General features: G+C 49.2%; 1 protein-coding gene across 1 annotated transcript; it reads left to right on the forward strand.

Moving 5' to 3' along the window:
• The first annotated feature begins 37118 nt into the window (after positions 1-37118).
• ARC (activity regulated cytoskeleton associated protein) lies at positions 37119-41500 on the forward strand. The gene is made up of 3 exons (XM_038760425.1): positions 37119-39213; positions 39453-39606; positions 40468-41500. Exon 1 carries the CDS (start codon positions 37372-37374, stop codon positions 38575-38577), a length of 1206 nt encoding a protein of 401 aa, XP_038616353.1. The 5' UTR covers positions 37119-37371; the 3' UTR covers positions 38578-39213; positions 39453-39606; positions 40468-41500.
• Positions 41501-60948: the final 19448 nt, after the last annotated feature.

Here is a 60948-nt window from a genome sequence, read left to right on the forward strand (position 1 = left end):
GGCCCAAGTTGTGACAAAAATTAATTAGTTTCAAATCTTCCTGTTGTTGGCTGAACAATGTGTGAGAGACTCTCAAGAGTCTTAAAAGGCACCTGAAATCGGTGGAATAGTTTCTCCCTAACAGACAGTCCCCAAGTGGGCAAGACTTCATCCTCGTACTTTCCTCAAGATTGAAAAGGGGAAGAAGATTTGGGGGGATCTGAGGCTCCTCTCTGGGTTTCTACCTGTTTCTCTAGATTGTCCAGTCATCCACAAGGCCCTGCTAACAGGTTTCTTAGGAGGAACCATTCATTTTAGGTTTGGAACTAACCTCTTGGAACTAACCTATCAGATCTCATCATCAGTGAAAAGCGATAGAAATGTGAGTTAGGTGGTTTCAGATTCCAGGCTTGGTATCCCCTCAGTTCCTTGGTTCAGCTGTGATGGATGGAGGAAGAAGATGCCTGGAGAGTCCAGTTCTGAGCTTTGCTTTATTATTTTTCTGAGGCCATATGGAAGATGTTCCTCTTGAACTTTCCCTGTTGCTTCCTGACCTCCTGGCCTTCAGATGGAACCACACTGCTGTGGTCTGCCAGTTATCTTTCATGAAGTTAACAAATGGGTGAGTGAGTGTGTCCAAAAACATTTCCTAGCCCCTATTTTAGCCACCAGGATAAAGGCTGAGTTTTGCATTGATTCCTTTTTTTCCTAAACATTGACATTTTTCCAAATTTTCTTCTGAAACTTGGGTACAGGATTGACCACTTATTCTGATTTGGGGATCATTTTCCCAATCAATCAATCAATCAATAGTATTGACAAATCAAAATTCTTGGAAGACTTCAGTAGAGTAAGTAGATCACAGCCCTCTAGATTGTAAGCTCTTTGTGGGCAGGAAACATGTCTACCGACTTTCTTATATTGTATTCTCCCAAGCGCTTAGTACAGTAAGCGCTCAATAAATATGATTGATTAATTTATTGATCCCTATCCTTAAGGAGCTAGCAGTTAGTGGGAGAAACAGTTTGAAATAATTTAGAATGGAGGAAGAAGAAGGGGCTAATGATTAATAACAGTAACTATGGTATTTGTTAATACCAAGCACTATGCTAAGCACTGGGGTCAGGTTAATCAGTCTGGAAACAGTCTCTGTCCTACATGATGCTTACAGCTGAAGGGAAGGAGAATAGGAATTCAATCCTCGTATTACAGAGGAGGAATACAAGGCAGAGAGAAGTTAAACAGTGTGGCTTAGTGGAAAGAGCATAAGCTTGGGAGTCAGAGGTCATGGGTTCTAATCTCAGCTCTGCCACTTGTCAGCTGTGTGACTTTGGGCAAGTCACTTAACTTCTTTGTGCCTCAGTTACCTCATCTGTGAAATGGGGATAAAGACGGTAAGCCCCATGTGGGACAACCTCATTACCTTCTATCTACCCCAGTGCTTAGACCAGTGCTTGGCATATAGTAAGCACTTAACAAATATTATTATTATTATTGTTATTATCATTATTATTATTATTGTTTCACATGCCTGAGGTCACACAGCAGACAAGTGGAGGAGCTGAGATTTAGAACTCAGGCCTTGTGACTCTCAATCCCGTATTCTTCTCACTAGTCCATGCAGTTCCCATAAAGGCTGAAAAAGCAACTTCCTCCCTAAGATATCACAGACAGCATTTTTGTCTTAGTAACTTTATAAAGTCCTCCTCTTACTCACTTTGCACATCCGAGGGGGGACACATTGCATCTGTGCTGCCTTTTTCCCCTTTCCTAAGGAGGTGGAGATGCTGACTGGAAAGGGAACTGACTTCAATCACGGCATGTTCAGAACAAAGTAATGCGAGCTTCCAGTGTGACCGGATTGGCCACGGAAGGAGGTGCATTTGTTTTCTGACAGCACAGGGCTCCTTGGGTGTGCGACGACGGAATTACACAGGCTGCGTGAGTCACACTTTGACGTCACCCCACCCACCCCCTTCTCAGGAGAGAGAGATGCTGTGGAGGTTTGCTTCCAAACCCTCAGAGCTCACTAGCTCTTGAATCTTCACGTCCTCAGAGGTGGACCCAGCAGGAGGCTCATTTGGTCCATCCCCCTGTCTCGGTGCAGAATGTCCAATTCCTTCCTTCCTCAGTGTCCCAGGTTGGAAGAAAGCAGCATTCTTCAGTATCTTCCTCTAGCACTCCAGCTATTAACCCATATCCCATCCCCCGCATCTTACCTCCTTCCCTTCCCCACAGCACCTGTATATATGTATATATGTTTGTACATATTTATTACTCTATTTATTTTATTTGTACATATCTATTCTATTTATTTTATTTTGTTAGTATGTTTGGTTTTGTTCTCTATCTCCCCCTTTTAGACTGTGAGCCCACTGTTGTGTAGGGACTGTCTCTATATGTTGCCAATTTGTACTTCCCAAGCGCTTAGTACAGTGCTCTGCACATAGTAAGCACTCAATAAATACGATTGATGATGATGATGATGATGATGATATCCCAGAGTCTCACCGCCTGGATTCAGGCAGCAAGAAAAACCATGGCTTTGGTTTGAGTTCTAGCCCTTTGTTTCCAGGCTCTGGTTTGGCTTCCAGCTGGTATAACAACAATTGCACTAAGAATAAAACTAATTACAAGAATAATAATTCATTCATTCGGTCAATCATATTTTTTGAGCGCTTACTGTGTGCACAGCACTGTACTAAGAGCTTGGGAAGTACCTATTGGCAACATATAGAGACAGTCCCTACCCAACAACGGGCTCACAGTCTAGAAGGGGGAGACAGACAACAAAACAAAACAAAACAAGTAGATTAGTGTCAGTACCATCAGAATAAATGGAATTATAGCTATATACACATCATTAATAAATAGAGTAATAAATCTAGACTGTGCCTCCCCTTTCTAGACTGTGAGCCCATTGTTGGGTAGGGACCGTCTCTATAGGTTGCTGATTTGCACTTCCCAAGTGCTTAGTACAGTGCTGTGCACACAGTATGTGCTCAATAAATACCATTGAAAGAATGAATGAATAATAAATATTTACAAATATACACAAGTGCTGTGGGAAGGGGAAGGGCAGAGGGATGGAGGGGGAGAGATGGGGAGGAGAGGAGGAGGAGGAGAGGAAAAAGGGGGGCTCAGTCTGGGAAGGCCTCCTGGAAGCGGTGAGCTCTCAGTAGGGCTTTGAAGGGAGGAAGAGAGCTAGTTTGGTGGATGTGAGGAGGGAGGGCATTCCAGGCCAGAGGTAGGACTTGGGCCAGGGTTCGATGGCAGGACAGGCAAGAATGAGGCACAGTGAGGAGGGTAGCGACCGAAGAGTGGAGGGTGCGGGCTGGGCTGGAGAAGGAGAGAAGGGAGGTGAGGTAGGAGGGGGACGAGGGGATGGAGAGCTTTGAAGCTGAGGGTGAGGAGGTTTTGCTTGAATCGAAGGTTGACAGGCAACCACTGGAGATTTTTGAGGAGAGGATTGACATGCCCAGAGCATATATGTACAGAGATAATCCGGGCAGCAGAATGAAGTATAGACTAAAGCAGGGAGAGAAAGGACGATGGGAGATCAGAAAGGAGGCTGACACAGTAATCCAGTCAGGATAGGATGAGAGATTCAGCCAGGAAGGTAGCAGTTTGGTTGGAGAGGGAAGGGCAGATCATGGTGATGTTGTGGAGGTGAGACGGGCAGGTTTTGGTGATGGATTGGATGTGTGCGGTGTGTACATATATATATACTACATAGTACATATATACTACATCTACTGATATAGTAGATATGATATAATTATCTCTGATAGCTAATTATGATGATAGTAAAATAATAATAAATGTAGCATTATTTGTTAAGCACTTACTATGCACCAAGCACTATGCTTTTAGCCTTGGGGTAGGCACAATACAATCAGATCAGATATAGTCTCTGTCTTACATGGGGTTCACAGTCTAGCGGGGAGGGAGAACAGCTATGACTCCTCATTTTACAGATGAGATGGGCTCTAATGGGAGAACAGACTACCAGGGTGAACTTCTGAGAAGGTTTTCAGAGCCAGGGAAAGCACGACGTAGTGGATAGAGCGTGGATCTGGGAGTCCGAACATCATGGATTCTAATCCCAGCTCCACCACTTTGCCTGCTGTGTGGCCTTGGACAAGTCATTTAACTCCCTGCACCTCAGTTTCCTCATCTGTAAAATGGGGATTAAGACTGTGAGCCCCATGCGGGACAGGGACTGTGTCCAACCTGATTTGCTTGTATCCACCCCAGCGCTTAGTACAGTGTCTGGTGCAGAGGAAGTGCTTAACAAATACCATAATTATTATTGTTATTATTAATAGAGTCTCGATCTTTGTAGCAGAGGCCCCTTGTAGGTCATCACTTGCTGAATTTTCCCATTTATTATTTCTCCCTCTGTACCCTGGACAGCTTCAGGACAGCCCCTGACTCTGCTTCTGCTCCAACCATTAAAAAGCCTGCCGCTCCAGATTGGACTTCCTCGGCTGGGAGTCACTGGGCCCCATGTTCATTATAGGGAGAGTCTTTCCCTAAAGTGGTGTCCAATACACCTGTAATATAAGTTCACAACTAGGGGCAATCTGCGTGATGGGGCTGCCTTGCTTGATGTGTTCATGGAAAGACTCCTGAGGGCATGGGTGGATTTGATAAAGCTCCGATGGTTCAGGAGAAGTCGTAGTAGTAGCAGAAGCAGTTGCAGTAGCAGTAGTAGAGAAGCAGCATGGCTCAGTGGAAAGAGCACGGGCTTTGGAGTCAGGGGTAATATGTTCGAATCCCGGCTCCACCACATGTCTTCTGTGTGACCTTGGGCAAGTCACTTAACTTCTCTGAGCCTCAGTTACCTCATCTTTAAAATGGGGATTTAGACTGTGAGCCCCACATGGGACAACCTGATCACCTTGTATCCCCCCAGCGCTTAGAACAGTGCTTTGCACATAGTAAGCGCTTAACAAATGCCATCATTATTATTATTAGTAGTAGTAGCAAGTAGCAGGAGTAGTAGTAGTATTAGCAGTAACAGTAGCAGAAGAAGTACTAGCAGTAAGCTTGCTGTGGACATGAAATGTGTCTGTTTATTGTTATTTTGTACTCTCCCAATTGCTTAGTACAGTGCTTTGCACGCAGTATACACTCAATAAATACAATTAAATGAATGAACGAATAATAGTAACAGTATATATTGAGCAGGACTAAGTGCAAGCGCAATGGGAAGTTCACAGAAGCAAAAGACATGCTCCCTGCTCACAAGGAGCTCCCACTCTAATGAGGTAGACAGACATGGAAATACTAAGAGAATATTTCCAGCCCCATCAGACCGCGTTTTGGCCACGTCCACCTCATGGTTCAGCCACGTGATGGGGCTTTGGGGAGGGGTTGGGTGGGCCTCCCTGTCCCACCTGTATCCAGAGGCCCCGAAAGTGGTGGTGCCCAGCCAGGTGGGCAGAACCCACCTCTTGGGTTTGCAGCTCTCCACCTAAGTTGGTTAGGAGCCTGCCAATGGACAGTGGGGTCTCCTGAGCTTCAGATATTGCCCATCCGGCAATTTGGACCTTCCTCTGGCTTTGTTGTCATTAATACAAGCGGGAATGAGACGTTCATTCCCGGGATGTTTCATTCTCTCAAGCCTGTGCTTAGTACAGTGCTCAGCACACAGCAAGTGCTCAGCACACAATATGTGCTCGATAAATATGATTGAAGCCATTTTCGAACGTATTTTAACTCCTGTGAATAGGCTGCCTTTGCATCCCGAGGCTGTTTTGGCTAAAGAGTGTGATTGAAGAGGGGAGGGGGTGGAAAGTCAAGCAGATAAATCGGCTGGATGGGTTTCCGATCCCCTGAACCACTTTGCAGTGTTTGCAGGAAGCAGCAGGGGGCAGCAAAGCCTAAATCCAGGCGATCTGGAAACCTTCCCCGAGGCTCCGGGAAATGCAGGCTTTAAGGGCAATAGTAATAATAATAATAATAATAATAATAATAATAATAATGGCATTTGTTAAGCGCTTATTATGTGCCAAGCGCTGTTCTAAGCGCTGGGGTAGATGGAAGATAATCAGGTTGTCCCACATAAGGCTCACAGTCTTAATCCCCATTTTACAGGTGAGTTAATTGAGGCACAGAGAAGTTAAGTGGCAAGGTCACACCGCAAAGTGGTGGAAGCAGAATTAGAACCCACGTCCTCTGACTCCCAAGCCACTAAGCCACGCTGCTTCTCTGGCAGTATGGATGCCAAAGGATGGCACTTTGGACCCCCTGGAGACCTCCCACCCCAACGCCCTGCTTCTTATTTTGCGCCTGAGGAGCTGAGGCATCCCGTAGCAGAGCCATGAAAATAAATCCTGGCCCTCAGCTGGCTGGAGGAAATCCAGCAGCGGACCCGAAAGAAATCTGAATAAATCATCTGTCCTATTCTCTGAGCTTTTTGGGGAGCAGAAGAAAGAAGCAACGTGGCTCAGGGGAAAGAGCACGGGTTTTGGAGTCAGAGGTCATGGGTTCAAATCTCTGCTCTGTCAACTGTCACCTGTGTGACTTTGGGCAAGTCACTTAACTTCTCTGTGCCTCAGTGACCTCATCTGGAAAATGGGGATTAAGACTCTGAGCCCCCCATGGGACAACCTGATCACCTTGAACCTCACCAGCACATAGAGCTGTGCTTTGCACATAGTAAGCGCTTAATAAATGCCATCATTATTATTATTATTATTATTATGGGTAGGGGGAGAGCTGACATGGGTAGGGGGAGAGCTGACACGGGTAGGGGGAGAGCTGACACTGGAAAATGTGGGCAGAGGAAGCCCGCATTTCATGGGCTGAGGTACAGACGCCCATTCTGAGGGCAAAGGGGGAAGGGATGGCCTCCACAGCTGCGAGCCAGACTCCAGCCTTGCTCACCCCAGGGCTCTGACAAAACCTGAGATTTTCCAGTCAGGGTTGGAAACAGTCCTCAGCAATGGTTGTCTGGCCTGTCAGCTCTCAGATGCCGGTCCCTTCCCGGGTCTCTCCACCCCTAAAATCACTGTCCCCTTCTAGCTCCCTCACTCATAATGAAAAGTTGGTTGAGGGGAGAGTTGGACTCCCAGAATCCTTAGCTGGGTTTGCCAACTCACCTGCCTGTCTGCTGCTATCAGTTGGGATGTCTTTCCATCTATCTGCTAATCCGTCGATCCTTTAATATTTCAATACCATCATGCTCATCATGTACATGAGCATGTGTCTACAGGATATCAATCAATCAATCAATCAATCAATCATATTTATTGAGCGCTTACTATGTGCAGAGCACTGTACTAAGCGCTTGGGAAGTAAAAATTGGCAACATATAGAGACAGTCCCTACCCAACATTGGGCTCACAGTCTAAAAGGGGGAGAGATATAAAGCATCATCTAGAGTAGCCCCACTCCACTGTGGATTATTATGTTCTTAAGAGAACTTTTTGTTTGAGAAATGGGCATTCGGGATTGTAGTTTCAATGGGAAATAGGTAGATGTGCCTAAACTCCTCCTTCAAGCTCCCTATTGCCTCACTGGGTAGATTCATGAAAAGAGACATACATAAAAGTCAGGACACTAGGGGCAATGATTTATTTTAATGCGCTAAGCCTATGAAAAAGTAAATTTGAATTCAGTAATATTGTCCAACAATAGTATTTGGGAAACACCCCTATACACACATAATCCAAACACCCCTGGGTGGGTTTAATGGTGACTTCACATTTCAGTCAGTCTGTGGTATTTACTGAACACTTATTGCAAATGGAACACTGCACTGAACACTTAGCAGAGTACAATAGAGTTGTTGGACGCAATCCTTGTCCTGGAGGAGCTTACAGTCTACTGATTTCCCTCATTCTTGCTTTGCCACCAAAGGTACCGGTGTCTGTATAGCAGCAATGTCATATTTTATGATTTTTTTGTTTAATTTTCACGTTTTCAATTTATCTTTTTTTTCTCATTGGTCAGGTGTGATTCCTTCCAAGAAAGTGGAGGAAAATCATTCAGGAGCTAAACCAGACCCCAAGGGACTGGATTTAATGGGTAATTTTGTTCCACTAAAATGAGATTTACGCAAGGGAGGGGGGCCTGTTATCTATGACTTTACATGAGCCCTCAGGCCATAGTGGGATGGGAGGGACTGAGCTGGGCCTAGAGACTTTTTTCCAAATGTTTGGCCTTAACCCAAGTACCAGGGTGGGGGCACTCAAGGTAGGGATGTTGAGTTGGGGCTGGGGGCAGTATGAGTCACTGATGAGGTAACTCACCCATTTTACCAGCCAGAAGAAAAATGGGGGCACTCATATCGCTTTAACTGTGGCTCTTCGAAGCCCATTTGAACTCATTGTATGACAAAGTCAGATTTAAGATGGAGAGGTAATCTCAGTCATGGCAGGATTTGCAATTCGGTGCTGAAGAACTAGTCAGACAGGAGGGTGGAAGCCAGAGTGAGGAAGGCTTTGAGTTCTGAGGGGAAGTGCCCAGATCATTCTCCAGGGCAGATAAAGCTCTGAGGTCCAGGCCCCAGGAGGAGAGTCAGATTAGACCCTATTTTCCTGCCTCACTTCTTCTTTCCCTCCTCTGGGGCCAGAGCTGGGAGGGATGAAGGCAGGGTGGGGTAAGACTGGGGGGAAACCCTGACAGAGGGATGGGGAATGCTGGCCACCCTGGCCCAACCCTACCCTCTGCCCCCCATTTGCCCTTCCATAACTTAGCCCAAACCCAGTTTCTGAGCCCCCACGGAGTTGACCACTAGGAATAGAAAATGTTCTTTTCATTTTGTACATACAGTCTATCGTGCCCCGTACTGTTTATTCATTTAGTGCAACTTTCTTCCCCTGTGAACTTAGTACATTCTACCCCCTTGTCCCTGAGTTTAATTCAGCAGTAGCATTAGTACATTCCACCCCCACCACTGAGTGACTATATTTTGCACCCATCACTGAGCTTAATAAAATCCTCCTTCCCAATTGCCCCTGAGCTTAGTACAGTCCTCACCCCCAACTCCCCCTGAGCTTAGTACAGTCCTCTCCCCGGCCACTGACCCTGAGCTCAGTACAGTCCTATTCTCCCACTGCCCCTGAGCTCAGCGTAGTCCTCTTCCCTGCCCCACTACCAGCCCCTGACTTTGTACAGTCCAGCACAGCGGGAGGGCACTCATTCTCGGTGATTAGTGAGGTGATCCAAGTTGAGTCTGGCTCACGAGGCGGGGGACTCCGCTGGAAGGTCAAGCCATTGCTCAGTGTGAGTGGGAGAACCTTCAGCCAGTACCTGGAGGATTTTCAGCCTCTGTGACTCACTCCGGCTGATCCGGCTGGCCTACATTTTCCACGTGCCCTCCTCTCTCATGGGCTGCCCACACACAGGCCAGACAGCACTCTGGGGGAGAAGTCCAGGCTGCCTGCTCGGGAAGAAACAGCAACAACTTCCTTAGCAGCAACAGTAGCAGCAATTCAGACTCTGAGCTTGGACAGCCCAAGGCCCCAGGGGACAGGGAAAGGTTGGTTCATGGCGGTCTCTGGTCATGGCCAATGGGCAGAGCTGAGAGAGTCCAGGGGACTCCCCTTCCCTCCCTCTGCAATTCCTGGGGACAGGGGAGGGCGGAGGGGTGAGGGCAGTTCCAGGAGCAATGCAGCTGGAAGGATGAAATCCTTGGGGAGCGACAAGGGGTGTATCAGAGAAAGAACTGTGGGTCAGAGGGGACCACCAAAGGTCAGCGACACCACCATCCTTCTGCTCTGTGGCTGACCCCCGTGAAACAGTCTTCCCTTGGAGAGGGGCAGGAGGGAGGATACAGGGAGGGTGTGACCCTGGGCTGGGTACAGGTGGTTGCTTTGTCTTCAAGGGGCCCTGAACTAAGGTCCTTTATAGGAAATAACTGTTGTCCAGCTGTTTCCCAGAGTGCACTCTGGTCAATTCTACCTTGCAAGATAACCTTCCCCTGCACAATGGCCTTCCTTTCTGGCCTCTGAGCTATGACCCAAACCTGGACCAGCCTCACAGCTTCTGCCGTCCCTCCCCCATCCTTCCTCTTAATATACCTAAAGACCATCCCCTCCAGGAAGCCTTCCTTCATTTACCCACCTTCTCTCAAATTGATCATCTCCATCCTCTGACTCTCTTGTTTCCTCAACTTCCTCTTATCATGAGTGGTTTTGCCCCCACAGTTGTGGAGTGTCTCCCGGGGTCAGACTGGGAACTCCCTGAGGGTAAGGACCACATGTGGCCTCATACAGAGCTCTGTTGAGATTCCTTGCAGCTCACTCTCTAGCTAGGGAGTGTGGAAAACACAAAACAAAACCAAAATAGATCTACACAGCTCCCTCCTATTGCCATAAGGCCCTTTCTCTCTGACCTGAAAGTCCTTCCTGGACATTCTCTTGATCATTTTTATGACAGTCTTGAAAAATCCAGGTCAAACGTTTGGAGAAACTGAGGCCCAGAGAGAAGACATGAGTTGCTAAGATCACATTGCTGACTGGTGAGGAGACCTGAACATGAAGCCAACTCTTTTCTCCTTCAAGTTTTATTTTCTTTTAACATCTTTCTTAGAGAGCTCTGTCCTTAGTACAGAAAGGAAGAGGCTTCCCAGCCTCAGCCTGGATCCTTGAATCCCAGATTCATGCATGTGGATGAGTGTGTGTGAGTGTGTATCTCCACCTCCCCCAGAACGAAGAATCACTCACTGACACCCACCTTTGCTGAGACAGCCGAAGAGGAGACTCATTGACACCCACTGTTGCTGAGACAGCCGGAGAGGAGACTCACCAAGGTCTGGGCCCTAGATCCATGCTGAGTTTAGCATCTTGTGGGATGGGCCGTGGGATGGGGCATGGGATGGGTCTGCAGAATTGGTTGTGTGGGATCTCAAGGCTTTGGAAACCTGTATGCACACCCCCCTCTCCACTTCCACCACCCCTGAGGATCTAGCAGCTATTGTGTTCCTCCGAGACTGCTCTGATCACATCGCTCTGTGTGCTCTCTTCCTGGGACCAGGATGCACAGGGCAGGGCTGGGGCACTGGGGAAACAGTGTGGCATAATGAATAGAGCACTGGTTTGGAACTCAAGGTCATGGGTTCTAATCCTAGCTCTGTCACTTGTCTGCTGTGTGATCTTGGGCAAGTCACCTCACTTCCCTGAGCCACAGTTCCCTCATCCGTAAAATGGGGATTGAGCCCCATGTGGGACAGGGACTGTGTCCAACCCGATATGCTTGTATCCACCCCAGTGCTTAGTACAGTGCCGGCTCATAGTAAGTACTTGAAAAATACCACAGTTGTTATTATCATTGTGGTGTCCAGGTTTCAGGTTGACTCTGGCAGTCCCCATAATAGACCCAAGCCCTTGGGCCAGCACTGGCCCCACTCAGACATCCAGGGATGCCCCAGGCCAACCGTGAGCTGATTTGGGTGGGCCAAGGAGGGCAGGATTGGGGAAAGGGAGAAGAGACACGCTAATTTCTTTGTCCAACTCTCAGCCTCTTCCAGGCCCCTCTTCTTTGCTCCAGGTGGAAAGGTAGGGTGGAGTCAGTAGTCTGCATGAATACATAGTGACCATACTAACCACATGGCTCAGCTCTATCCTTGCTCCCTGGGCCTCGGTGAGAGGGGGAATCCACAGAATCCTGGAGCTGGCAGGACCTTAAGAAGCCATCCTGCCCAGCCCCTTGCTTCTGGACAGGTGAGTGACTAAACCATCCAGGCAGGTGGCTCGTTCTTTATGAAGAAGTTCAGGGGCAGAAACTCCACACTCTTCCTTGGGTGCTGTTTCAATATGTTATCCCCAAGATAGTCAGGAAGTTTATTTTATGTCTATTCCAACTCTCTCTTGATGAAATTTAATCCTGTTTTCTCCTGACTGGCCTAAGGAACACATGCAAAAAAAAAAAAATCCCCTCATAAACCTGAAAACTCTTCAGGCCTTCTCAACCTTCTCTTTTCCAGACTTCCAAGGCATATCTGCGCATATCTTACCCACCCCATTACTTAAACCCTACCTCTTGTACCTATCCCCTTTTTCTTCCTCCTCCTACTGTAAACTATTTAATGTCTGTCTCTCCCACTTCACTGTAAGATTCTTCAAGGCCAGGACAATGTGCTTTAACCCTATTGCTTTCTTCCAAGCATTCAGCACAATGCTCCGCAATCAGCATATGCAGACTAAACACTATTGACTGACTGATCCAAACCAAACCCCCCAAGGGTCTCTAACCTTTTCTCCTAGGATATACTTTCTCTCCCTCACCATTTCCTTTTCCCAAAAAGTTTTCTGCCTCTCCTCTCCCTCGAGTGCAGGCTGGAACCTCCAGTAGGCCTGGATTCATCTCCACTTTGCCAGGGAGTCTGAAGAACCATGGCAGAACAGCAATGAAGTGTGTTTTTCTCCCCATGCAAAGGCACTGCAATTTCACTTTCTGTCGACTAGAACCTCCAAACTGCCAAGACCTCTAAGCTCTGGAGAAATCACAGCTACTTGGAATTCTAGGGTGGTACTTCCCGACTTAATAAAACTGTCTCGGGGACTAATGAATTATTTAAAGACTGCATAAAGAAATGTAACCTATGCATTTAAAGCAGAAAAATCCACTTGAACTCATCGTTCTGCCGTCTTTATCAATCTTGCCAGATTTTTTATTCATCTGTTGGTATTTTGTTTGTCCAAAGCTGAATGGATCCAAAATGGGGGCGGGGGTGGGGACATTGTGGTTACATTTCAGCTGGCTTTTTAGTCTGTATACATTTATACTGGTCTGAAACTCTTTCTGTTGCGCCATTAACAGACTTTAAACAGGTTCTCTCCTCTTTCCCCTTTTTTGGCAGCCTCAGTTAGGGACCAGGGAAAGCAGGATGGGCTATGGATCAAACACGTGGCCCTGTTGTGGATGAGGGGATTTAGGAGTGGGATGTAGGAGCATGGAAGGAAAGCTTTCAGTCTCATCAGTTTCCTATGTTTCAAAATTCAAAATGAGCCCACTAATAGCACACCAGAAAGAGGATTGTACCTGCAAACTCTGTTCTATTGACCCCTCCCAAGTACTTAATATAATGCTCTCATACAGTAAGCACTCAATGAATATTACTGATCAATTAATAGGAGAAATTTTCTGAGGCCTTAGTAGCCATGATTCCCAACAGGCTCTTCCCAGCTAGGAGCTTGTCAGTGGACAGCAGAAGATGTTGTGGGGAAAGACTGGCTGGAGGCAAGATGCTAGAGGAAGGAGGAAGGGAGTTTTGCCTCAGAGCCAATCTTTATGGTTGTTGTGCAGGCCAGTGTTTTCCTCTTGCTTGCTAGGCCTGCCCCCAAGTTTCTTTCCCAGTCCCTGTACACCACACTCCACCTCCTCCTCTCCCTTCCCTTGCCCCTTCACATCAAACAAAAACTCCAGGTTAATACACTCCATCAACTCACCCATCTTACGTAGTTATTTTCTTCGCTCACCGTTCATCAATTCATTTTCTTCATTCCCCCAAGCCAATCTTCTAACTGTACTTTATTTCAACTCCCCCTCCACCATCCTGTCACTCCCATACATCCCCTATCAGATCTGACAGACCAGACCTCTCCCCATCTTGAAAGCGTTATCCACAACCCGTTTCCTTCCTTCGACTCTCTCCAGTCATTGTGGTGTCTGTTTGCCAACATATGGGTCACCGAATACCTGGATCGTTTTCCCGACTCCCCTGTCAGACTGGAAACTCCCTGAGGGCAGGGATCCTGTCTCTTCTCTGACAGGGATCCCAAGCATCTGGTGGTACAAGGCTCTTCCTCACCTGAAATCCTCAATCTAGATGTGTTCCTACCAAGGGAATTGTTTGTGACATTGCATCTGATACGGAACCCTCTCCCATCCCATCAGTTGCCTTTGTTCCTGGAGTGCCAGGTCCAATGATGTCACCTGGGCACAAGCTCTGTAATGGTGGTCATGAGAAAACCTGCTCTATTTGGCCTTGTCCCATTCCACCTCACCCTGGTTCAATTCCCAGCCTGCCTCAATTGGCCCTGACTTTTCTGTTCTCAGCATGGTATATTGTTATTATTGTTTTATTTTGCTGCAGGAGGCCCCAGCTGAGACCTCTTTCTATTTCTATTCTGCCCTCTCAAGATCAGGGAAGTTCAAAGACTCAGGGCAAACCCCTATGCTCAGAACAGTCAATCAGTGGTATTTACTGAGCACTTACAGAGTGCAGAGCACTATAATAAGCCCAAGGGAAAGTACACTATAACAGAGTTGGTAGACAGATCCCTACCCACGAAAAGCAGCGTGGCTCAGTGGAAAGAGCACAGGCTTTGGAGTCAGAGGTTATGGGTTCGAATCCTGACTCTCCCACATGTCGGTTGTGTGACCTTGGGCAAGTCACTTAACTTCTCTGAGCCTCAGTTACCTCATCTGTAAAATGGGGATTAAGACTGTGAACTCCACATGGGACAACCTGATCACTTTGTATCCCCCCCCCCGCGCTTAGAACAGTGCTTTGCACATAGTAAGCGCTTAACAAATGCCAACATTATTATTATTATTATTATTATTACCCACCAGGAGCTCACAGCCTTCAGGTGGAGACAGACATTAGAATAGATTAGGCATAGAGGACATAATAGAGATGGGGAGGAGGGAGGTTTCCAGAGAGAGCGATTCTTCATCTTCCTCATCTTGGTATGTTAGAAGGGTATGGAAGCCCAGAGAGAGTTGAGCCTGTTCAACGCACCCAGCAAGCCAGTGGATCTGCTGCCAGGCCAACCAACTCCCAGCCTAGCATCTACCCCACGCAAGACCCAACGGCCCAGCTAATACCCACAACAGTAATGGCAGAAGCCATTGTGTTCATGTAACCTGCCTCAGGGGAAACTTACATGAATGAATCCTGCAGTGGAAAGTGTCACAAAGAAATGATAGCTATTCATTTTTCAAACCGAACCCTTGCCTTTTGATGTCTGCACCTCAAGCATCTTGATCCCAGCTGGTTTCCCTCCTACCCCTAGGTCGGCCAGCCTATTGGGGCTGATTACTGACTTGCAAACAATGCAGGTTTTCTTTCCCTCCAGGCTCATACATAATTCTGCCTTCCTTCCCCAGCCAGAACAGCCTTTATGTACTACTGAAATTACAGTCATTTCTATATCCAGAGGCGAGTGCCAGCACAGTAAAGAGAGCCTGACCTCTGGTGTATTGTCAAAGCAAACTTGGAACGTCAGGGGCCATCGAGGACTTTGTTTCTTGTTAAGGGAATGTTTCTCTTTTTCCTTTCTCTCTCTCTCTCTCTCTCTCTCTCTCTCTCTCTCTCTCTCTCTCTTTCTCTCTCTTTCCCTCTCTCTCTCTAAGAGGAAAATTAAAAATGGATGTCAGATCAAATCCAGACAACTTCAATATCTGGCTCCTATCCCCCCACATGGCTATAGGAACAGAGCACTGTAGGGTGCCTTCAGCCTCTTCACCACTGCTCGGCTGTGTGATCTTAGACAATTTACTTAACCTCTCTGGGCCTCAGTCCCTCTTGTGCCCTGGATAATAAGGAGAATTCCAGGAGATTTTTTGTTGGGGGGTGGGGTGGGGGTGGGGATAGGGGGTTTCCAGTGTATTGCACAACTCCAACTGAAGGACACTGATGGAATTCGGAGTCCAAACAAGCTCTAAATTTGTGAACTGCCTCTTCCCTTCTGTTTTAGTGATGCTGGCAGGGGGCTAATATCACCTGGATCCTTTGGAATTACATCTAGGGGAGGGAGCTGAATTAGACTCCCACCAAAGGAACAGATACTGAGAAAGCAGCAAGCTTAGCTTGAAAAGTTTCCATAGCAACACCACTCCCTGTAGGCCCTGTGGGGAGGTGCTTGGAGACAGGTGAAGAGGCAGGAACTTCGTTCTACAACATCCCCAAGGCAACAGTAATGGAGGAAGCACAGTCTGACCTCTGACACCAGCAGGGACAAAGGTAGGATCTTTCTGCAGGACACATCCAGGAGAGTGTGGAGAATAATATCTAGACGTTCTTCCCATGTCCACAAACCTTCTGGATCTCTTGGCCACATTGGCAGACCTGGGCAGTCCTGAGCAATTCACCAAGATCCTCCACTCTTAGCATGATCACTACAGTTGCAAAGATACTAAGACCACTTTCCCGGAGTATGAAGAAAAAATGAAACCCAATCACCAGTGTCAATCTATCAATCAATCAGGGTAAAGGCTGAAGGAGTAGGGGGCTGACTGGAAGCCTCCTGTCTCTCCCTGGTTCTCCATGCGCCACTGGAGCTCACAATCTAAGAGGGAGGGAGGGAGGTCATTTTACTCCCATTTTACATATGAGGAAACTGAGGCCCAGAGTCAGAGTCAGACCAGGGAGTCAGAAGGACCTGGGTTCTAATCCCAGCTCTGCCACATGTCTGCTGTGCAACCTCGGGCAAGTCACTTCACTTCTCTGCCCCTCAGTTACTTGATATGTAAAATGGGGATGAAGACTGTGAGCCCCATGTGGGACGGGGACTGTGTCTGACCTGATTACCTCCTATCTACCCCAGAGCTTAGAATAGTACTTGGTACGCAGTAAGTGCTTAACAAGTACTAGAGTTAGTACTATTAGTTTGGTGACTTGCCCAAGGTCAAATGTCAGGACATGGGCAGAACCAAGGATGTAATTGCAGAAGAGATTGGTTAAGTAAGAGGGGGCTGGAACTAGAACTCAGATCTCCTGGCTGCTGGTCCTACACTCTTTCCACTAGGCCACCATGCACCCTGCTTTCCAGGGCCCTCTCTGGGCCTCGGTTTTCTCACCTGTTCACAGGGTATACCTACTTCTCTCCCCTTCACAGAGATGCTGAGAGAAGAGAATCTGGTGATGGGATGATGTTGGTGAAGATTTTTCCCCCTCTTCCTCCGTGGTATCCACCCCCATTCCCATCACACCCTCCTCTGGGTGAGAGAAATCAAATCTTCCAGTCCAAAGGCATAAACAGCAGGTGGGTGCCCCAACTATCACCAATGGCCTTGGCCTGGCCCTGGGCACTCATTCTCAGAGGGAGTGACACCCTCACCCCCTTCTTGACCTCTCCACCTACTCTACCCCTTGAATGACAACGAGTTAGTCACCCGAGTGACGGACTGGATTACTCATTACACAAGTGAGTGGGTTATTCCCCGGCCCTGGCTGACAGAGAGGGCCAGGGAAGAAGAAGTACACTTGAACAATGAGGAGTTCATCAAAGAGATAACTTGGACTCCAGAGTCATTTTTTTCTCAAACAGTGTTGCTCTCTGGTCCCTGACCCTGCTCGGGGATGCTGTTCTCCAATTCTCCAGTTCTGTGCTCATTTTCTTAATAATGTGGTGTAATAATGTCACTCTGCATTTTCCATAAATGTGTCATGCCAATGACTAATTCTCTTTTTAATTAGAAACAAAGGAAAAAAAAATCCAACTTCACATCTCAAACACGGAATCTCTCTGGGAGCAGGTGCATCAATTAGAGATTTATCCGGCAGAGATGGTAGAAAGTTCCTGTCACCATTTAGGAGCACCCAGTTCCTGAACCCTTCAGCTCAAGGGTTAGAGGAGGCTGTGAAAGTCCTTTTGTCACTAAGAAAATCTCCTCCCTCTGGGGTGCATAAGACAAGAGCTACTCTGTGGGCAGGGGATTGGACAGGATGGACTTTATCAGACCCTGCCTGCCCGAGGAGTCTGCAACTTGGCCTAGGAACTGGGGAGAGAGTCAGTGGGAGGGAAGAGGAAAGGCAAACAATTTCCGGGTGTTTAGTCACTGTGTCGGTCGAATGAGGCATTGCTGCTGACAGTGATGCTTGCTGAATTGTGGGCAATAATGATGGCATTTATTAAGTGCTTACTATGATGTGCAAAGTGCTGTTCTAAGTGCTGGGGAGGTTATAAGGTGATCAGTTTGTACCACGGGAGGCTTACAGTCTTAATTCCCATTCTACAGATGAGGTAACTGAGGCACAGATAAGTTAAGTGACTTGCCCAAAGTCACACAGCTGACAATTCACGGAGCTGGGATTTGAACCCATGACCTCTGACTCCAAAGCCCGTGCTTTTTCCACTGAGCCACGCTGCTTCTCTATAATAATGGTATTTGTTAAGCATTTTCTTTGTGCAAAGCACTGTTCTAAGCTCTGGGATTGATACCAGGTAATCAGGTTGTCCCACTTGGGGCTTACAGTTTTAATCCCCATTTTACGGATGAGGTAACAGGCTCAGAGGAGTTAAGTGACTTGCCCAAAGTCACATAGCTGATAAGTGGTGAAGTCGGGATTCGAACCCATGGCCCCTGACTCCCAAGGCCAGGCTCTTTCCATTAAGCCTCGTTGCTTCTCTAGCCACGGTGCTTCTCTGGTGCAATTGGAGAGGCTGCAGAACCCGCAATCACCTCTCTAGTGTGCCCTCCTTTAGGGCCAGGTTTTTTCCAGCTTCCCCCTGCAGGCTTCCTACGCCTTCTTCTGGCTTCTCAGGGCTTTCCCCAGCTTCCCACGGCTTCTCCAACTTCCTCTGGATTCCCCAGCTTCCCTCAGCTTCCCCTCCTTTTCCCTTTTCCTAGTTTCCCCCAGCTTCACCTGGTTTCCCGTGGTCCCCCATTTCTCACCAGCCAGGGCAAGATCTTCTGTGGTTCCCACTGCTGGGGAGAGTGACCCAGGATCAGCACCTCCAGATTTCTAGTACCTCCCAGTGCGGAGGAGACAACACATGGCAGGAGGGACTGAGCCACCCCCCCATCCTCCAGTAAGCATCTTCTCCCTGCTCCCACCATCACCTAATCCGTTGGACTGCCCACCCCCACCGGCTCCTGTCCTTCTCTGCTCCTTCTTTTCCTTAACAACGCAGCTCAGGTTGATCAATTAATCACACAATCAATCGATCAACCAATAGTATATATTGAGACTTTCCTGTGTACGGAGCACTGTACTAAGGATTTAGGAGAGTACAGTAGAATGAGTAGGCATGGTCCCTACCCTGTAGGAGTTTACAATCTAGTAGAGGTCTAGGTCACCCCCTCCAGGAAGTCTTCCCAGATTTGGCTCATCCACTCAGCAGCCACCCAGCACCATCCAAACCCCATTTCCTCCCTAAGTTTTCAACTTGTACAGTATTTGTCCACATGGATGGGGATTGCGAGTCTGGCCCAGACCAGTTTTTAAATGATGACAATAATAATGATGGTATTGATTTTTTTGTGGTATTTGTTCAGTGCTCACTACGTGCCAGGCACAGCACTAAGCACTGGGCTAGATACAAGATATTCGGGATGGACACAATCCCTGTTCCACATGAGCTCACAGTCTTAATCCCCATTTTACAGATGCAGTAACTGAAGCATTGAGAAGTGATTTGACTTGCAGAAGATTAAGCACTCACTGTGTGCCAAAGTGCTGGGCTCCCTTTTGGGGTAGATACAAGGAAACCAGATTAGATTAGATGCAGTCTCTGGCCCACAGGGAGCTTACATTTAAAGGGATAGCCATGTCTCATCCCCACTTTACAGGTGAGGAAATTGAGGCCCTGTGAGGTGAACTGACTTGCCCAGGTTAGTAGAAGAGCTGGGACTAGAGCTTCTGTCTCCTGGCTCCCAGGCCCTTTCCCCTGGGTTCTCGGAGGGCAGGGCTCCCCTCCCTGCAGGCTCAGAAGAGAATGTGCTCACGCTGTAGGTTTTTGCCCCAGATTCACCCAAAGGCTCCCGTCCAAGGACTGAGAATGTCTCCCCTATACCTAACCCAAGTACCCCTCTTTCCCAGCCCATCTCCCGCCCTAAGGACGGAGGGTCAGCTGACCCAAAGAATAGCCTGTCAGAGACTGGACCTTGGCCCTCAATCTTCTCCAGCCATTCCTGGGGCAAGGAAACTGATGTGAGGCTCCTCAGGGGATGTGGGGGCCCAATCTAAGGGGCCCCATTCTGAGCTCGAAAGGCACCAACTGGGTAGGGACTGTGGTGGGAGACCACCTGTGTTCCCTGAGTCAAACCTAGAACATCCCCCTGCTCCTCGGACACCTCTCTAGGTCTCCTCATTCCCTCCCTATCTGGTTAAAGCCCATCCTGGAAAGAGAGAGACCCTGCAGCACAATGCAGGGGGACTGAGGAAGGGGAAGGCAGGCCCTGCCCTCAAGCAGCTTCCAGTCTGATGGGGGTTACAGGGCAAAGAAAACCAAATCTCAAGGGCATAAAATGAGTTCTGGAGTCAGAGACCAAAGACCACAAATGTTAGAAACAATAATATAAGTATTTTTTTTTTCTGTGATGGGGGAAAGCTGGCAGAGCCAGGCAGGGAGGAGTAAATCCGAGAAGCCTCCCTGGAGGAGGTAGGATGGTTGAGCACCTGGGAGAGCTCGACTGAGCAATCCCAACTTCCAGCTCCCCTCCCCACTGGGGCTTTGGATCACTGCCCAGTCCGAGGGTGTCCCAGACAATTCCGGAGCTCCCAAGTTTGCTCAGGATGGATCCTTGGGGAGGGACAGGAAGGAGGGAAAGGAGGCATCTCATCAGCTAGGCATGGGAACCTGTTCCCGCCATATGGGATGGTGCGGAGGTGGGAGTGGGAGACGGGAACGGGGAGAACAGTAAGGAGATGGTGTTTGTTGAGGAAGAAAGGATTGAAGGATTGAGCAGGGAGCAGGGAGGCGGGTGACGTCTCAGAGGGAAGAAGAATAAAAGCGCTAGAACAACCACACCTTCCATTCCCATTTCCCTGGCCTCTGACCAAATGGACTTTCATACTTGAGCCATTCCCCTGCCTGGAGGCAGAGGGCTGGATCAGACCACCTTGTGTGGCCCCTTCTGTCTCAGTAGGATAGTTCCCTGGGTGAGTCCTCCAGGTGGAAGGGGCAAGGCGAACAGGGTGGTTCTGAAAGCCTGTTGTAGTTTCCTCTCCAGGGGCTTCAGACCTGTTCCCCAGCACTCCTGAATCTTTAAATCAACGTATAGTGATGATGATAAGGACAGAGATGGTGATGGTGACTCTGATGATGTCGGTGATGGTGACCTTGAGGGTGATAGGGATGATCGTGAGGACAGAGATGGTGACAACGACAGTGATGGTGATTGTGGCTCTGATGGTGTCAGTGAGAGTGACTGTGGCAGTGATGGTGATGATCATGTTACAGTGATGGTGATAGACCTGGTGACCATAGTGGTGCTAAGCACTGTGCTGAGCCTGGAGTAGATTTAAAACAATCAGATTAGACACAGTCCTTGTCCCACATAGGGCTCCCAGTGTAAAGGGGAGGGAGAGCAGGTATTTTATCCCCATTTTACAGATGAGGAAAGTGAGATCCGGAGAAGCTAAGAGATTTGCAGTCTCTGGACTGTAAACTCATTTTGGACAGAGAAAGTGTCTACCATCTATCACACACACTTGTCAGCTGTGTGACCTTGGGCAAATCACTTAACTTCTCTGTGCCTCAGTTTCCTCATCTGTAAAATGGGGATGAAGACTGTGAGCCCCACGTGGGACAACCTGATGGCCTTGTATCCCCCCCATCACTTAGAACAGTGCTTTGCACATAATAAGTGCTTAACAAATGCCATTATTATTATTATTAACTCTTTTACTGTACTCTCCCAAATGCTTAGTACAGTGCTTTGCACAGAGTAAGCACTCAATAAATACCCCTGGATTGGTTTTCTCCAGGTCACAAAGTTGGGAAATGGCAGTGGGTTTTAGAACCCAGGTGTCCTATGTCCAGTTCCACGCTCTTTCCACTAGACCCACTGTTTTGACCTTTAGGGACCACCCACAAGGTGGACGATGCCCTCAAGGAGAGTCAGAGGGTGATGGCTCCTGCCTGGTTTGGGTATTCATTCATTCATTCATTCATTCAATCGTATTTATTGTGCACTTACTGTGTGCTGAGCACTGTACTAAGTGCTTGGGAAGTACAAGTTGGCAACATATAGAGACGGTCCCTACCCAACAGCGGGCTCACAGTCTAGAAGGGGGAGACAGACAACAAAACAAAATATGTAGACAGGTGACAAAACATGTAGACAGGTGACAAAACATGTAGACAGGTGCTGGGGCTACCAGGGAGGCAGTAGAGGAAATCCAAGTCCCGCAGGGGTTCCTCTGTGGGGGGCTTTTCCAGGGTCTGAAACTTGGTCGGCCAGACCTAGGAGGTCCAGAGGAGGAGAGGAGAGGCTGTCTGCAACTGACATCCACCCCACCTCCCCCCCCCGCCCCGCCCCGCCACCACCAGTCTGCCCACAGCCATTAATGTTTTCCACTGTAGTAGGAGAGAAGTAGGTTAGATGTAAGAAAGAACTTCCTAACCATGAGAACCTCCAGCCTTGGAAATCTTTAAAAACTGGACAGATGTCCTAGGCAGACTAGGCATTCATCTGCCTGGAAGCAGGGGATTGAACCAAATGACCTCTGTGGATGCACTTCAGCTCAAAGATTTTTGGATTGGATGTTCAGAGTTATGGCGGGGAGACTCTCTCCCCTAGATTTGGGTCCTCTGACCGGGCCCAGGACCTCAGCCTGCCAGCATAAAGTTAAGCAGGAGAACAGACAGGGAGCGGAGGGAGAAGGGGGACGGAGGGGGCGTATGCCCTGGCCGGGATGGGGGCGAAGGGAGTAGGGAGAGGAACAAGGAAGCAGAGGGAGGAGGGGAGTAGTGGATCATGGGGAGTGAGCACCAGCTGGGGTGGGGGTGTGTGGGGGAGAGGAGGAGTAGGAAGACAGAAGGATTCATGGCTTCCCCAAAGCTGCTATTCTGATCTTCACTCCTTTTAGGGAAAGAGGTTGGCGTCACGAGATGCCCCAATTAACGAAGCCTCAGCAACGCTGTGCCAGCAGAGTGAGGTCAGAGGTACGGCAGGGACGGTGGGGAGGTGCTTGGGAGCCTGGGACCCAGGTCACCCAGCCGTCTGTGTCCCAGCTGCCCCCCACATCCTCGGGTCCCCCTGGCATCCCCCCCTCCTCCAACCAGGTCTTGCCCCCAGAGAGCGGAAGCCAGAGAGATTCCGGGAGAGGCAGCTCTCTCTGGCTCAGAGCCAAGACAGATGGGACCCACCCTCAGGAAGGCAGCCTCCCCCACGTGGGCTTTCCCTTCTCCGTGGAGATGGAGAGGGGGCGTGAAGTCCCTGTCTCTGAGGATGGAGCTGGGGGCAGTAGAGCCTAGCTGCCCCCTGTGTCCATCTGGGTCCCAGAAAGGCCAGAGGGAGGGAGGCATGGTGTGTGGTCAGGGGAATGGGAGGTGGAAGCTGGCAGATAAATCAGCTCTGCTTTACCCATCGGGGCTGGCACCAGAGGATCTGAGAGATTGAAGATGCTAGCTTGCCAGAGGTATTTGCCCCAGGAGGGTGGTATCTTCTGCAGGGCTGGTTTGGAACTGTTTGTTATTTCTTAAGAGAAGCAGCGTGGCTTAGTGGAAAGAGTCCGGGCTTGGGAGTCAGAGGTCATGGGTTCTAATCCCGACTGCCGCTTGTCAGCTGGGTGGCCTTAGGCAAGTCATTTCCCTTCTCTGGGCCTCAGTTACCTCATCTGTGAAATGGGGATTAAGATTGTGACTCCCACTTGGGACAACCTGATAAACTTGTATCTCCCCCAGCGCTTAGCACAGTGCTTGGCACATAGTAATCGCTTAACAAATACCATCATCATTATTATTAAGCTATTTATTCCATGCCAAACCCTGGGCTAAGTGCCGGGGTAGATACCAGATAGTTAGATCAGAACCCCCCTCCCTGTCCTGCAATGGGCTCACAGTTGAAAATGGAGGGAGAGCAGGTAACTTGTCCCCATTTTGAATCTGAAGACATCAAAGAGGTTAAGTGACTTCCCCGGGGTCACATAGCAGGGCTGGGCTGAGATTAAAACCCGGGTCTCCAGCCTCCCAGTTCAGGGCTCTTGATGCTAGGCCACAATGATTTGCCTGCTGCTTGTTGCTCCTACAGTGGGGATGGAATTGGCGGGGATGGAGCTGGGCCCTGATGAGCACCCTGGGTCCCTACGAGCAAATCAAACTCCTCCATGACCTCGCAGCTCTTCCTTACCAGCCCCCAACCTGCCTTTCCCTCTCCACTTCCTCCTTGCCTTCTGTTTGGGCTTCCTCTGCATCCTGGCAGTTGGCCCTCCTGCCTCTGAGCCATCGCCTGCCCTGGCTGCAGGAGGTCTGGGGGCTTGTGAGGGCTTGGAGGGGGCCTCCAACAGACCTCAGGGGAGCCTCCAACTCTGGGCAGTTCGGGATCCAGGCCTCCCATCTGTCTGAGCCGGCTCAGGTGCCACCATGCCTCGGGACAGAGGGCGAGTGAGCCGGAAGGGAGGGATGGGTGGCAGGTGGGAGGAAGGAGAAAAAATCTGTTCTTGTGAGTCTTGCTGGCACCAGGCAGGCAGCCCATTCTGGAGATGGGGAACCAACACAAGGATCCAGCCTTCAGAAGTCTCTGACAGTGCGTGGAAGCCAATGGACATGAGCAGAAACCAGCAGACATGGTCAGGAGTGTCTGTCCATTCCCAGTCCTTCAGTTAACAGTGGGGACCAAGGCCCCAGTGGGGACCAAGGCCCCAGAGGGGCAGAGTTCCTACGTTGAGAGGTGTGTGAATGCTGTGTGTGTATGTGTGCAGACAGCACAGGGAGAAGACATGGCCCCTCCTTGTCCTCTAGTGAGACAGGAAGAGGGACAGACAGGAGGACAAAGCTCCCTCCCCTTCATAATCCCCACAGGCACAGGAAAATGGAAACTTCAAAAATGACCCCTGGTGACCTGGCAGGAGGTGGTGGGTGAGGGTAAGATGGTCCTGGGTGGGAACTGTACCACTGTTCCCTTGGCGAACTGTGGCCACTACTTCATTGCCCTTCATGTATTGGCTGCACTTCAGCTTGGAGCCTGGGAAACGGGGCTCAAAAGTGTGGCAAGTGTGTGAGTAAATACGGTAATGTTAAGCAATAAGTCTGACAAGTGCTTTGCATCCTGGAGGGATGGGTGTCGCCCCAACAGACTGCTGGGGACCCAGGTTGCCATTTAACCTGCTCTGTTGATTGCGCTGACTCATACATAATTCCCCTTTCTGGAGCTGTAAGTGGGAGAACTCACTGTTGGAACAGCAGCGGCTTTGGAAACACTATGAGCTGGCCTGAAGCTCTTCACACCCCCTCCCTCTGGCACATTCCCTCAGCTGGGGTAAATGGGCAACAACTGAGTTATTAGCCCCTTTCCTATTCCCCACACCTCCTCTCTCCTTCCACTGTCCTTCTCTCCTTGATCCCTGTCCCGGAGCTCCTCCCTGCTCTAAACCCCGACAAGTGACCCTCCCCTTCCTCAGAGCTGTTCCAGCCTCACCTCCTCCTCTTGGTGATAATGATAAAGAAAAGGGGGGCGGTGTGTGTGTGTGTGTGTGTGTGTGAGTGTGTGTGTGTGTGTGTGTGTGTGTGTGTGTGTGTGTGTGTGTGTGTGTGTGTGTCCTGTTTATCCCAATAGAATGTCAGCCTCTTGAGGGCAGAAACCATGTTTTTTTCTCTCTTTGGTTCTCCCCACAGCAGCAGAGAGCCCAGATGGGGTTGAGCAGGCTGTCTGGTTGCTCAGTGGGTTTCTAGATTCTCTTCCCCAGACCCCTTTTGGAGTTCTTAGTCCATATGGAGAAATTCCTTTTTTGACCCAGCCCCTTCTACTGAATGAGGACTCTCTTCTTCTTTTTACAGTGCCTAGGTCATTTACATGTCAGGCACTTTTCAGTGCCATACTCCCAGTTGTAACTCAGGGGCCTGTTTGTCAAAACAACTTATTAGGCAAATGCACCTCCAAAGTGTCTGGTAGTTTTCTGTCACCACCTGGCAACTGTTAGATTCAGCTCTCCGGGCAGCTTGGGTGGCAGTCACAGTTCAGATAAGCAGGGTGGAAGGTGCCCCTAGCTTCTAGCCTCTCCCTAAGTGAGCCAGTCTCTGAACGAGCAGGGTCACATGAAGAACACTCTAGTGGCCCTCAATCTGGCCACAAGCATAGGCCTTGGGGTCAGAAGGACCTGGGTTCTAATCCCAACTCTTCCACTTGTCTGTTGTGTGACATTGGGCAAGTCACTTTTAATTTCTCTGGGCCTCAATTTCCTCATTTGTAAAATGGAAATTATGACTGGGAACCCCTTGTGGGACACAGACTACATCCAACCTGGTTATCTTGTATCTACTTCAGTGCTTAATACAGTATTTGTCACATAGTAAATGTTTAACAAATGCCATAAAAAACAAACAAGGAGCTTCGGTTTGGTAGAAGGACTTCAGCATCCCAGTAACTGTATAAAAGAATTTCAAGCCAGATCCAGGCATTAGCATGCTTACCCTGGCCTTGTACTCACTCTTAACTAAACTCAAGTGTTTATTCTGCTTCACTCCCCTTATTTGCTCCCCCGATCCCAGGTCCTTGTCAGCCTCTGCCAGACCAAGATTTGGTCTTCCTTCCCCCTCTTGACTGTAAGGTCATTATGGGCAGGGAATGTGTCTGCTAATTCTGTTGTCTAGTAATAATAATAATAATAATAATAATAATAATGGCATTTATTAAGCACTTACTATGTGCAAAGCACTGTTCTAAGTGCTGGGGAGGTTAAAAGGTGATCAGGTTGTCCCACGGGGGGCTCACAGTCTTAATCCCCATTTTACAGATGAGGTAACTGAGGCACAGAGAAGTTAAGTGACTTGCCCTAAGTCACACAGGAGACAAGTGACAGAACCGGGATTTGAACCCATGACCTCTGACTCCAAAGTCCGTGCTCTTTCCACTGAGCCACGCTGCTTCTAGTACTCTCTCAGGTGCTTAGTACAGTGCTCTGCACATAGTCAGTGTTCAATAAATATTACTGATGGATTGATTTCTTCCTTCCTTCCCAGGGAATCCCTTCCTTACTGCCTGGCTTCAGGGTTTTTAGAAACTCTTCTAAGCTCCCGCCTCCTGCCCTATTCCTCCTCTGCAATTGGCTGTGCTCCAGCTGATGTCATCAAACAAGTGATCGACATCTTCTGGAAAACAGCTTTGTTCCGGGAGAGGTTCTCAAGAGTGAGAAGTCTGAGAGTTCTGGAAACTTCTGGCTGTTTCCACTGATTTATATGTAAGGGATTGATCTAGCAATGATGCCTCAAGCCTCCTCCCCAATTTTCAAAGTCTCCTCCACCTCCCAAAGCCTCTAGCTCCTGTTCCTGCCCCCCCAAGCTCTACATCTTTCTGAGAACTCAGAGCTGGGGAGCCCCACTGACCTCACATCACCCTCTTCTGCCCACCCTGGGCTGTTAGATTGACAGCATAGGCTGACCATCCTGTTGGCCACTCTCCTTCTGCCGGGGCCTTCTACGTCTGCAGCCAACAGCCGTTTCCCTGAGAGCCTGGCACTGGGACTGCCAGGCATGGCATCTGCCTGCCAACTCCCTGGTAGATCCATGACATGAACGTGACAGTATCAGGACCTGAGGCTCAGTCTAGCTCTGCATCTCTGTCTCCAACCGTATCTGGGGCTGACCTGGGTTTTGGTACTGGAATTGGGAGAGGATGCTGACCTCTGTCCCTAGGCAACCTAGATTAATGTCTGAGTCTAGCCTGTACTGGCTTTCAGGTTTGGAGCTGAACCCAGTAACAGGACTCACCCTCTGGGGCTAAGAGTGGTAGCAAATGGTATTTGCTACTAGGTGTCAAACAATATTCAAAGTGCTGGGGTAGATAGAAGTTAATTAGACTGGACCTAGTCCCTGCCACTCATTGGGTTCACAGTCTAAATGGGAGGGAGAACAGAAGAACTGAACAATATTCAAAGTGCTGAGGTAGATAGAAGTTAATTATACTGGACCTAGTCCCTGCCGCTCAGTGGGTTCACAGTCTAAATGGGAGGGAGAACAGAAGAATTGAACCCCAGGGAAGTTAAGTGACTTGTCCAAGGTCACACAGCAGACATGTAGCAGAGCCAGGAGTAGAACCCAGCTCCTCTGACTCTCAGGCCGGTGCTCTTTCCACTAGGTCATGATGCTTCTCAGGTGAAAGACTTGGAACAGGATCCCATAGTACCCTGCAGAATACCAGGCTCCAGGCAAATGATGTTTTCACAAATGGAGCCCCGCATCTGGCCCCGGCCTCCATCTCCCAACCCCCCAGCCCACCCCAAACTGGGATGGAGAGGAGACAAGTTCATATTCGTGGGCAGAGTTGGAAGGGGGTCTTTGGCGTGGGATGTTTTCAGCAGATGAATTTCCTCAAAGTGCTTTTAAGCACTCACTGGAGTCAATAGGCAAAGCTTGAAATAACCACAACAATCAGAAAACCAACAAAGACCTTATTTACTGGTGTAAAGGGTGCACCTTTTTCCCTTTCCCCTGCCTGACAAGTTCTCCTCCCTGTGAGCTAACATGATACTTGATGGAAGGACTGGGAAAAGTATCCTTGGGTTTTAGATAACTCCAGTTTATGGGTGCCAATGGATTCTAAAGGTTATCAGGAGTCAAGATACCACTGGATTCTAGATGTCACCAGGGGTCTGGTTGTCATTCGACCCTAGATATTGCTGGGTTCCAGATGTCAAGAAGTTGGAGATGCCATTGGATTCTAGAGGTTATCAGGGGTCAGTCGATCCTAGATTCTAGGTGCTGCCTGGATTCTAGAGACCAGCAGATTCTTGATACCAATGGGCTTTAGAATGGTTCTAAGAAATAAGGTTAACTAAACCCGGGACAGCTTGAGTCACCAACTTTGAGAAGCGGCAGATTCCGGACACTCTGTCCAGGGGGACTCATGACTATGGAGATTTGATCCGGGAGGATTTTCCATCCAGAACTTTTGAAACATGGGAATCTATTGAGTGCTTACTCACTGTACTAAGCACTTGGGAGAGTACAATATAACCCAGTTAGTAGACACTTTCCCTGCCCTCAGTGAGCTTACAGTCAAAATAATATTTATCAGACATTAGCTATAATCCTCTAAGATGGTGCAGGACCAGGTGGAAACATCTGGTGTAGTCCAGGTAGATGAAAAGTAGGTGCCAGACCTAGCTCCTGGGTGGCAGTGCCAGGCTGGCCATATTCTCCCCAGAGATTATCTCTGTGCCTCTCTGTGTGTCTCTGTTTGTCTCTTTCTTTTACCAGCTGGGTCTTCTTCCTTTCCTGTCTGTGTTCTTGGGGCTGGTGCTCAGAAAGACTGCAGAATCTCAAGGTGAGAATTGCTGAAGGGAATGAATAATCCACCATCCAGTAACCCCAGTTACTTTGAGATCTTGGATCAGCAGGTCCCTCTCTGATCTGGGGTTCCCTCCATTCTGGGAAATAGCAAGGAATCCCAACTGGCCCCTCACTGTCTCTCAGGAAATGTTCTCTGGCCCTCCTAAAGAGAGAGTCCCCAATGAGGGCAAGGCAAGGTTAAAGCAGCAGAACAGAAAGTTAACAAGCTTTATTGAACAACTGCACTGTGGGCAAACTGTTCACCCACAAGCAAGGAGGGAGAGCCCAGGCTGAAGAGGCAACAGGACTGGCAGACAAAAAGGAGTGTTATGACAGGAGTGAGCTGATGGGGGGCAAGTTCGGGAGAAGGGAGTGTGAACTGGGAAAATTTCCTCTAGGAGGTGGCCTGGGTCTGAAATTTAAAAGTGTGTGTGGGGGCAGTGAGGGGTGATGTGGGCAGAGGCAGAGCAGGACTTGGGTTCTAATCCCAGCTCCATCTCTTGCCTGCTGTGTGACCTGGGGCAAGTCACTTCACTTCTCTGGGCTTAAGTTTCCTCATCTGTAAAATGAGGATTCAATACCTGCTCTCCCTCTTACTTAGCATGTGAGCCCCGCTGTGGGACAGGGGCTGCATCTGATCTGGTTGTGTTGTATTTACCCCAGGGCTTAGGACAGTGCTTGGCTCACAATAAGAGCTTAATGACTGCCATTATTATCACTGAAGTGAAGAGGTGATCAATACCCATTTTGCAGATGAAGAAACTGAGGCACAGAACAGGGATTCAGTTGTCCCAAGATGCAGAGTGGTAGGGAGGATAGTGGACTATTTGGTTGGAACTGGAGCCATTGCACTGTACTCTCCCAAGGCCTTAGAACAGTGCTCTGAACACAGTTAAGTGCTCAATAAATATGTTTGATTGATTGATTGAGGGAAGGAAGGGAGGGAGGGAGAGAAAGCGAGAGAAAGGAGGGGATCCTGGGAGTAAATTATCAAAAATTCTGATTAGGAAGAGCAGTGTCCTTAAAATGTATAAGTAATCGAGGCCTCATGGGTTCTGGGGGATTGCCTTAAATGGGGCCATATTCAGAACTGTTCCTTTGATTTTTTTCCCCCCAAACTACAGATGGCCTGGGGAAGACTAGAAAAGGGAAGCCCAGAATATCTGGGCAGTGGGGCAGGGTTGGGGGGAGAGGAGGTGTCCCCCAGGAGATGTGTTGCCTTCCCCTCTTTCCCATGGGGCTCTCCAGCCATCTCCACCAAGGAGGGCACTGGCAAGGCTCTATCAGAGTGGAAGCTCCCTGAGGGCAGAGAACATATCTCCAGCTTCTGTCATGCTTTCCCAAGAGCTAGTACAGTGCCTTACACTGGGTGGGTGGTCAATAAATGTCATTCTTACTGCTCCCTGACTCACCCCAAATCCTCCGAGAAGGCAGTTCCCTTTCACCATGGCAGATATCACTCCCTCTTGCTGCACTCTAGTCCCCCCACCTTGTTTTGGTCTTAGCCGAGTCATAGAACAGCCCTGGTCCAACAGATCTGCCCAACTTCCTTCCCATCCCTGATGCCCACCCACCCCAACCTGTTCCCACACAAAATTATCACCATTCGTATGGCCGGCCCATTGCTTCCTTTTCAGGGAGAAATGCGGGCTGGAGAATTGAGTGAAGAAATCCTTTAAAGGCAATTCAGTGGCTTGAAAAAGAGTTTTCTCAGGAGGAACAGGAGGCTGTTCCTCACCCAGACACATGCTCCAGCTTCTGTTCTGCAGTTGTCTCTGGATGGAGTGTGTCAAAAAAATTTGGGTCCCATTTTCATTCAGTGGGGTGACCCCTTCTGGATCTCTCACCCTCCAAGGAGTTCAACTGCTCCAGGAAAAGGAAGCCTTGAGACAAAACTTCCTTGGGATGCTTGAAGAAAAAGGAAGGAATTTTCTCATTCTTTCAAAGTCAGTGCAAGTAGGCTAGGGGGAAAGGAGGAAGGAGGAGGGTGGGGCTACAGAGATCATTTGACCCAGTCCCCTGCCTCTTGGAAGGTGAATGACTAAACCAATCAGGTCTGGCTGGTGGAGTAGTCTTGCCTTTAAATAGCTCCAGGACAGAGTTGCCATGAGTTTTATACAACTCTTCTACCATCCTACAGAGTCCTGAGGTGGGACAGAAGAGATGACCTAGAATGACTTTTGAAAGAGAGCAATTTGGTAATGGCCAGAGTTGGGTGTCCGACACTTTGTGTCCGGATGCTCTCAGCTCTAATGGCACCTTGACATTTTTTACCCCTGCCAGGGACCAGAAACAGGGAGACTGGGGCAAGCCCCAGAAGCCGGGAATATAACCTGAGGATGATGAGATCATGTGGAGTTCAGCCAGACTCTTCCAGGTCTGCTGGTGTTTTCTGCCGACAAAACTTCTCTTGGGAAGGAATGTCACCCACTGACCACCCACTGACCACCAGCTGACTTTCCACTGACTTCCCAGGCTAACAGTGTTCTGACCCCACTGTCCTGAAGCCCCAGAACAGTTCTCCTCTTTCTGATGGGGTGAGATTCAGCAAACTGCAGTTCTCTGTTATTCCTGGTCACACCCAGAAGGATTTTTTGTAGTGGTAATAGTAGAGAATGAGGAAATGACACTTCCCAGCCTGCATGGAGCTTCCACTCCAATGGGGGAGACCAACATATGATAATGTCCTTCAGTGACACTGTCAGCAGGGAGGATGCATCTGTGATTTTGAGTGTCCCCTGACAGAGAGGAACCCTTCCCTACCACACTTGGTTTCTGGGTCCATGCAGATAGAGCTGGCACCATTCTGGCCCCCTGCCAAGGACCAGTGGGGTTATGGTGGCAGCAGTTGAGAGGGGAAAAGGCACACCAGAGTCCTGCTGCACTGAGCCCGAGTTGCTTTGAATCACTGTTGAGCCCCCCCAGACAGCAGGCAGCAGGGCCTCTCTGACCCAAATTGGGAACAGCTGGGACCTCACCGAGGCACGTGATCACCTCCTCCATCAGTGGAAGGGAAGTGGCTTTGTCTCCTTCTTGTCCTGGTTTCTTTCTGTTTAGTGCTGTGGTGAGGAGAATCAGCTGATTGGAGATGTCTAGAGAGCTGCTTCTGAGTGTGAAGTGCAGTATTGAGTGCTTGTGAAAGCACAGAAGTCGGATACCCATTCCCTGCCTCCAGGGAGCTGAGGGACAGTCCTTCCCAGTGGAACCCAAGAAGGATCAGGTGGTCGACTGTGGCAGGGCCAGGGGGGTGGGGAGACCTTATAAATACCATTGGTGAATTGACTCTCCTAAGCACTCAGTATAGTGCTCTGCACACAGTAAGCACTCAATAAATAGCACTGATTGATTGATTGGTCACCTTTATGTCTGGGATTTTCATTTTAAGCACCCATCCACCCTTTATCTCAACTCCTGTGATCAAGTTCCATGGCTCAGAAGCAGTGGCTATGGTCATGGGGACCAAGAAAGGAGTGCAGCAGCGCTGGAGTAAGGACATGAGTCAGGGTCCTCCTTGAGAAATACTTTGGGTGCAGGTGGACCACCCCAAAATGTTCCATATGATGTCACTATGCTACAGTGCTGTGCCCAGCATGACACACATAATATCACATGTGTCTGAGCTCCTGGCACCCGCAAGTGCTGTCACTGGCCACTCTGTTCCCCCACCAATTGTCTCACTGTGCATGCAGTAAGCCCTGGAAGGGACTGGGCGAGAGAGTGTGGAAGATTCCGTACAAGTCACCACCACTATGGAAATCAATTCAAACTCACATCCTACTGGCAGTGAGGGGATGGAGGGCACACCCATGGCAAAACAGCACCAGTTGCTGCCGACAGCAGGGGCAGCTGTGGCACCACAAGGGACAGTTTGTCCCTGTTATGGGTGCCGTTGTTAGGTTAAATTTAGCCCCCTCCAGCCCCAGTAAATGCGTTTCTTTATCCTTCCATCCATGAGCCCCTTTTTATATCTGAGATGGTCCCCCCGCTCTCTGGCTGAGTTTTATCTTCCTTCTTCTTCTTGAAAACAACAAGCCTAGGATGCCCCCTCCAAGAAGTCTTCCTGGATTCACTCCTGCAACTCTCCAAGCCACTAGTACCACTCATCCCCCTCCTCCTACTCATCCCATTCCTGTTATGTCTGGGGCTGACTGTCTACATGGGCTATCTGTGTGTCTGTTCTGCTTCCCCAATCAGACTGGGAGCTGTCTGAGGGCAGGTCTTTAGACTCCTCCGGGGTGCAGGAGGAGGACAACCAATCAATCAATCAATCATATTTGTATTTATTGAGCGCTTACTGTGTGCAGAGCACTGTACTAAGCGCTTGGGAAGAACAAGTTGGCAACATATACAGTCCCTACCCAACAGTGGGCTCACAGTCTAAAAGGACACTCTAAAAGGACACACTGTGTCTTTAGACACAGTCTAAAGGACACAGTCTAAAGTACACTCATCACTCATCTCATCTCAGACATATTGAAGACAAGATGGCCCCTAATTTATTTGTGGTGGGAAATAGTCTCTGCATAATTTGGATTATATGGCCATTACAATACCTTCTCCCTGCCCTCTTCCAAATCTCTTTTTCTTATCCTCTGTTTCCTCTCTTCCTGTCTTTCCCAGATATTTGTCCAGCATAATTTGGATTATATGGCCATTACAATACCTTCTCCCTGCCCTCTTCCAAATCTCTTTTTCTTCTCCTCTGTTTCCTCTCTTCCTGTCTTTCCCAGATATTTGTCCAGCTGTTACCTCCCCCTCACCCCCCTCAGATTCCACTCATCTTTCCTGGAGCATGCCCTTCTAATGCCATCCTGTCCCCACCCCAATCCTTCTCTTCCTCTCTCTCTGTTTTTCTCTCTTTCTCTCTTCACTCTTCCTGTCCCTCCTGATTGCACCTCTAATACCCTCTCCTTTCCCTTCCCCCTCAGATCTCCTCTGTCTCCTCCTGTTCCCTCTCTCCCTTGTGGCTCAGGACTCCACTCTCACCATCTCCACTTCCAGCTCTCTGACCTTTGTCTGGCCCCCATTTCCAGCTGGCCCCTGGCCCTCCTGCCCTCCTACACCCCTTTCCACCTTTCTTACTCATCATTTCCCCCTGGCTCCAACTCCCCTGACCTAGGCGGAGCCTCTGGGTTTGGATTCCCATTCTCGATGTTTCTCTCAGTTCCGGTTTTCCTTTCTCGCTGTTTCTCCTGCATGTCTGGCTTCTCATTCCCAAATCTTTTCCCCCTCCCTGGTGTCTTTCCTGCCCGCCCACCCACCCACTCGCCTTTAATTAGAAATGCCAAGGGAGGGTGGTTTTCAAGGTATTTTTTGCCAGGGAGACACTTCCCCCATGGGGGTGGAGAACCCAGGAAGAGACTATCTAACACAGAAAATACAGATCAGAAAGGCTGGGGGCCAAGGTAGGGAGAGAACAGTGCCAACCTGGTATCAAATGCCACCACTGCCACCCGGCTTCATCTGGCCAAGGGGCATGAGAGAGGGAAGGGAGGCAGGGAGAGTGTGAGGGAATCCCTGACTGTGGAAGGTGTGTTTGCGCATGTCTGTGCATCTGTGTATTTGCGTGCATGTCTGTGTGTAAGGGTATGTGTATCTCTATATATGTGCATTTATCTCCATGTCTGTATGTAAAGTATTGCATCTGTGCATATAAATGTGTGTGTGTGTGTGTGTGTGTGTGTGTGTGTGTGTGTGTGTGTGTGTGTGTGTGTATGTACATTCCACTTCAGCCCTGTGAGTCATTTGGTCTCACACCCAATCCCAGGCACCCTTCACTTTTTAGCGCTGCAGCACAGAACAGGGAAAGGAGCCCCAGGAAAAGGGTGGAGTGCCTGTCAGGAAGGGCCTGGTCTCAGGGTGGGATCCAAGGATGTGCCATAGATCCAGGTCACACCTCAGGATTTTATCGAAGGCTCAGCTCCCAGCCAGGTGACCTTTGTCCAAGCTCAGATGTGGGTCTGGATGCCTCACCAGCCCGGGGTCTTCCTCCAGTCTTCCCTCATCCACCCCCTTCAACCACCAGGTCTCCCCTGGTGGCAGAGAGAATCTCCTCCGGGAAAGCCCGAGGGAGCTGAGGGAGCCGGGGGATCCATCTCTGGGAAGGAATCTCTCTCTTCCGATTGCATAAGCACTTTTGCCTTTTATGGTTTGCTCTTCCTCTTCTCTCCAGCTCCCAGATCTAATCCCGCCTCATATGCGTCTGTGGGCTGAAGAGTGATTAAGCAGTGAATTCAGACTTACTAAGCCTTCTGCTTGGGCAGGACAGATTTAATTTGGTCGAAAAAAAACTGGTCAACTTTTTCTATGGAGCACTTTGTGTGCGTGTGTGTGTGTGTGTGTGTGTGTGTGTGTGTGTTGGGGGTGCACCGCACAATACCTTAATTTTATTCAGGGCTTTAGTTCTCCAAATGCTTCACCTTTTATAGGTCGTTTCCGTCCTCACAGCATCCCTGTGAAGTAGGGAAAGACAGGTATGATTACCCCCATTTTGCAAATGGAAAAACCGAGGCATAGAGATAAATGACTTATCTGTAATCTGACAGCATGGGAATCGCAGAGCCAGGACTAGAACCCAGATCTTCGGAGTACACAAATTCACGCTGTAGGGGGTGACTGTGTACCCAGGCAGGGCTAGGCTTATGTCTGCAACCTGAATATAGCAATAATGTGTACTGGCTACTGATCTGTGGAAAAATGGGCATAAGTGAGAACAAAGGAGTGGAAGCATATGTATGGTCTGAATATGCCCTATAGGGGAGAGGCCGTACATATGGAAGTGAAGGGGAGAGGTACTATATATTTTATATTTATATATTCATACACACATTATATACATACAATTATATGCACATACATATATATGTATATATGTGTGTGTACATTACATATACATATGTATACATTATATATATACATATATATTCATTCATGGCTCAGTGGAAAGAGCACGGGTTTGGGAGTCAAAGGTCAAGGGTTCAAATCCTAGCTCCGCCACTTGTCTGCTGTGTGACCTTGGGCAAGCCACTGTGCCTCAGTTACCTCACCTGTAAAATGGGGATGAAGACTGTGAGCCCCACGTGGGACAACCCGATCACTCTGTATCCCCCCAGCGCTTAGAACAGTGCTTAGCACATAGTAAGCACTCTACAAATGTCATCATTATTATTATTATTTTATTTATTGAGTGCTTACTGTACTAAGCACTTGGGAAGTACAATTCAGCAACATAGACAATCCCTGCTCACAATGGGTACATGTATATATTCATATATATATATATATATATGGAAATGAATAGAGGGATATGTGTGTGTGTTTACATGTGCCCCGTATCCACATGTGGTGGTGTGGGTGGCTAGATTGGTCTGTGTGGATGCATGTGCACCAGGGGTGGTAACCACAGAGCCTGGGGCCCCTGACTGTACCATACTTGTGTGCCAGGCCAAGGGGATCCAAGGGCACACACCAGCACTTATTTGTAGCTGGGGATGCAATATGATGGTTGTGAACCCTCCCGGTGATGCATTGGGTCTCTGGCCCGTGCTTGAGGGTGATGGCATGATCAGGAGAGAGACCTCAGAGGGTCCCTCTGAATGATCACCCATCATCCCATGAGATGTGCCACAGCGACCTTGCTGAGTAGATGGAGCCCAGTGAATACAAGCTTTCCCCGCTTTGCCGGGGAAGGAGAGGATTCGTCAGCCTGCTTGCCTGCCAGCCAAAGAGTGCTGGTGGGAGCGGTTTTTTTTCTCTCTCTCTCTCTTTCCTTCCTCCTCTTTCCCTGGCACTTGTGGGGTGGGGGGGTTGAGGGGGCGGCGGGCAGCAGCGGGGAACGGGGCTGGCAGGGAGGCTGCTCTCTCCACCAATGAGCACGGGAGTTCCAGGAGCAGGATGAAGCACAGACACCCACGTGCCGAGCTGCCGGGTGGATAAATAGAGGCGGCAGCTCAGCTCAGAGCAGAGCAGGCAGAGGGAAGCCTCCACAGCAACACCGGCTCCCGAACAGCCACGCTCACCCGTCCCAGGAAGCTGGATCCAGGCCGACCCAGGGAACTGTAGCCGGGAAAGCCTGTTTGCTCTCCTGGTTTGGTTCCGAGCGACGGGAGAGGACCCCCGCCGACCACCGGGAACCCTTCAGGGACCAGAGAGAGACAGAGAGGCAGAGAGAACACAGTGAGGGCCCAACCGACTCTCGCCCGCTCACCTATCGGTGGAATCGTTCTCTGCCCCCGACGACCCAGCGAACGCTTCTCCTCACCGGACATCGGACCCGATGGAGCTGGACCGCATGAACCCCAGCTCTGGGCTGCACCCCAGCAGTGGGCTGCACCCCTATCCTGGCCAGAGGGCGGGAGTGACCGCGAAGCCCAATGTCATCTTGCAGATTGGGAAGTGCCGGGCAGAGATGCTGGAACACGTGCGCAAGACCCACCGGCACCTACTGGCTGAGGTATCCCGCCAGGTGGAGCGGGAGCTGAAGGGCCTGCACAAGTCCGTGGGCAAGCTGGAGAGCAACCTGGACGGCTACGTGCCCTCCTCAGACTCCCAACGCTGGAAGAAGTCCATCAAGGCCTGCCTGTCCCGCTGCCAGGAGACCATCGCCCACCTGGAGCGCTGGGTCAAACGGGAGATGAACGTCTGGAGGGAGGTCTTCTACCGGCTGGAGCGCTGGGCGGACCGCCTGGAGGCCATGGGGGGCAAGTACCCTGCGGGCGAGCAGGCCCGGAGGACGGTGTCAGTGGGCGTGGGTGGCCCTGAGACCAGCTGCCCGGGGGAAGAGAGCTATGACTGTCCCATCAGTCCCTATGCCATCCCCCCCTCCACCGGAGAGTCCCCAGAGAGCCTGGACCAGGGTGACCAGCACTACCAGCAATGGTTCGCCCTGCCCGAAGAGTCGCCGGTCAGTCCGGGAGTGGACACTCAGATCTTTGAGGACCCACGCGAGTTCCTGCGTCACCTGGAGAAGTACCTGAAGCAGGTGGGTGGCACGGAGGAGGACTGGCTGTCCCAGATCCAGAACCACATGAATGGGCCGGCCAAGAAATGGTGGGAGTACAAGCAGGGCTCCGTGAAGAACTGGCTGGAGTTCAAGAAGGAGTTCCTGCAGTACAGCGAGGGCACGCTGACCCGAGACGCCCTCAAGCGCGAGCTGGACCTACCCCAGAAGCAGGGTGAGCCCCTGGACCAGTTTCTCTGGCGCAAGCGAGACCTGTACCAGACCCTGTACGTGGATGCCGACGAGGAGGAGATCATCCAGTACGTAGTCGGGACGCTGCAGCCCAAGCTCAAGCGCTTCCTCCACCACCCGCTGCCCAAGACGCTGGAGCAGCTGATCCAGAGGGGCCAGGAGGTCCAGAATGGGCTGGAGCCAACCGATGACCAGGCCGGACAGAGGACCCAGTCTGAAGACAATGACGAGTCGCTGACCCCAGCCGTCACCAATGAGTCCACCGCCAGCGAAGGGACCCTGCCCGAGTAGAGGCTGCTCCCTTGCGCCACCCCCCGTGTCACCCCTGTGCCCACCACAGCCTGTTTCCACCCGCTCCCTCCTCTCTGACCACGGGGAGTTTGACTTGACTTCCAGATGGACACATGGAGAATGATAACCTCAGGGGTACGCCCTGACTCTTTCAACAGCAGACACAGCATTCAAGACACCCCTTGCTGAGTCTGCTGCCCTGCTTCTAGTCCCATCAGCATCTTCCCTGCAGCCTAACAGCCACTTCTCGGGGTCACCCCGACCCGAGGCACAATTGGCCACTCTTGACCCCCTCACCACTCCCACCATGCCACCCTCATCCTCCTGCTCCTCCTCTTCCTCTGCACTGAAGACATCAAAAGAGCCTGATGTGCAGCACTCCCCCCGGACAACATGAAGCCCAGACATGACCTGGTCCTGGCCCTTCAGCTCATGCACTCCAGAAGACATCCTGTCTGAACCCCACTCAGAAGGGGACTGAGGGGAAGCCTGGTCCCAAGCCTGTCCTGACAGCCCCCTCTGGGATGCAGCCACAGTGTTCTGCTCTCCCCAAGACACTTCTTGCACAGTGACCACAGCAGCAGAGGCAGCAAATGGTGTCCAGTGGTGGCTTCAGTGTCTCCCAAGAGCAAGAAGGTAGGGTGCACCAGGCTTTACCTGCACTTTCAGGGCGGCAGCTCTGGGCTCTGGGTGGCAGAAGGGGATAGGGGGAGCTCAGGGGAGTTCATCTGTGCTCAATGCCCTCCTCCTTCAGTGGCCCAAAGACTGGCGAGTCTGGTCCAGATCCCCAGGAGGCTGGGAGGGGAGCTGTGGGAGTCTGTAGGAGCAGCAGGAACTCTAGGGATCTCACTGAGGCTGTGGGGTTCTCTTTCAAGGTGTGATGACTCGGCCAGTGCTGGCAGTCGAGAGCCGATGATTCAGGCAGAGCAGAGCTCGGACAGTGGGAGCCCAGATCCAGGATGCGGCCCGAAATCTGCGATGGGCGTCCTGTGGCAGCCACCACGTGGTCTAACCAGTCAGAGCCTCCAGGTAAATTTCTCTTGACATTCTGAGCTGCCCCCTCCTCTACCCCATGCTCTCCAAGCCATTTTTTACCCTCAGCCCTGGATCATTCTCACAAGGGCAACTCAGGCCATCAGGCTGTTAGCACCCCAGCCACCTGCCCCCCACCCAGGACAACCTACTGGCCCTTCCATCCCCACTACAGATCTCTGCATAGGAATGTGCCGCCTTGGGCTTTTCCAAAGGGCAGAAAGGCACAGAGATAATGCTAATTATTGTGCCATTGATTAAGGACTTACAGAGAGGAGGAGGAGGCTGGGTGCTGAGGTAGACCTGGGAATCGTCTCTTGAATCTGAATAGCACATGTGCTTTTCCAAAGCACTTTTACAACAGGAATCTCATTCTTTTCTCTCCTTGGGAGGAAGGTAGAAGAAGGGATTATCACCCCCATTTGACAGATGGGAAAATGGAGGCCCAGAGAGGCTAAGTGAATGGCTCAAGGTCATATAGAGCAGGGCAATGGCAGAACTGAAATCAGAACCTGATTTTCCCACTTATGGACCCATGTACTTACCCCTAGACCCCTCATGCCTCCCCAGCAATGGTCCTCAGACTTTCCCCTGGCCTGGGGAGGGTGGGACACGGGGCTCTACCCCCTCACCAAGGCTAGTCCCGAGACCTAGGCTCTCACCTGTAGCAAACAGAGACTCTTTGAGGGTGGGAGGCAGAACAGAGCCATGTCTCCCCGGCCCGTGCCAGCTAGAAACTGGCACCCATCTCCCTCCCCAGCCCCACTGCTCCAGCTCCCCGATCTATCCCTCCCCTTCCCACCCCCCACCCCACTAGGGGCCATAGTCTAACCTAGATTCTCCTGGTTATGGTTTTAGGTACCCATATCCTACCAACCCGTGCTGCTGCATACGAGAGAAAGTGCCTTGGGAAGGCAGAGTCTGAGTCAGCAGAGCTCCATGCCCCAGAGAGGAGGAGGAGGAGAAAAAGAGCTGGGCAGCTGCTTCCCCAACCACGTGAAGCTGAAGCCAGGCAGAGGAGACCAGTGAAGAACAGAACAGCCAAGACCCAGCAGGGACGGGGAGACACAAGCTGCCCTGAATCCCCTCTCTCCGGGGGAGAGGCTCCCTGGAGAAGAAGGCCCGCAAGATGCTTTTTGATCACAGCCAGTTCCTGAGGGAGTCTGCTGTTCGAAGAGTCTCTGCTCTTTCCCAGAGTGTGAGGGGGACTGGGTGGGGGAGGGAGAGTGCCCTGTCTTCCCCACATTGCCACCTGCTGCCCTCGAGTTCCTCGCTGGGCTGCATGGGACTGGGGAGTGTAGAGCACAACTGAGTCCAGGGTCCCAACATCCTGATTGCCCCAACTTTGACAGTGGCCAGATGCCTGGCCCAAACTAATTGATCTGAGTTTTCTCCATCCCCCAAACCCCCCACTCTCCCACCATTTGCGACGGTCGGTCAGTGCACCACCCAATGGCCCATCCCCCCGTGGCGGGGCCAATTCAGCCAGTGGCAGGCCCTTGCCCTTTCCCAAACTGTAGACCTTCCACCCTCCTGTTGCACCATGTGGCTGAAATGCCCACCCCGAGTCCACTGAAGCTGCTTTGATACACACATCTTTATTTTTTCATACCTAGAACTGATCCATCAGCCCGGTTGGTCAACCAGCCTGGGCCTGGGGCTCAATTGGCCCCAGGCTCGCTGGGCCCTGGGTTCGCTTGACCCGCTTCATGCCAAAGCTGTTTGCTCACTGCTGCCATGTGACCTTTAAGTCCCAAGGGCCACAGAGCGGATATGTCGGAGTCGGGGTCATGGGTGCTGTTGAACTGCTGAATCCCATCTGGGGCCAGGGGTCAGGTGCTGGTCACAATCCATCGCAGCAGGAAAATTGCCTTTTGTAAGATTTCTTTAATAAAGCCTTGAGAGGACCTCTATGTTGGTGTGGTGTGATGGTTTCACCTTTCCCAGGTCACGAGGGACCTGGTCCTGGGCTGGGAAGAGCTGAACTGAAAATGGTGGAGGATGGGAGGAAGCAGAGGGTGGCTGGGGAAATCAAGTCACCCTAAGAGACTCCCTGCCTGCTGGGCTTGGCCCCTCCCAAATGTTTGGGATTTCACCAACGGGAAAGTTTCAGATATTTCCCAGCCAAATCCACGGACACTGAGAGCTGGAGGGATCTCACGTCATTCAATCCAGCCCCCTGCCACTGAGGGAGAATGGGGTTTTATCTGTTCTCAAGGAAATCCAAGTGATATCCAAACTTGGTCCTTGATGCTTCCTCAGCTCTTCCCACCTAGAGGGAACCTGGAGGAGTCAGTGACCAAGGCCTCCGGTGATGATTGCATAACCGTGTGGGCTGTCTCCAGCCTGGACTGCCAGCAGAGACCACTGTCAGGAAGGCTGTGTCTCCAAATGCGCCTTGGGTCTGGTGTAGACCCCCAATTCAATCCATGGGCCCAAAGTTTTTGACTTTCTCTGAATCCAGACCCAAAAAACAAAGGCAGAGTCTCTGGACTGGGGGAGACCAAGAAGCAGCGTGGCTCAGTGGAAAGACTACGGGCTTTGGAGTCAGAGGTCATGGGTTTAAATCCTGGCTCTGCCAACTGTCAGCTGTGTGACTTTGGGCAAGTTACTTAACTTCTCTGTGCCTCAGTTACCTCATCTGTAAAATGGGGATTAAAACTGTGAGCCCCCATGAGACAACCTGATCACCTTGTAACCTCCCCAGCACTTAGAACAGTGCTTTGCACATAGTAAGCACTTAACAAATACCATTATTATTATTATTATTATTAGTAGTAGTAGTAGTAGTATCATATTCATCCAAAGTCATGGATTCCAGGTCCAAGAGTCATGACAGGAGCAGCCATCTGGAATAGCCATCTGATATGCCTAAGCGGCTGGAGCTGAATGGAATATGGAATGGAAGCAAAGTGAAAATCAGTGAATCAGGAGGTCAGAGTGAGGAAGGAAAATCCCAGGAAACTTAGGGGGAAAGGGGAAGAAGAGAGAGGCAGTAAGGGATCTTTACTCCAAACTGTAAGCTTATTGTAAACAGGGAATGTGACTGCCAACTCTGTTGTATTGTACCCTCCCAAGCACTTAGAACAGTGCTCTGCACACAGGAATCTCTCAGGAAATACCATTGATTGAATGACTGATTGATCGATCTTTCGACACAAGATGAGGAGGGACTGGCATGTGGGTGGAAGGAGTTGTGGAGAAGGCCCTTTCACCCAGATGGTGAGAAAGTTCATCACAGAGACATCTTTGCCAGGAGAAGCAGGATTGGTGGAGAGGACAAAAATCAGAGGACTCAGAACTGGGCTACTTGTGAAAATTCATTTATTAATTTTGCCCTACCCCCTGGCCTCCACTCAAGTACTCAGTAATCCGCTCCTTGAGGGAGGGGTCATGTTGACCTACTCTCTTGCACTAACCCAAGTGCTTAGTACAGTGTTCTGCACATAGTAAGTGCTCAGTAAATACCTCTGATTGACTGACTACCTGTTGCCAGTTTAGCGTCTAAAACAGTTAGCCCAGGTCTTGGCTCTGATTTTCTAGAATTACAAGACTGGGGCGAGCAGGGAAAAGAAAGACAATTTAGGAAAACACCAAAATGATCCTTGGGCCCAGAGCTCAGCTCCTAGAAGCCAGGCTGGGCTGGGGGTTGGCACTCCCCTGGGTCACTGGTACAAGCAGACAACTCAGGCAGCCTGGAACTTGGGCCTTTTTTTATAGTATTATTTGTTAAGGGTTTTTTATGTGCCAGGCACTGTACTAAGTGCTGTGGTAGATACAAGATAATCAGGTAGGAAACAGTCCCTATCCCACACTGGGCTCCCAGCATTAATCCCCATTTTACAGATGCAGTAACTGACACACAGAGAAGTGAAGCGATTTGCCCAAGTCCACACGGCAGACAAGTGGCAGAGCCAGGATTAAAGCCCAGATCCTAATGACTTCCGGCCTGGGCTGTATTCAATAGGCCATGCTGCTTCTCACGTTTCTTCCTTGCAGCAAGGACCCTTCCCTGCTGCTATCCCAGCCAGCAGTGGCACGGACACTGCTGGAGGATGCCAGTTTTGTCTCTCGCCTCTCTGGCTCAGATGCCCTAGTGCTAAAGATAAATATTTCCTCTGTGACTTTCCAGACCACTGTGGGGCAGCTCACCTGTGGGGTAGTTCTGATTTTCATGGCTGGGATGGAGCCCCCTAGACCAGGCTGCCTGGACACTTGGGTTTCTTCTCTGAAACTCCTTCTGCCTTGCTGTCTGAACTCAGGTCTGTTTCTTCACTTCTCTGAGAATTTTCTCCTGTGTGGTGACTCGATGCTTCCTGCCCATGACAGCCCCTTGGGACTCAAGACTTGGATGATTGTGAATCCACCATCGTAGCCTAGAGGGACCTTCCAGTCCTCCAGCCACCCACCCCCGATAATGCCCTCTGGGAGGAGTGGTTTTGTGCCGGGCAGACCCTACCCCTACTTTTTAGCTGGCCTGCTCCCTGTTCAGTACTGTGTATATGGGGCAGGGGTTAGCTGGGAGTTGTCTTGGATTTCCGAGAGCTGTCATTGCCCATTCTGTCTCCAGATCAAACCCAACCTCCTAACTGGAGTCTTAAAAGTCCCTTCCTGCCAGCAGGACAGCCCTCCATTGCCCCTCCAGACAGTTCATTCAATTGCATTTATTGAGTGCTTACTGTGTGCAGAGCACTGTACTGAGCGACTGGAAAGTACAGTTCAGCAACAAATAGAGATAATCCCTGCCCGCAAGGAGCTCACAGTGTAGAAAGGGGGAGACAGGTATCTTAAAAAAGTAAACAGGCATCAATTGCATCAATATAATGAGATCACCCCTTCTGGGGGGTTCCCAGTGCCCCCTGTGCCAGGAGTGGGATACTGGAAAGGGTGGGGCACAGGAAGACTGGGCAGCCAAGGTGGGCCTGGGCCTGGGGATTAGCTGTCTTTTGTTCTTTCAGTAAAGCCACAGAGCGGGACAGATGTGCCCAGACCCTGCAGGCAGAGAGACTCTTCCTCAGGAACACGTGCAGGTCAAGCTGAATGTCCTGTAGGTGAGGGGAAGAATTCCTAGAGGGAAGAGGCAGGGTTCCCTATACCTAAGCTCCATGATGATGGGCAGACAGGTCGGGAGGGGCTTCCATCTCAGGGCTACCCAGCCCTCTCCTCCCCTCCCCACCCCCACCTTCAGACACATCCAGAGAAAGCAGGGTGGGCCTTTTGGAAGTCAGCCTGTGGCCCTCAAAGCCACAGTGTCTACTTTCCTTCCATTTTCAGGGCCGTGACTCCGCTGGGAGGAGCCAGACTCTGCAGCCAGAATGGCTAGAAGTGAAAGGCTCACTACTACTGAAATTGTTCCCTGGGTGGTAGGATTTGGGGAATCGGAAAGCTGCCTAGCCAGATGGAGCTGTGTCCAGGCAACCTCTGGGGGACTGAGGTGTTTGTAGAGCCAATGGGGCCGCTCTGGGTCCACAGGTGCTTTAAGCAAGACTTGTTTCCTGCCACTCCTCCAGCCACCGCCTGCCCCAACTTTGCCACTCTCCTCCCTCTCCCCAGCCTCAGAAGAGATCAGGTCTTCTCCCAGGGGCTCCTCTCCCCTGAAGGTTGGCCTGGGTGAGGGGGTGGAGATCAGAGAGCCCCTGACCCTTAAGGGTTGGATAGAGTGAGGCAGGATGGGGTAGGGAGGGCAGATCCCAACCCTCCACAGCCCTGCCTCCTTTCTGCAGCCCTCCCCTTCCTCCCACCCTGTGATGCGATCCTCGGGGAACCAGCGTTTGCACTAGTAAGGTCACCACCGGAAGCCAATGATATAGGAGAGGGTGAGGAGTAGAGCGAGTTGGAGGGGACCTCGTTGCTAAGGAAACCCTCTTTCCAGGGTTCTTCCCTGCCTGCTCTGACTGGTTCATTCTCTAGGCACCCTGTGCTGTTTGAGGATGCCAAGGAGTCTCTGTCTCTCTCTCTGTCTCTCTTTCTGTCTCTCTGTCTCTCTTCTCTCTCTCTCTCTCTCTCTCTCTCTCTCTCTCACTCTCTCTCTGTCTGTCTCACTCTGTCTTTGCTCAGTGTTTGCTCTGTTTTTGGTTCTCCGGAATCTGTTGTCTCAAGCTCAGCAGTTTTGATTGAACTGCTACTCTGTGCCTAGTTCTTGGAGACACCCAGAGGGAGAAGACCTGATCCCTTACCCTCCAGGAGCTTATAGTCTCATGTGAGAGATAATAGACATGAATTGGTGAATACATGCTAGTTAAGATAGATTATAATATTGTTAATAGAGGAGGAGCTTTCTGAAGTCAGCCTGTGGCCCTTAAAGCCAGAGTGTAAATTCCTTGTGGGCAGAGAATGTGTCTACCAACTCTACTGAATTCTACTCAACTGTAAAATGGGAATTCAATTCCTGTTCTCCCCCTCCTTGGACTATGAGCCCTTTGTGGGACAGGAACTGTGTCCAACCTGAATAACTTGTATCAACCCCAGCACTTAACAGTGCTTGACATATTATAAGTACTCAATTGATACCATAATTATTATTATTATTATTACTCTCCCAGAGGCTTAGTATAGTGCTCTGGTCTACATGCAGTAAGCACTTGATAAATACAATTGATTGATAATAACTGTGGTATTTGTTAAATACTTGTCACAGTCTAAGAGCAAGGGAGAACAAGTATTTAAATCCATTTTCCAGAAGAGGAACTGAGGCACAGAGAAGTTAAGTGATTTTCCCAAGGTCACGCAATAGACAAACCGTTCTCTAGACTGTAAACTCATTTTGGACAGGGAATGTGTCTACAATCTCTGTTTTAATGTACTTTCCCCAGAGCTTAGTACAGAGCTCTGTACACAGTAAGTGCTCAATAAATATGATTGATTGATTAGTTGAAATGGAAGAGATGGGACTAGAAACCAGGTCACACTGCTGAGAGCAAGCGAGACAGAGACTGAGACACAGAGACATAGAGACTAGATAGAAATAACAGACACAAGTAAATAAATGCTGAGGAGGCTGAAGGGATGGCCTGACCAGATGCGGAAGGAATTAACCCTCCCCACTTTCCCCTTTTTACCCCATTCTCCTGCTTTTCTCTCTTCTCACTTTGTCTTTGTTTCCTCTTTTCATTTCACTTCCTTCCTTAGCAGGTGTCTGTCTCTATAATTATGGGCCTGTATTTCCATTTTTCTCAGATGGATCAGATCTGCTCTCTGCCTATCAAAGTGTGTGTGTGTGTGTGTGTGTGTGTGTGTGTGTGTGTGTGTGTGTGTCCTGCTTCTCCTATCAGACTGTCAGTCCCTTTGAGGGGAGGAACAATGTCTTCTCCCTCACTTCTGCCCTTAGCTTCCAGCATAGTGTTTACCTATGTGGGTCATTTCACTCCCTCAGACTGTCAGCCTCTCAGAGGGCAGGCCCATTGTTCTCTCCTTCTGTCCCTGGTAGAGTGACCTGGGCTCTCTGTTCCCGGGCTGGGCCTGACTGACTGACTGACTCTCTCTGTGAGGATTTTCCAGACATTCCTTGGCAGCCCCCACAGCAGCGAAGGTAATTGCACATGGCTGAGGTTGCTGATGGGTTATAAAGGCAGCCCAAGAACTTTTCAGGAGGTTCTCTGCAGAAATTTGCAGAAGCCAGAGCTTGTGGCCCAGTAGGATACTGACCAAGAGCCTGATCCTCCATTGCTTCTCCAGACTTTCCCCACAATTATAGATAACGCCAACATGCTGCCTGTCTCACCAGCCTATAACCTAGGCATTTTCCTTGACTCATCTCTCTCATTCAACCCACATATTCAGTCTGTCACCAAATCCTGTCGGTTCTACTTTCACAGCAGCTCCAGAATCCACCCTTTCCTCTCCATCCAAACTTGGGCAGGGCTGTCTGTTATATTGTTACATTGTACTCACCCAAGCCCTTAGCACAGTGCTCTGCACACAGTAAGTGCTCAATAAATACAACTGATCAACTGACTGACCCCCCTCCCCAGGTCAAGCCTAAGGCTTCAATTCTAGGATCCGTCACCATCCTCATCATCATAGGTATTTATTGAGAGCCTACTATGTGCAGAGCTCTGTATTACTACACAGGAGAATGTAATACAAATAAAACACATTGTCCTTGTCCTCTTTGAAGAAAAGATGCTAATTAGATCTGACCCACAGGCAAATACACAGACAAGGACTCATTTTTAGACAGTAGCATTTCATTAGTCAGCTACTGCTTCATTTTCTGGGAGTTTCAGAAGAATGGTGTGCACAAATGGGTGCGGGGACATGTGGGGGTGAGAAGTGGGCAGGTGTGTAAGTGCATGTTTGTGAGGGTTTTTGTGGGTGTGGAATGTCAGGGTAGGTGAGTATGTGCTTATGCTAAATTTGTGTATTTAGTGTATTTGTGCATGAGTTATGGGCTGGGAAGTGAGAAGATTAAATGTCGCGAATGTGTGTGTGTGTGTGTGTGCCAACAAGTGTGGGTGTGATTCTACAACCAGTGTATCTCTTAGCAGGGGCACGTGTACACTACCAATGTGAATTTGCTGGTGAGTGTGTATGTGTGTGTGTGTGTCTGCATGTGTGAGTGAGAGAGAGAGAGAGAGAGCGAGCACGTGGATGTATTTGTGTGGGTGGGTTATTCCTGAGCTGTTCTGGGGAAGGATTCCCACAGACTTGCAGCAGCATGTTAGAATTTCTTTCTGGCTAAGGCTCTCCCACTCAGTTGAAAGGCAATCAAGTCAAATGAAAAAGCTCTGACTGTGGGGAGTCCGCAGATGGGAAGAGTTTCTTTGCTTCTATCTGAGCCTCAGAGCCTGCTCTTCCCCTAGGCACAGAACCCAAGTGTCCAGGCTCCCCGGATATGTCCAAGCTTCCAACAGCTGATGAGTGGGGAAGGGGTTTCCATGCCTGCAAACTACCACTTCCCTTTTTCCAGAATCCCCAGCCTTCCATTTGGAGAGAATTTCCCACAACCTGCTCCCAGAAGCATTATGGACTATCCCTGGACAAATGCCATCTTTTCAGGGTGGTTGTTAGTGTGTGTTGCCCAGCTTGGAGACATGACCCTTGGTGGTCTCTTCCCATTAAAGGGCCCTTACCAGAAGGCAAATGGGAACCATAAATGGCCAATGGAAGGAAGGATCTGGAGCTGTTCAAATCCAGGAAAGGACCTGGGTCAGTCTTGTTCAGGTCTTCCTGAAACCAAGGATCCCTAGGAAGTCCAGAAGGGAACTCACTGGCCTCTGTAAGTGCAGGGTGGCATGGGGCTTCTGGACCAAAATCCTGTTAGGGAAATCCCAGTCCAGACACTGGTGTGCAGGTAGTGCTGGGAGACCTGGATCTCCCAGGAAACATCATGGAGCAGCAGTGACAGCACCCAGAAAGCCTCCATTTATAACGTTGTGCAGCACTGGCTGCTTCTGCAAACATCACGGGAGTGGAGTCCGGCTTCATGGGGTCTAAAGTAGCCCCTGGGGGTGCCTGGCTGCCTGTTAAGGCTGGTGCCAGTTAACCAATGCCAGGATTTCTCAAGTTCGTGGACACTTGCCCCCGCCTCTCATATCCCAGCAGGAAGAGTACAGTGGAGCCTCAATATCATTCCCACAGAACCTCAGCACCATTTCCAACCAAATCTCAGCACCATTCTGAATTGATCCTCAGCATCATTCCCACAGAACCTCAGCACCATTCCAAATGGATCCTAAGCACCATTCCAAACACCTTAGCATTATTCTGAAAAGATCCTCAGGATCATTTTGAGCACTTCAGCATCATTCCTAATGGAACCCCAGCATCATTCCAAACAGATCCTCAGCACCATTCCAAATGGATCCTCAGCACCATTCCAAATGGAACCTCAGCCTCATTCCGAACTCACCCTCAGCACCATTCTGAATGGATCTTCATCTCCATTTTAAACACCTCAGCATCATTCCAAACAGAACCTTGGCACCATTCTGAATGAAACCTCAGCATCATTCCGAACGCTTCCTCAGCACCATTCTGAATGAAACCTCCGCATTATTTCTAATGGAGGCTCAGTACCATTCTGAACAGATCTTCAGCACCATTCCCAATAGATTCACAGCACCTCTCTGAATGGAACATCAGCACCGTTCCAAATGGGAGGTGGATCCATTAGTTTAAAGAGCCCCATGAGTAAGCAGTGAAATGGAAGCTGATTAGTTGTGAGTCATGGCCCAGGGCTCAGCTGCTCTGGCCCCTGGAGAAAAAACAGCTTTTCCTGGTGGTCGCCATGGAACCCAGATCACTGCTTTGTGTTCACGTACTTAAGATGCTCATTTTCTAGGAGACGCACGAGCTGTGGAGATAAGGAGCCAGGGAGGCCCAGGTGGGCGGTAGTCCCCCAACCCGGTAATCTTTCTGAGCAGACATTTCTGGATTATCTGAGGTCTAGGGGACCGCAAATCAGGTTGGATGCAGTCCTGGCCCCATGTGGGGCTCACAGTTTCATTCCCCATTTTACAGATGAAGTAACTGAGGCACAGAGAAGTGAAGTGACTTGCCCAAGGTCGCACAGCAGACAAGTGGCAGAGCTAGGATTAGAACCCATTACCTTCTGACACCCAGGCTCATGTTCTATCCACTAGGCCACGCTGCTCTTTTCACTTATTCACTGCACCTAGATCTTGCCTGTCTCGCCATTAACCCCTGGCCTACATCCTCCCTCTGGCCTTTTTGATCAGGTAATATGCCTAGAAACTGCTTTACTACTACTACTACTCTTCCAAGTGGTGAGTATAGTGCTCTGCACACAGTAAGTGCTCAATAAATACCCACTGTATCAGACTGCAGGCTCACTGTGAGCAGGCGATGTGTCTGTTTATTGTTATATTGTACTCTCCCAAGTGCTTAGTACTGTGTTCTGCACACAGTAAACACTTTTTAAATATGATTGAATAAAAGCCTGAGAATCAGAGGCCCTAAATTCTAATCCAGGTCTGTTACCTCTAGACTGTAAACTTCTCCTCTAGATTGCAAATTCCCTGTGGGCAGGGACCATATCTACCAACTCTGTCGTATTGTACTCTCCCAGGTAATTAGTACAGTGTTCTATATGCAAGTAAGCCCTCTGTGAATACCATTGACTGAGTACTTGCTGTGTGACCCTAAGCAAGGCACTCAACTTCTCTGTGAATCAGCTTCTTCAACTATAAAATAAGGATTCAATACCAGTTGTCTTTCGTATTTAGACTGTGAGCCCCATGTGGGACAAGAGATTATGTCCGCTCTGGTGATCTTGTATCTATCCCAGCCCTTGGTACACTGATTGGCACATAGTAAGTGCTTAACAAATACCACCATTATTACTTTTATTGTTTTTCATTCATTCATTCATTCATTCAGTCGCATTTATTGAGCGCTTACTGTGTGCAGAGCACTGTACTAAGTGCTTGGGAAGTACAAGTTGGCAACATATAGAGACGGTCTCTACCCAACAGCGGGCTCACAATCTAGAAGGGGGAGACAGACAACAAAACAAAACATATTAACATAATAAAATAAATAGAATAGTAAATATGTACAAGTAAAATAGAGTAATAAATGTGTACAAACATATATATAGGTGCTGCATTATTATCCATCATGGATAGAGGAGGCTGGCTGAGAGACAGGTTTTCAAGTGCGAGAATTCTTGAGAGCTTGCCAGGGAAAGAGAAAGGGATTGGTGAATGTCTTTCTTCAAACTGGCTGGACAAATACAGCAGAAAAGGGTCTATGGGTCATAGTGGACCCCAAACTCACTTCTGTGGCACTGAAGCACAATTTCAAGTGACACTCAAAACCAACAAGACCAGTCACCCTGGTCTGCATGTTATGATCAGGAACCAGGAACACTTTTTCTGATCAATGTTTCAGGAAGATCGTGAAACTAAGTGCTAGAATCAAAAATGGCACTAGGCAATGGAAAAGTAGCTTAAGCCAGAGTTCAGGCCAAGATGGTCTGTGCCATTAGCGGACACGGAAAGAGCAGCCAGTCAATTAGTAGTATTAATTGAGGGGTTTCTCTTTGTCCATCACACCCCTATCTTTTTAGTTTCATTTGCACCCATGTAGATGAAGTTTGCCATTCATTTGTACCACTTTCAAACTCAAAGATTAGCTTGGTTCAAAGGCAGAAGATTCAGAAGCGGTGGGAGTGAGAGAAGCTGCAAAAGACTGTAAACTCCTGGTGGGCAGGGAATGTGTCTACCAACTCTATTGCATTGTACTCTCTCAAGAGCTTGGTACAATGTTCTGCCCACAAGAAGCACTCAACAGATACCATTGATTGATCAATAGCATTTACTCAGCGCTTAGTGTGGGCAGAGCACTGCTTTGCACTGTTCTAGGAGAGAAGAGGGGCCATCCCACCTCTTTCTTGAGGACCCTTCTGGAGGGGCCAGTCTCGGTCTGAGTTGGCAAAGGGTCCTAAAGCCAAGGATGTGCTGGGATGACTTCCAGAACTCAAGCTCTGCTCAGAATTCACTGTCTTCCCCAGTAGATTGAGATAAAGATTTGATGGATCTCACATCAAGTTTTTTAGGAGAAAATGCTATTTTGCCCCCAAATCATTTTCCACACATCCTTCTGAATTTGTTCATGTCCCATGAGGATGTGATTTATTAAGGGGAGAGAAAGACAGTGCTGAAGCCGAAGGAGGGAAGGAAGGGGAAGGAGAGAGGGGAGAGGAGGCAGCCCCCTAACATCCATCAGGCTCTCAGCTGATCACCTTGCAAGATGGCAATGTTAAAAACATAGCTGGATTTTCTTCTCTTTATGCAGGCTCTGGGCATACACTGGCTTCCCAATGGGTGAAAGGTAAAGTTCCATCTGCCTTGTCTGCAGACTCACCTTTCCCTATGCTTTCTTCGGAGTCCTGGCTGGGCATCTGAGCTCCCACTCATGGGTGGAAGTTCAGAGGAATGGGCCAGTCATTCGAGATTCAGTGTTTCGGGGGATTTGAGGGGTAGGAAGAATAGAGATGTGTCTCGAGGGGTGTACTCAGTTGGTGTGGTGATGTCCGCTGAGGGCAAGATGTGAAAGTTCCTAGTGATGAGAAGTGAGCCACACTGGAATGGGCCCTGGAGAGCTTTCCGCTGAACAGGAGAGGTGAATGTAGCATCAAATCCTCTGTCCTGTCCCTGCTCTACCCTGGTTGCAGCTTTCTTTTCCCACAAAGCTGGGGGTGGGTCTCCTGTGCCCCAGACCTCATTGTTGGTTATGGCTTGATGATTTCACCTCACTGATTGCCCGGACCCTTTCCTTTTATTCAGAGTTTTGTTTTTTGTTTTGGTGACTCCTGTTATCTGATATAAGGGTTTGAATAAGTGGTTTAATTGGGCTGGAGACAAAGGAAAGGGCACCATTTAAAACATAAAGCCCCCATAGGACTACAGTCAACCCTCAGTTATTTGTCTACCCTCAGTTATTTAGGGTTTTATTTTCAAGTGTGTGGATTTTTAAGCAGACTAGAAGCTTGATCTCCTCTTTTGTTTTTAGTCATTTTATTTTAAATTAACACCTTGAACACAAGGTAAAATGGGGAGAAGTTAAAATGCTTGTTCCATGTCAGCTACACTGGGGAAAGGCCCGGTGATGAAGCATAAGTGAAACTATTGTTTTGCAAGAAAATTATGGATTATCCATGAAATTCTGTTTTCAATGATTGTCCACGATGATAGATAATCAATGTATATCAAGGGAGCCTCTGAAAACCATGAATTGGCATGCCTATCTACTTCCCCCGAGGACCACTGCTATCTTGGTGGGCTTATAGGTGTACAGGTAATTGGAGAATGGATAGATAAAGGATGAAGGGGTGGTGGAAAATGGAAAGTAGATGATGAAGGATGGTTGGATAGATGGTGGATGGGAAGCAGCATGGCCTAGGGGAAAGCGCATGGGCCTTGGAGTCAGACAACCTGGGTTCCAATCCTGAATCTGAACCTTAACTTCCTGTGCCTCAGTTTTCTCACCTGGAAAATGGGATTTAAATACCTCTTCTCCCGACTGTGCCTGACCTGATTAACTTGTATCTACCCCAGAGACTAGAACAGTGCTTGACACATAGTAAGCCTTTAGCAAATACTATAATTATTGCTATTATTATCATGGATGGACAGAGGGATAGATGGATGGATGAAGGATGGCTAGATGGTGGATGATGGGTGGAGGTGGATGAATTCTTTCATTCAATCATATTTATTGAGCACTTACTGTGTGCAGAGCACTGCACTAAGCACTTGGGAGAGTACAACAGTAAACAGACACATTCTCTGCCCACAACGAGAATGGAGGGAAAGGTGAATGAATGAGTGGATGAATGTTGGAGAATCAATGGATGGAAGATGGTTAGATGGTGGAAGGATGAAGGGAAGATAGATGATGAATGAATGATGAATGGACGGACGATGGATGGAAGAATGGATTCCTTCAGAGAATCATTGCGAAGAGAGACCGTCTCATTAGAATTCTGAGTATGTGCAGGCATAAAATTCAGGTGTATTCCAAGTGGCAGCAGGTTCTAATGGGTTTAGTGGAATGGGATTAACACCGTGAAGGTCCGGAGGTCACATAACTACAATAGGGCCCCCATCAATCCCAAAGAAACCTCCCCATGTCCCCCACTGTCCTGTCACCTGCTGCCTATTTCCTTTGGGTTCCACTGCTTCTGTTTTTCCCATTTTTCAGTCTTTTGGATTGTTGTTCTTTATTTAGTATCCCTCGGTGCTCTCCCCTTTGATGTACAGGCATTTCTATAGAAACCAGGCAGGGTGGAGTGGCCTGCTGAGTGACATCGAATCTGATTTTGACACTCAAGACAATGGGCTCTACTAGGTCAGTGACTGGGCTGGGTTGTGGGGAGGCCTCATGGGCAGATCCCTCATGGGAACACAGGGGTTTGGGAGACTTACCACCCTCCAATGCCATCCCCTCCCTCAAGAAGCCAAGGTCAGCCTTCTCAAGCCCGGAGGCCAACAACCTGGGGGGCCATCCTAGCTGCTCCTTCGAGGATGTGTCTTCAGTGTTTGTCTCTTGTGAATGGAGATCCCCCAACTGGGGATATGGATTCTAGTGGCCATATTGACCTGCTGCCAGGGTGACCACCCCACCTCCCTCCAAGGCCCTGAACTCCTTACTCAGCTGGGTGGGTACTGGGGGATCATTTGCGGGAGGAGAGCAGCGGAGGGGAGGGAGGAGACACAGTTGTCTCCTTGAAGAAGCTGTGGGCAGAGCCCTCAGGCCCTGGTGTGAGGGGAGAGAGGGGTGCTGACCACATAGCTGCTCTCTCAGACCAACCACAGGCAGTCTTCCAGTTTCAATCATGATTTAGGCCCTTTGCAATCACTTTACATGGCAATTTTTCTTTCAGAGGCTTGGGCCACTCAAATTCTCATACCAACGTGAACCCCCAATCTGCTCTGAAACAGGCAGAAATATTTCTTCTCCTGCAATTGTCTCTCTAGGGGGTGCTGACGTTTCAACTAGATATTCAAAAATGCCACCATACAGTCATTACTGCATTTATTAAGCACTGACTATGTGCTAAACCCTGAGGTAGAAAATAGATCACTAGCTCAGACACAGTCCCTGATCCTAATGGAACTCAAAGTGGAGGAGGTAGGGAGAATATATGTCTTATCTCCGTTTTAAGGAAGAGGTAACTGAGAAGGTGTCCTGAAGTAAACCAGGCCAGTTTACCAGAACCAGGCTCAGTTCTTGTAAAAGTCCCAGAATGAAGAGATGGATATGAAAGATGTTTAGCTGTTGCAGCAGAGACCCTCTTGGCTAGTGGGAGCTGTGTCCATGTGGGACCTGGGCACAGGTGGTGGGGGTGAGGGAGGAGCCGGACTCCCTTAGTCAGAAGTTGGGAGACATGGAAGGATTGGGGCCAAGGTGGCAGGCTCCTCTCCTTGCACTCTGCTGGCAGGATGCCTCCTGGACCCCTTCTGACCTGGCCTGGGAAGCCTTGGGTTACCTCCTCCAGGAGGCCTTCCCAGACTGAGCCCCCTTTTTCCTCTCCTCCTCCCCATCCATCCCCACAGCACTTGTATATATTTGTACAGATCTATTACTCTATTTATTTTACTTGTACAGATTTACTATTCTATATATTTTGCTAATGACGTGCATATAGCTATAATTCCATTTGTTCTGATGATTTGGCACCTGTCTACATGTTTTGTTTTGCTGTCTGTCTCCCCCTTCTAGACTGTGAGCCCTTTGTTGGGTGGGGACCGTCTCCATATGTTGCCGACTTGTACTTCCCAAGCTTTTAGTACTGTGGTTTGCACACAGTAAGTGCTCCATAAATATGACTGACTGAATGAATGAATGGTCCAGGACTTTCCCCTGGAGGCAGGCTGACCTTGGGCCCAGTCCCTCCCCACCTTGCAGCAATGCCCTCTCGAACTGCAGGTAGACAAAGTTTTCACTTTCAGCCCTGACAAGCGGTTAAATGACTTGCTCAAGGTCATTCAGCAGGACAGTGGCAGAACAGAGATCAGAACTAGGGTCTTCTGACTGTCGGTCCTACTACCTCCCCCTAAATAATAATAAAAGAATAAAACCTACAAATAAAAATAGTAGAGATCATTAACTTCAGGGAGGATGGAGGAGGGTGGGGGATGGGAGGACTTGGTGGATCATTATCGAGCATCAACAGGCAATCATGTTGCAAACAAAGTTGATTGCCTGGATGAAGACAATTGACTGGGAGCAGATGAGTCATCTTTGAAAAGGAGGCGACGAGATGGGAAATTGGAAGCTTCGTAAGGTCCTTCAGTGAATGCTCAGTCACTGCCTGAATGCACAATAAGTAACCCAGAGCCAAGCTGGCCATGCTGCATGACAATTCAGAAGGAGAAGTCACGGCACAGGGAGGTCAAACACTGACCAGTGTCTGATCTAGGCTTCTGCCTCCCTCCCTACAGGGCGAGGAAGGGACCATCTGGGAGTTTTACTTAGGCCAGGAGAAAGCTGGGAAAGGAAACATCTCAGAAATCATCTGGGCATGGGTCTTGTTCTGAAACTGGCTCAGAAAGTGGGGCTCCCACCGCAGCCTCGAGGACCACCTTCACAGACAGGCAACTGGTCACTTGTTGGTCTTCCCTTCTGTCCACCCCTAGATGGTAGCCCCTTTGGTGGACATGCAGTAACAGTATACAGGCCTTCTCAGACTCTCCCCTGTCACAGTAGTGTTTGGATAACAATAATAATAATAACAGTAATGATGGCAATTGTTAAGCTTTTACTATGTGCCAAGCACTGTTGTAAGCACTGGGGTAGATACAAGGTAATCAGGTTGTCCCACGTGAGGCTCAGTCTTCATCCCCATTTTACAGATAAGGTAGCTAAGGCACCGAGAAGTTAAGTGACTTAAGTGCCCAGCGTCACACAGCTGACCAGTGGCAGAGGCAGGATTAGAACCCATGACCCCTTACTCCCAAGCCTGTGCTCTTTCCACTAAACCACACTGCTTCTCAATGCCCTCAATTGCTTCTCAATCATTTGGATGCCTTCTGTGGACAGGGCTCAGTGGCCAACTGCCCAGAACCACCTTCAGTGCCCCCCACCTCCAACCTCCTCCAACCCCTACACTGGCCCTGCTGTGCCAGGAGAGGTGGTGTTTAAATACCATTCAATGCTTTAATCTCCCTTTAATCAATCAACGATGTTTATTGAGTGCTTACTGTGTGAAGAGCACTGTACTAAGCACCTGGATATTGTACAATACAGTAGAGGCGATAGACACAATCCCTGCCCACAAGGAGCTCTCAATCTCCCTCTCCCTCTCCCTTTTCTTCAACCCCAATCCTAATTTCAATACTTTTAGGTGGCTCTCTCTCATCTCGGGTATATGGTGGCGGCGGGTGGGACAATAGGGACCATCTAACTAAACCATGGAGGCCTGGGAGCATAAACTGGAAGATCGCAGGCAGCCGCAGCCTGGAGCCTGGAGTTCAAACAGGAGAGCCCAATGCTTGCAGATAAACCAAGAGAAACCTGAGGGAGGGGCTACAGAAAGAGGGTTTAGTGATGACTCCGAGGAAACTCAATTTGAAAATCTAGGGAACAATGGGGATCAGAGACAGATGCTCCCTGCCCCAGAAAGGAAGGGCACAAAAGGAGGTTCTGGGAGGTGATTTTAGCAAAGCTAACTCCCAAACACCTCACTCTCAGGATGCTAAAGGTGCGGAGACCTGATAAGGGCCTTTTAATGCTTCTGAGGGCCTGGGAGGGAAAGGAATTGTTACTGTGCTCTTCTGGGAAGGGAGAGAAATAGGAAAAGGACTGGGATGAAATAAGTGAAAGGAAATTGGAGCAGGCTATGAGGAAAGCCAAGAATGCCAATGGTTGCAGTTATAATGCTGAGGTATAATTGCTCCAGTTTATAGGTAATGAACAAAATCAATCAATCAATCAATCAATCAATCGTATTTATTGAGCGCTTACTATGTGCAGAGCACTGTACTAAGCACTTGGGAAGTACAAATTGGCATCACATAGAGACAGTCCCTACCCAACAGTGGGCTCACAGTCTAAAAGGGGGAGACAGAGAACAGAACCAAACATACCAACAAAATAAAATAAGTAGGATAGAAAAGTACAAGTAAAATAAATAAATAAATAGAGTAATAAATATGTACAACCATATATACATATATACAGGTGCTGTGGGGAAGGGAAGGAGGTAAGACGGGGGGATGGAGAGGGGGACGAGGGGAGAGGAAAGAAGGGGCTCAGTCTGGGAAGGCCTCCTGGAGGAGGTGAGCTCTCAGCAGGGCCTTGAAGGGAGGAAGAGAGCTAGCTTGGCGGATGGGCAGAGGGAGGGCATTCCAGGCCCGGGGGATGACGTGGGCCGGGGGTCGATGGCGGGACAGGCGAGAGGGAGGTACAGTGAGGAGATTAGTGGTGGAGGAGCGGAGGGTGCGGGCTGGGCAGTAGAAGGAGAGAAGGGAGGTGAGGTAGGAGGGGGCGAGGTGATGGAGAGCCTTGAAGCCCAGGGTGAGGAGTTTCTGCTTGATGCGCAGATTGATCGGTAGCCATTGGAGGTTTTTGAGGATAGTGCTCAAAACATCAAAACATTGTTTTAAGCATTAAAACAAAATGTGCTTTGAAGAGGGTTTTGCTTTTTTTAATTTTGTCCTTGTAAATTAGGGAAGTAGACACTATCACCCCTCTCAGATAAAATCTCCAGGATGGCATATTTTTCAAAATTTTGACTGCCGCCACCCTATCACCCCCTTGAAGGGGTGCCCTGAGGCTACTTGCTTACTGCCTGCAGCTGGCCCTGTCAGTGGAAAGGGCGTGCAAAACCTAAGAAAGTTCAGAAGCTTTTAAAAAATGGAACCAGGGTAGGTCTGGGTTGTAAACAGAATGGATGGCAGAGCAAGAAAACCAAAAAGTAAATGTAAAAACTAAGGTTGGGGGCTGCATTGGCTTCTTGTCTGAGGAAAGACTGAGGAAACAGAAATGCAGGAACGACTGGCATATCTGCCCTGCCCAGAGCACAAAGCCTCATGGATGTTACGGACCCAGGATTGGTTGACGTAAAGGAGGAGGTTTTAGTGTCTAGAGAAGGATTCCGAGATGCTTTGCATACCAAAATAATGAACCACTGTTAAGACTTACACTTGGTGTTAATGTTTTATGGGAAGCTAAGAGTGTGGATTATTAGGGGGGAGATCAGATGGTGGGAAGGACAACAGGGGAACCAATGGAAGATCATTGGAAAAGGGGTAAAACTGAGTTGCTCTCTAAGATATTGTAATGTAATTTTGTTTTATAAACTGTTTGTTTTGGATGACTTTTGTGAAAACGAAATAAAGGAAAATTTTGTTAGGATCCTGTGGGAAGCGGGTTCAGGGCAGGAGAACAAAGAAACTTTTTAAATTTAATCAAGTTAAACCTGTAGGGTCAAATCTGGTGGTGCTTGAAAAATTAAAGGTGAAATCAAACGTAAAGTTCTGGGGAACAGTGAGTCTTGAAAAAGATAAATGCTTAAAAAGGTACGTGGGTAAGACCCTTCAATGCTCTCCAGTCACTAACCCCATCTTACAAAGCTGCTCTTTTCACTTGTTTCTCTGCAGCTTGTCCTTTTTTCTTCACCAACTCACCTTCTAACTGTCCCTCACTTGTCACTCTCCTGCCTCGGCACCCTCACTCATTCTGTTTCCCTCAGTCTGGCACTCCCTTCCCTCTCCATATTGGACAGCCTACATATTCTGAACCTTCCTCAGATCTGATTTCCTCCAACAAGTCTTCCCAGATTAATTTTCTCTCTCCCAGTCAATCAATAGTATTTATTGAGCACTTACGGTGCAGAGCACTGTACTAAGAACTTGGGAGAGTACACTATAACAGAGGTGGTAGTCACATTCCAAGTCATACAAACCCACCAGTGATCTCTAGTACTCCTAAACTTGGGAATCACGTGGCCTATTGGAAAGAGCATGGTTCTGGGAACCAGAGGACCTGGGTTCTAAGCCTTGCTCTGCCACTTGTCTGCTGTGTGACCTTGGGCAAGTCACTTATCTATCAATCAATTTGTGGTATTTATGGAGTGCTTACTTTGTGTAGAGCTTCCTCTGTTTCTCAGTTTCCTCATATGTAAAATGTGAATTCAATATTTGTTCTCCCTTCGGCTTAGACTGTAAGTCCCATGCAGGACAGGAAATGTGTCCAACCTGATTATGTTTTAACGACTCCAGCACTTAGTTCAGTGTTCAGCACATCAATAGCATTTTTTACAAAAATCAAAAGTATCCCCATCCTCAGCCTTTATGTGTCCATATTTATTTAACTGTAGATTCAATTATTTACTTTGTCTACTCTATAAATATTATTTTGTCTGCCTCTTCTGCTTAGAGTGTACACTCCTTAGGATCAGGCCCCTTTTTTATCTTGTACTTCCCAAGGTGTCAATAAACACAACCACTACTACCACTACTGCTGCTGCTGCTGCTGCTACTACTACTATTGCTCCTACTGCGCCCACCAGCACAACTTAGTAAGGTGCATTACCCTTAGTGGGCACTCAATAAATGCTCTTACTAGTCCAGTCTGGAAAACACCATCAAAATCATTCTTGTGCTATAGGCTCTGCTCAGGTGGGGCCTGTATCTTACTCCAGCCACCGATCACCATACAGCTTTGACTATTTCACCCTGGACTAGGGTGGCTGCTCATCCAGTTTTAAACTGGACAGTCCGGTTTTCATCTGGTACAGCAATATCTGTACTTTTATTTTCAGAAACTGGACTCCCTCTGCCCCAACTCCTGCTGCCAATTTCTGGTGTTGGAAAGTGGTGCCCATAATCACAGGGATCTGGGAAGAAACTGGAAAGACTCTGGAGTAAG

Source organism: Tachyglossus aculeatus, chromosome 18 (genome assembly GCF_015852505.1).
Source record: "Tachyglossus aculeatus isolate mTacAcu1 chromosome 18, mTacAcu1.pri, whole genome shotgun sequence".
NCBI lineage: Eukaryota > Metazoa > Chordata > Mammalia > Monotremata > Tachyglossidae > Tachyglossus > Tachyglossus aculeatus.

Excerpts from the sequence above, each read along its gene's own strand:
- ARC (XM_038760425.1), top strand. The coding sequence starts at position 37,372 with ATGGAGCTGGACCGCATGAACCCCAGCTCTGGGCTGCACCCCAGCAGT.